General features: G+C 35.3%; 1 protein-coding gene across 1 annotated transcript; it reads left to right on the plus strand.

Annotated features, from left to right (window-relative positions):
* Positions 1 to 18,327: 18,327 nt before the first annotated feature.
* On the plus strand, positions 18,328 to 34,024 carry LOC149937483 (ileal sodium/bile acid cotransporter-like). Its single transcript, XM_090153200.1, has 7 exons — positions 18,328 to 18,518; positions 25,224 to 25,442; positions 26,845 to 27,050; positions 27,116 to 27,320; positions 29,506 to 29,766; positions 31,986 to 32,172; positions 33,878 to 34,024. The coding sequence occupies exons 1-7, from the start codon at positions 18,468 to 18,470 to the stop codon at positions 33,907 to 33,909; spliced, it is 1,161 nt and encodes a 386-aa protein (XP_090009326.1). The 5' UTR covers positions 18,328 to 18,467; the 3' UTR covers positions 33,910 to 34,024.
* Positions 34,025 to 72,089: the final 38,065 nt, after the last annotated feature.

The raw sequence follows: 72,089 nt of genomic DNA on the forward strand, positions 1-72,089 counted from the left end.
GCGAAAAGAGAGAGGCACCAAATTTGCCTTCAAATGAGCGCGAGTGCTAGTGATGGAAGGCTGGATTAAGACTGCGAATAGCAGCGCAGACGTAATAGTAAGGCAGTAAGTAGCAGCGGTTGAGAAGTTCTTTGAGCACATTTCTCTTCAATATTTCTATTCATTTATTTGCGTTCTATTAATTTGTTCTTGACGTATACTAACCGATACTTACCGAAGGTTAGGACAGATTATGTCTCGAACCAGGAAGGCTCGTTGTGTCACTAATCCAGAAATCCTGCGCAAGTTCAAAATATATTCTCAACACGTTTTAGCTTTATACAAAATATCGACCTAATTCCCGTTACTTTAGAAATTAACAACCAGAAGTTTTTCATTTTTGAGTTTTTTAAATTATCGGGGAAATTTGTTTTCTTTGATTTAAATGGTAAATTTTTTTGCCTATATGTTTCAAGGGTCTGTCACCAACGTCACTATTTTAAGAAGTTGTTTTACTTCCTCGGACTATATTTGCTCTGACTTTTGCCGTATCCAAGCAATGTATTTTTGATATATTTTTTAGCATTCTTTATTACGCCTGAGGCGCTAATCGAATGTTTTAGTGACGTCGTCGTCAAACCCTGTCACTTTCATCTCGTCTCATATTTGAAGGCTTTAAAAAGGGCTGCGCGAGCATACCTATAGTAGCGTCTCTAGCAACCTTGATCCTAACCCACCAAATTTTTAAAACCTAATAATAGTTACAAATCCAGGTCCTACAGATGTAGCGTTATATAGTCTTTGCGAAGAGTTGGCTCATTCGGCAGTATATGGAATGGTCTATTGCTCCAGCATTCGCTCCACACGAATGTAAGACCTTCTCGAAAGCTTCAAAAAGGCGAAATATTAGCGCGTAAGTGCTTCGCGTAATAACGTTAGTATTTAAAATCTAAATACACAAAGAACCACTTTCGGCGTTTTATACAATACGCTAAATTACCAGAAATACGAAAAAAAATTGGAGCGACGTTTGATGAAAAAAGCGGTGGGCGTGAAACAACCTTGAATATTGGGGTACGGCACCAAAGCGCCCGTTTCGTTGTTGTCTTCATTCACCCGACTAAATTGGCGCTTTCGCGCGTATCAATCGGTTCGGAAACAAAGGTGTAAAAATAATGATGATGTGAGGCAGGCGCGCGCTCGGGAGGCGGCCCGAACGGACGCCTGATGGCTGGCTCAGTTTCATTGCGGGCTTGAGCGCAGCCTGATCAACTCGCATTTTCAAATCGCGGTGCGCGCGCGCCGACTGCCTTTCTTCAATTCTCCTCTCGGTTACCGCTTTCTCTTCGTTTATTCTAAGAGGTACGTCAATTCCAATTTCTATCAATAAACTTAAGTTTTATTTGATTACAAGCAGATAATTTTAAAAACAAGACGAATAAATATTCATCTTTCAAATTTGGAGGTATTTGAACAAAAGGCATTATCATTATAAACAATGCCTATAGAAAGGGAACGCTGTAACGTAACCGTAAAACGAAAGTTTCGGACCAATTTTTAAAATGCCGCTAGAAAACGTTTCTCATATTGTTCTATGCCAGATATAAGAGTAAAGCTATTTTAAAGAATTTACATTTCACAAAAAAGAACACTTCGAATAAATTTTATTTCGTCGTTTTGTGTTTCGTTCGATAAACGTCTAGTGTAGTTGGTTATCAACGAATTTGAAAAAGAATATTAGTAATTTTGATCTCATTATTAAATTGAAATTGATGAAAAATATAAATGTATATTATTTTAGATAACTGTATGGTCGTTCTTCCGGCCCTTAAAGTTTGAAAATTTTACGAAAATTCCACTGTGCAGCTAACAAACAAATTTTAAAATTGTTATAACTACGGATACAATAATGGCTCCCAGGTATTATTTTGTCTGTTAAAATAAATAATAACTAACTTATTTTATTACCGTGTGCATTGCAACAGTTCCTTGGGACGGTTGTGGCTAGTCCTGTCCCGTATACTAACTGTTGCAAGTTTTTATGGTAAGGGGAACCGAAAACCCTTAAACTGGCGCAGAAGAGAACTCCCAATACATTTATCTCATTTATTTAGTTTAAATTTTTATAAATTCGTCTAATTAAGTTAAAACCAATGTGAAACGTTTCTAAATACCTTCATACTATACTGTTCTAAAAATTAGCTTTGGAATTGTGTTATGTAAATAAATCTTTTAATGGATTCTCCATTTCAGTTACGATTTATTTACTGAGGGGTTGATTTTTATAATTTAAATAGTTTTAATTGACTTAAATTAAATGTGAAAATATGGCTTTTACGTTGACCTTGATAATAAAAGTACACAAAAACTGTTTTAATTAGAAATTTCGAAATTTTGAAATTGGTACATTTTTCCAGTAATTTACCAACAATGATGATTCTTTGGTGAACCTGTTAAAAATATTTTACCAATAACTTATATCATTTTATAATACTTCATATTATGAATAATTTCAAAATATTTATTTTTACCAGTAGCGTTAAAATATTTAATTTATTAAAAGATAATAAATTTTATAGACAATTTTAAAAATATCTAATTTTATAGACAATTTTAAAAATATTTAATTTTATAGACAATTTTAAAAATATTTAATTTTATAGACAATTTTAAAAATATTTCATTTTATAGACAATTTTAAAAATATTTCATTTTATAGACAATTTTAAAAATATTTCATTTTGTAAACAATTTTATAAATATTTCATTTTATAGACAATTTTAAAAATATTTCATTTTATAGAAAATTTTAAAAATATTTCATTTTGTAAACAATTTTATAAATATTTCATTTTGTAAACAATTTTAAAAATATTTAATTATATAGACAATTTTAAAAATATTTAATTTTATAGACAATTTTAAAAATATTTAATTTTATAGACAATTTTAAAAATATTTCATTTTATTGACAATTTTAAAAATATTTAATTTTATAGACAATTTTCAAAATATTTAATTTTATAGACAATTTTAAAAATATTTCATTTTATAGACAATTTTAAAAATATTTCATTTTATAGACAATTTTAAAAATATTTCATTTTATAGACAATTTTAAAAATATTTCGTTTTATAGACAATTTTAAAAATATTTCATTTTATAGACAATTTTAACTATTAATTTTATGAATAGTTAAGATAATTCATTTTATGAATAATTAAGATAATTCATTTTATGAATAATTAAGATAATTCATTTTATGAATAATTCAGATAATTCATTTTATGAATAGTTAAGATAATTCATTTTATGAATAATTAAGATAATTCATTTTATGAATAATTAAGATAATTCATTTTATGAATAATTAAGATAATTCATTTTATGAATAATTCAGATAATTCATTTTATGAACAATTAAGATAATTCATTTTTTGAATAATTAAGATAATTCGTTTTATGAATAATTAAGATAATTCATTTTATGAACAATTAAGATAATTCATTTTATGAATAATTCAGATAATTCATTTTATGAACAATTAAGATAATTCACTTTATGAATAATTCAGATAATTCATTTTATGAATAATTCAGATAATTCATTTTATGAATAATTAAGATAATTGATTTTATGAATAATTCAGATATTTAATTTCATGAATAATTTAAAAAATTAATAATATGAATAATTTAAAAAAATTAATAATATGAATAATTTAAAAAATAATAATATGAATAATTCAAAAAATTAATAATATCAATAATTCCAAAAATGAATATGAATAATTCCAAAAATGAATATGAATAATTTAAAAAATTAATATGAATAATTTAAAAAATTAATATGAATAATTTAAAAAATTAATATGAATAATTTAAAAAATTAATAATATGAATAATTTAAAAAATTAATAATATGAATAATTTAAAAATTAATAATATGAATAATTTTAAAAATTTCTTTTAATGAATAAACTGAAAAAAATCATTTTATTATTAATTTAAAAATAATTTTTTGAATAATTAAAAAAAATTAATCAAAATAATTTTTTTAATAAAAATATTTTTTTATTAAAAATAATTTATTGAATAATTAATTTTTTTTAATAATTTAAAAAATTGAATAATTTAAAAAAATATTTTTTTGAAAAATTTAAAAATAATTTTTGCAAAAGTTTAAAATTTTTTTTTTAATAATTTAAAAAATTCATTTTTTTAATCATTTAAAAAATTAATTCTATTAATCATTTAAAAAATTGATTTCATTTATCATTTAAAATATTTCATTTAGTGAATAAATTAAAAATATTTGATTTAGTGAATAAAGTATTTTATTTTCTGAATAATTTTAAAATATTTCATTTTGCCAATAACCTATATAATTTTATAATATTTCATATTATGAATAATTTTAAAACATTTAATATTCGCAACAACTTATATCATGTTATATTATTTCATATTATGAATAATTTTAAAATATTTTATTTTACGAATAACTTATATCATTGTATAATATTTCATACTATGAATAATTTTAAAATATTTTATTTTAGCAACAACTTATATCATTTTATATTATTTCATAGTATGAATAATTTTAATATATGTTTTATAAAAAATTTAAGATTTTCAATTTTATATACAATTTAAAGATATTCCATATTATGAATAATTGAAAAAATCAAAATTATGAATAATTGAAAAAGATATTTTATGAATAATATAAAAAATTTCATTTTATGAATTAAAAAAATCATTTTATGAATCATTTAAAAAAATTCATCTAAATGAATAATTTTGAAATATTTAATTTTATGAACAATTTTAAAGTATTTCATTTAATGAATAATTTTAAAATATTTCATTTAATGAATAATTTTAAAATATTTCACTGAATAAATAATTTATAAAAAAACCTTCACTTTGTAAACGCCAATTACCTGTTGAGATTTCGCCACATTAACTTTCTGGGCCAAGAGCTCTCTAATTACGCGGAACGCTATTTTGGAGAAGTGAAAATAATATAACTTTTACGTTCTATTCATAACGACAAATTTTATTTTTTCAGCTCATAAAATTAATATGACGAAATTGCTTAAATAAATATCAGAGGTCTTAGAGTCTAATATACTGAAAAACTATTCGAAATTTAGAATAAATATATATTTTTAAATCATAAATTTACCGCGAATTGTAGAAGTTTGGTAGCACTCACGAAAGCGCACGATTCAATCTCCCAAATGTATCACTTTCTGTTTTGAAAATCGCAATAACCATATCATAAAAACGCCAATGTAGCGTAGCACGAAATCAACCGATTTCACGCTCTTTCAAACGTCATTCAATATCTCTTCCAAAAGGGGGTATTTCCCAAAACTATAACTGTTCCCCGGTCTGTAATAGAGTGATTGGTATCTTTGGCAATGCCCGTCGTGGGTGATTTTTTCGTGTCAATGCCAGATCTGTATCTTTCGTTGGGTAGGCCCTTCCTGGCGGTTCAACGCGAAAACCTCTCATTAAGTGTTTCGTTTCCTCCGTCGGTTTTTCGGGGCCGACAATAATAATATCGGGAAGGTAAAGGTAAACCCACGACGACCACGATCGAGAGCAAAGCGATAGACCCAAAATTAATGTACCGGAAACACGTTTCCACGTACAAATACAACGGTGCTTTCAACCTGGAATGTTTATTTAGAAAACACGTTGGCTAAAATAAAGCTGTATAATCACATTCCGCGATTTCTGTCGGGCAACTTGTTGGACGACTTGTCATGTGAGTTATTGGATGATTTGTCATGTGACTGGTGGGATGACTTGTCATGACTCGTTTGACAACTTGTCTGGATTCGTTGACAACTTGTCGTGTAACTCGTTGGATGACTTGACGTTTGACTCGTTTGACACTTTTCATGACTCGTTTGACACTTGTTTTTACTCGTTTGACACTTGTCATGACTCGTTTGACACTTGTCATGACTCGTTTGACACTTGTCATGACTCGTTTGACACCGGTCATGACTCGTTTGACACCGGTCATGATTCGTTTGACACTTGTCATGACTCGTTTGACACTTGTTATGACTCGTTTGACACTTGTCATGATTCGTTTGACACTTGTCATGAGTCGTTTGACATTTGATTTTACTCGTTTGACACTTGTTTTTACTCGTTTGACAACTTTTCGTTTAACTTGTTGGGTGACTTATCATGATTCGTTTGACAACTTGTCGTTTAACTTGTTGGGTGACTTATCATGATTCGTTTGACAACTTGTCATGTGACTCGTTCGACAACTTGTCATGTGACTCGTTCGACAACTTGTCGTGTAACTTGTTGGGTGACTTGTTCGATGACTTGTCATGATTCGTTTGACATGTACGTAGCTTGTACTATCTACTGCAATTCATGCAGAGCGGTGAAAAGCCAATAATTATATAGTTAATTTTTTTGTAAAATGTTAAAACCAACCCTGTTAGTCCTCACTGTGTAATGTAATGTTAGGATATTTTTGCTCGGTCAATTTTCTACCTGATACACTAGAAATGTCATAAAATCAGTTGATTTAAAGATCCCAATATTTTGTGACGAGTTGGCCAAATTTGGTCGTCAAGAAAATCGCATCTGACTTCGAAAACAAGCCAATAGACAAATACAAACGAAAATTTCCCTAGATTAGCAGACGAAATTAATCTGAAAGGAAAATTTAATTGACTAGCATAACATATTAGTCCACCATCTAGTTAATAATTAAAGTAAACAAATCGAAATATCAATATTTCTCGAAATATGAATGTGGGTCTTATTCTCTCGGATGTATCAAAGATGTACTTTGAATTGCTGGGAAAATGAACTTTCTTCTTTAAACTAGAAAGGTCCAATTGAATATAACCTAGTCGTCTCTCTAAATGGATCCAATTCCTAGAATGTTTTTTGACCTGTTCGCCGCTGCTTAGGGGATTGCATCAAATGTTTTGGTCGTATCTAACTTGTTAAAATGTTCTCGGATATTCGTAATAGCACTGCCAACTTCTATAACGCGATTCCGCGAGAGGGGTTGGCTGTGGTCTAAACAAAGGAGCTGCTTCACCCTAGGTTATAAACGTGTTCCAGTCTTAAGTCTTTCAATTTTTTACAATTTTCTAATCAGAGACTTAACATCACTATCACAATCCGAGTCGTCATAAAATTATGTTTAACAAATTAATCTTTTTTCTATTAAAATAGTATAAATATTTAAAAACAATACTTATCACAATATTTTAAGAATGACTTTTAAAGATTGATTTCATGAAGCTGGAAGTCGCTGTTCAACGGTAAACATTCAAGCAATTTTAGAACCATATGACCAGTGTTGCCACTAGGTATTTTCTGAATGTACCTTTATAGAATACGGAAACTTACTTTTGGAACGTTTGCTATTAAAAAACAGGGCGCCACCTATTTCTGTATATTTTTAATGCTAACAAGTTTTAATAGATGGCGCTCAACTTTATTTTTTCTCAGAAATATTTCAATATTAAATTGAAATGTGGTACAACCCAATTTTCTTAACTTCGAACATGTGAGTCTCAAAAGCCTAATTTTGTATATTATTGTAAATCTAACCTAGGCAGGAGCTTCTTGAAGGTCGTTTTTCTCATAATTTTACGGTTTTGAAAGACCTCGAAGGAAAATTTCCCTAAATTCTGAAAAGTACTAAAATTCTCCTTCAAATTTTAAAAACGTACTTTTGTACTTGGTTATTTCAAAGTGTACCGAAAAAGTACAATTGTACCAGTTTCGGCAACACTGCACGTGACTATTTTTAAAGGTTTTTACCGTTCGATGGCGCTCAAATGTTTTCCGAAAGAAATCTTACCCAGTATATCTTGCAATTTATGCTATCTCCTGTTGGTCGAGCTAGGAAGTAATAATTCCTAAAATTATCGAGGCATTTCATGAGCCTGACGTCGTTTCAATCTAGGATTGTGTTATAGGATCAAGAAATATGGTTAAAAAGTCGTGAAAACAGAGGCTAAAGTTGCGGCTACGTATTCTCTGTTAACCCGACTCTATTCTTGGTCTGACTTAGCTAATATTTACTAACTTCGCCAAATCATTTATTCCTTACCCTTGGAAATATCCGTAAATAATTACTGATATTGAAACGTAGTGTTTTGTAAAATTACATACCGTAAACAATCGAACGCTTGTCAGTCAAACGGGTAATTACATATTCCATTCGAACCCGTTGGTGTATGATTATACGATTCAATAATCCAGCCGGGAGAAGATATTGTTATTATACCCGCCAAATAAGAGCCCCGTAAACCTCAACTGAGTATTTCTGAAAGAATGTTTTTCACCTTTCTTCGGTCTTTTTTTTGCGATCTTACAAAATAGTATTAATTTTATTTGTTACCTTGAAATAAACGTAAAGATTTAATAAGTATAATTTTAACTACGCGTTAAAAATCTATAGTCTGAAACAAAACTAATGTTACGCTGATTTTACCTGAACTTGTAAGTATTTTTTTTTGAAATGACCTAAATTTGATTTTAGAAGTTTTAATTTCTTTTACCATATTAGGAATTATATTTATTTTTGGCAGTGTTGGAAAATAACCTGGATTTTATTTAGAAAAAATTAAAAAATAAATTAAAACCAAAACCATTAAGGCTTTTACCCGAAAGCACCTACTTGGTTAAAGTTAATATAACCTCAAGTCGTTTTTTATGTTTTTTATGCTTTTTTATGTAAACAATTTTGGCGGGAAGTCACTAAACAGCGCCAAAAATATCTTCAGTTATAGGAGGGAGCGGGAAATGGTCGAAGATTGGTGTTCCACACCTAAAACGTGAGGTTATATTCCCTTTAAAGCGCATCCCATTGTTTAAGACAACCTACCCTGATGTTTTGACGATCAAGCGAGGATTAACAGCCGAATCGAAATCTTTTTTTTTTCATTGTGTTTATTGTCATAATGCGGTAATTAATAATAAGCTTTTTCGTCGGTTCTTGATGGTCAAACTGCGAAGATTCAAATACATCCTAATTATTAAAATTAAAAGTTCAGCATTTTGAAGGATTAAATTAGATGTAACACGATAGCAGCATCCCGTTGGGAACAGTATATCAAGAAGGATAAATAAAATCTGCTCCTCGTGATTCCGTGAAACAAACAATTTGGCTCAAATCTGGGACTTTGTCATACGTCATCTCGTAAACTCTAAAAACCTTACCTCGAACCACTAATAAATGCTAGATGACGTTAATGTTTTATTAATTTTACATTCACGTGACAGCTACTTTTAGTGTAGCTCTGGCCAGATTGGTCGGTGCTCAGGCGGACGCAGCTTTGGAATCACGGAAAAACAAAATTAGGTGGATACTTTTCGCTGGTTCTGGGATTTCGGAGTAGGGTAAGAAGAGTTACCCTATGACGTCATTTTACTCGGATTCTGTGGTGACGAATAGTTCGTGTAAGGGTAAAAATATTTTCCCAAAATGGCTGTCTATGGCCGTTTTAGTAGATAAATTCTGAATAAGGAAACGGTTTTATTAGTTTACTCCCGCTTTTGAAAACGAGTAAAAAGTTTAACTCCAAGTTTAACGCGTAAATCAGTTTTTGTCTTGACGAATAGCTCAGGGTGTAGAGCAATAACATCCACCAGAACAAGCGAAAATTAAAATTTAGTGTAAAAGGTGTACTTCTTTTGTACCAGAACAAGAGAAAATTATCCACCTTTTATCAGAGCACGGACCGCGTGGAAGCTGCCGTCATTACATAAATAGATGGTGCTATAGTCTAATTATAAAGACTCCGATTTCCGAACTCTAATATGTTACTTACAACATGAAGTCGCAACTATTGCCAGGCTTATCGGAAGGAAATATTACGCGATAAAAAGCGGAGGGCGTGGTTTTTCTTCCGGGAATTACGATTCTACTGATCCAGATTGAAGAAATCAATTAAATGCTAAATAGATTTTACTAAAAAACGCAATTATTGTTTATCAGATTATCACCGCTCGATTGATTTCATGGTTTGGATTAACTGATTAATCGTGGAACAATTATTATATTGTCAAAACCCTTTTAGGGGAAACTAATGCGTATCTTCTAATTTCTGTTTTCAGAGAGAATAACACAATCGCAAATTTCATTAAATGGAGTAAATACACCAAAGATCGCATCAATTTTATTACCATCTTTAACGTCGTCATACGCTCAAAAGGTTCGTATTCATTCTTACTTTGAAATAAAATAAATGATAAAACCACGAGGGGGATTGCGAGAAACGTTAAAATTCGTTTCAACATATTTATTAAACAGTGCAATCTACAATCAATTAACGTTGACTGCGACTATTTGAGGTAAAATATTCTTACAGTGAAAAATTGCTGAACGCAGCCCGTGACAACGACTTAGCTGTGTCTCCCCCCCCCCTAGCTGTCTTCATCCTATAGCTTGGAAAAGATAAGAGGCGTGGTTTTTCTTCCTTAAATCACGAGGTGAACAGGTTGTTGCTACCATATTATCAGTTAACAGCGAATTAATTCTTAAGATAAATAATGACATTCTTAGTTTTATATCTACTTCAATATTTACTTGGAAAAGGTAATGGAATCGTTACGACCTTAAATATCGATTTGGCTTTCGCTAAACTCATTATCGAAAACTTTTCCGCCTTTGAATGAAGAACGATTTAATCTTGGCAATATTTTATTTATTTTATTTTTGGCAGTTCGTTACTATCCAGAGATCAAAGTGACCAAATAAATCATGAGATTATGTTTGGCTCTAACACGCACGTACTAAACTCACTTTTCACGAGCCCATTCTTCGATGACGTCCTGACTAGGTTCACACCCAAAAACGTTGAGTTCGGTTGTGAATGAAACGTAGGTGTCAGCCGCGTTGTTTCAAAAATATTCGTTGTAATAGAGAGATTGAGCAAAGCAGTCTAGAAATTTGAACAGCCACGTTCGCGTCATTTGAATTCTTTAAAATATAATTTTAATACAATATAGGCCCAATTAAAAATTATGTTTTCGTGTACCCTGGGTTACTGCAAATTTTAGATAATTTTGCTAAGCCCGCGTACATGACGCGCAAAAAACGAGTTTGAACAGTACTAAAATACGTCATTTGTATTGCTAAGAGTTTTGTCTAGCCACGCAATTTTGTTTACGTGTACTCTAGTTACTGAAAACTTTAGACCCGTTTCTCGCTACGTGAAAAGGATAATTAAGAGTACATTGTGCTACAAAAAGAACAATTAAGAGCACACTGTGCTACAAAAACAACAATTAAGAGCACACTGTGCTACAAAAACAACAATTAAGAGCACACTGTGCTACAAAAACAACAATTAAGAGCACATTGTGCTACAAAAACAACAATTAAGAGCACATTGTGCTACAAAAACAACAATTAAGAGCACACTGTGCTACAAAAACAACAATTAAGAGCACATTGTGCTACAAAAAGAACAATTAAGAGCACACTGTGCTACAAAAAGAACAATTAAGAGGACATTGTGCTACAAAAAGAACAATTAAGAGCACATTGTGCTACAAAAAGAACAATTAAGAGCACATTGTGCTACAAAAAGAACAATTAAGAGCGCATTGTGCTACAAAAAGAACAATTAAGAGCGCATTGTGCTACAAAAAGAACAATTAAGAGCACATTGTGCTACAAAAAGAACCATTTTTTGACTCTCGATTTGTTGATTTGGCACTTTGTAATATTCAGTATTTTTATGGAAATTACTAATGCATATGCAAAATACCGAGAATTCATCCAGGTTACTGCAGAGATTCTAAACCACTCCCATTAAAGATCGTTTACTCTCGAGTGTTCGTGGCGTAATTCTTGTGATTAAAAAGCAGGCGAACTTTCATTACGAAGTGCGAAAGGGTGGTACGAGAAGCTAATTTCATTCCCGCGAATTCATACATTTTTGAGTGTATGAACACTTCTAGGCGATAATTCTTCTAGTAATTTCATCGTCGTAGTCGTAGTGAAAGTTAAATGATTTGAATGAAAAATAAACTTTTTGATTTGCATCTGTGATCTGTTATTTTCGATGTTAAAATTTATAACATTCCAATCGATGAAAACCTACCTACCGCGAAAAAAGAAGTTGGTCAATTAACGCACTAGAAATATCAACTTCAAGCGAAGTCAAAATTTTAGCTAGAGCCTCTTGCAGTAGACCGACTAAAATTTTGAATTGGTTACGTCGGTTTGAGACGGACGCCGGATCATAAACGTTGTTTGATAAATATGAAGCCACCATGAAGCATTTCATTAAAAATCGCAACGGTAAGAACATATACAGGGGGTTATTAAAGGTTATGCAAACATTTTAAGGAGTTGTAGGGGGTGAGTTTGAGTTGAGAAGATGGCCTGTTTTTTTCAATTTTCCTACCATGAGTTAAAAGAGCGCCAGAGAGCTTCAAAGTGTGGCCTACTAGCCCCTGGAAGTAAGCAGCAACAAGCACAAAACCAGGGAGCAGGGACTTTAAATACTGATTAAGTTCACTTATGTACCTCGATTTGTTTAAAAAGTCCTTTTTACCTATCACACGAACCCAAACCTTGATGTTCGCATTTACCCGCTGCTTGGTTTTGCGCTTGTTGCAGCCTACTTCCAGGGGCTAGTAGGCCACACTTTGAAGCTCTCTGACGCTTTTTTCACTCATCGTAGGAAAATGGGGAAAAACAAGCAAACTTCTCAACTCACCACCTACAACTCTTTAAAATTTTTGCATACCCTTTTGAAACACCATGTATAAGGCAACTCAGTTGTATATTCCACGTATAAATTTCGCTGTTTGTTCCACGCGCGCTGATCAGAGTTGCCAGCTGATCAAATTTATCTTCCAATTGGGCGGGAGGCGGTTTTAAGGGCTTGTTTTGTGGCTTTTACCAAATAGCGACTGTCTAGTGGTCTTGGGAATAATTATACCGTAAAATGTGTAAAACGGAGGGAAAGTTTAATTTAAACGAGGCATTGTGGATATGAGATCGCGATTTTAGCTAAATAGAAATATAGTTTTTGTTTATATATAGTAATTATTTGACCGAAAATTATCGCTTTTATAAAATTTTCCACTCTAATCGTGAAAATTTGGCTATAAAATGGGCTAGAATTTGAGTTTTTTTTGGGCTATTTTTTTAAAAAACTTTTTTTTACGGTGGGTAGTTTCTTGGGTTATTTTTTGAGAACAAAATTTCAACGATAGGCAGTTTTTTGATTAATTTCCGTTTAGGCGGCGAGATGTCACTTAGGCTTGGCAACTCTGGCACTGATTGACATACTTAACCGTTAATATCAAACGCTTGACGTCCATTTTTTTTGGAAATATTCGTTCGCTTCGGTGTCGGTTCGCGAAGACAGCATTGTTTATGTATTTAAATTGCGGTTCTCTATAACGACTTCGTTTAAATATATTATTATTTAATCTGAATAATGATGATACGTGTTAATAGGAAATGAAGAAAACAGCCCGAAGCCAGTGAAACAGGAATGTTTAATCGCTTTTCCCCAAAAATCTACAAAGAATACGAAACTAATGGATATAAATATTTTCTGGTAAAAAGAAATAAGCTGAACAATAGTCCGAAATTGGGTGCTGAGTGCTTTAATCATCCTGATATTTCTTCGACGCGGGTAATTTCGCGAAAGTAGGAAGGATCGCATTGTTCCTCCGCTGCCGGACTCCGTTAACCCGCGAAGAAGAAAAATGTTTGAAAGTACGCGCAATTTTTTGACTCAAACCGGATTGCGTTGCCTTTCGGGAAATAATAAATCACGAATGAGAAAACCAAACCTCGCCAATAGACGTTGCTAGAAAAGAAAATGAATACAAATAAAAATAAAAAATGTTGCTTTCTACGTCACTAGACGGAGCTCTTTTAGTATAGTCTTAAATAACTTATGGAACGTAATTATGAAACTACACGACTATTGTTCATGATTGATAATCTGCCGCGAAACCATCGCACAATCGAATGTTTGTAACAGTCGAACAGGAGACTAGGTAGTACTCTACTATCCGGTCTCAAATACGAAAATAACAACCTCTAAAACGAAATTAAAGAAAACGTTACTTTTGATAGCGTATCAATATTCATTGATTATGTTATTATTGGCGAAATAGATTATCATTTAAAAAATATACGTGCGGATAATGGAACGTTTCGTACTATTGTGTTACTTATGGTATAGTATTTAGTAAACTGGTAAACGTACGAGACAGGGACAAAAGAGCTACGTTCAAAACCACAGTGTTAAATCAATTAATAGAAAGCAAATTGAAAATAATAACGTGAATGGTTAAAATATATAATGTACTTAAATTAGTTAATCAAATCAGTAAATCTTTCATTTAAATAAAGTCAATATTACACGATAATTTATTTATTTAGACTGAGGGAGAATGAATATGTCGAGACTATCGACGGACACGTTAAGGCCCTAACCCCGTCACGCTAAGGGGGGGGGGGGGGGAAGGAGGCGGTCTTATTTTTGCGTCCTCGCAGTAGCGTTAATCGCGTCGAAAAACGTAATTTTTAAGAACCAATGAGATTGCAGTATTATTTGATTTTATTAAAGTGGAGGAGCATACCGGGGGCCCCAACGGCTGGAATTGGAGAAACGCCAAAAATAATCTCGACATATTCATTATCCCTGAGAATAAATAAATAAATAAATACATTCTTGGTATACACAAATGGGTTTTAGAAAATGAATAAGTAAAATATGTTTAAATTCATCAGCTAGGCTTATCCGTATTAAAAATAACAAGATGTCCCAGACATAAATGAATATTCACATCATCGAAACTTTTTAGTACTAAATCTGTTTTACGCTATAACTGACTTAATGTTTGTGTAAATGCTTATATCCAGAGTTGCCAATAGTTTTAATTTAAACAGCCTAAAATTACAAAAAATCGCGAAAACACCACAATATTCCATAATAATGGTCAACCACCAAAACATGCGAATAAAATAATATATATATATATATATATATATATATATATATATATATAATTTCATTGGTTAGACGCTTTAGCGTTTGCTGCCGTCGGAAGGGGAAAATTCCAAAATTGTCTTCCCCCTTTCTGTAAAACATTCAGTGTAAGAGTTCGTCCAATGAAATTTGTACACAACACTGCGTTAGATTGTTTCCAGGCTAGCTGCTTCTCCTCGTGTTTGTTGCTCCTTGTTCACATTGACGGCACCCAGTTGTGACTTGGTAAAATATTCTTCCGGGAATGTAATCGCCTCTAAGGGTTACGGTAATTTTAAACGCTTTAAAAATGAAAAATAACCACTCAAATGAAAAATTATTTCTTAATCCTTTTACTGATTTGTCAGTGGTGTAGTCAGAAATTTGTTAAGGGGGTCAGACTGTAAAAATTCGCAGCGGGTCAGCGCTTTCAAATCATTTCTAAATCAGGGTAGGAGCTAAAAAAATTCAAAAGAAATTGTGGTCCTTTTTTGCCTTTTTTTTCAAATGAAGTGTACTTCAGAAATTTAATATTTCTCTAGAATGTTATTCTTCGGTGATCCACGATTTTCTAAAATTTTATTTTTAGGTTTTCCACGATTTTCTAGGACTTTATTCTTAAAATTTAAACGATTCTATAGAAATTTATTCTTACATTTCCAAAAATGCATTTCTGGAACTTTATTTCTAAAATTTAAACGATTCTATTAAAATTGATTCTTAAATTTCCCAAAATTTTTAAGAACTTTATTCTTCAAATTTAAACGATTCTATTGAAATTTATTCTTAAATTTCCCAAAATTTTTAGAACTTAATTCTCAAAATTTAAACGATTCTATTGAAATTTATTCTTAAATTTCCCAAAATTTTTAGAACTTAATTCTCAAAATTTAAACGATTCTATTGAAATTTATTCTTAAATTTCCCAAAATTTTTAGAACTTAATTCTCAAAATTTAAACGATTCTATTGAAATTTATTCTTAAATTTCCCAAAATTTTTAGAACTTAATTCCCAAAATTTAAACGATTCTATTGAAATTTATTCTTAAATTTCCCAAAATTTTTAGAACTTAATTCTCAAAATTTAAACGATTCTATTGAAATTTATTCTTAAATTTCCCAAAATTATTAGAACTTAATTCTCAAAATTTACACGATTCCATTGAAATTTATTCTTAAATTTCCCAAAATTTTTAGAACTTAATTCTCAAAATTTAAACGATTCTATTGAAATTTATTCTTAAATTTCCCAAAATTTTTAGAACTTAATTCTCAAAATTTACACGATTCCATTGAAATTTATTCTTAAATTTCCCAAAATTTTTAGAACTTAATTCTCAAAATTTAAACGATTCTATTGAAATTTATTCTTAAATTTCCCAAAATTTTTAGAACTTAATTCTCAAAATTTAAACGATTGTATTGAAATTTATTCTTAAATTTCCCAAAATTTTTAGAACTTAATTCCCAAAATTTAAACGATTCTATTGAAATTTATTCTTAAATTTCCCAAAATTTTTAGAACTTAATTCTCAAAATTTAAACGATTCTATTGAAATTTATTCTTAAATTTCCCAAAATTTTTAGAACTTAATTCTCAAAATTTACACGATTCCATTGAAATTTATTCTTAAATTTCCCAAAATTTTTAGAACTGAATTCTCAAAATTTAAACGATTCTATTGAAATTTATTCTTAAATTTCCCAAAATTTTTAGAACTTAATTCTCAAAATTTAAACGATTCTATTGAAATTTATTCTTAAATTTCCCAAAATTTTTAGAACTTAATTCCCAAAATTTAAACGATTCTATTGAAATTTATTCTTAAATTTCCCAAAATTTTTAGAACTTAATTCTCAAAATTTAAACGATTCTATTGAAATTTATTCTTAAATTTCCCAAAATTTTTAGAACTTAATTCTCAAAATTTAAACGATTCTATTGAAATTTATTCTTAAATTTCCCAAAATTTTAAAAACTTAATTCTCAAAATTTAAACGATTCTATTGAAATTTATTCTTAAATTTCCCAAAATTATTAGAACTTAATTCTCAAAATTTAAACGATTCTATTGAAATTTATTCTTAAATTTCCCAAAATTTTTAGAACTTAATTCTCAAAATTTACACGATTCCATTGAAATTTATTCTTAAATTTCCCAAAATTTTTAGAACTTAATTCTCAAAATTTAAACGATTCTATTGAAATTTATTCTTAAATTTCCCAAAATTTTTAGAACTTAATTCTCAAAATTTAAACGATTCTATTGAAATTTATTCTTAAATTTCCCAAAATGTTCTGGAACTTAATTCTCAGATGTTTCTTGAACTAAAGAGACTCAGCGAAAGTTATACGAGTTACCCCACTTATCTGGCAAACCTGAAAAATCTAGTTGCTTGATTTAAAATGTACATTATGAGTGAAAAACCTTACTAGATTTTCGGTCGTATTTTTGAAACAAAAAAATTCAGTGAAATAACCTATTAGGCGATATTATAAAGTCAGATATGCTTGCTCAACTTGTTAAAATGGGATAACGAAATAGTACAGTTAAAGCCTACAGAAAATTCATAGGCTCTTTGGTGGGAAAGCTAATGGAAGCGTAGTGGAAGGTGGCCTTTCCCATCAAAACAAGAAGGCCACGTTACTTTATTATATCGCCTATTGATTGTGTCAATATTCCATTTCTAATATTGGTAAATTTCTAAATATACTATCTTCGCGTAGTTTACTTTAGCTTTATACCAAAAACGACTTTCGACCAACCAAGCCTGAACCCTAAAATAGTCACAGTTGCACGTCCTACTGAAATAGCACTTTATAGTTTTTGTTAAGGTATTGACCAGCCTTAGCCAGGAATTTAAAAAAATGGTCTAATATTAAACCAAAAACATTATAAAATGATCCGATAGTTATTTGAAAAATTAATTTTTCGTCAAATATTGTATCCAACCTCTAGAATAAGTAAATTAAAATGGACGCAATTTTGCGCTTGAAAATGAAAATGAAAAAACGTTTTACATTTTAAACGACTTTTGTAGCTTTAAATGTGGTTTCTAGCGAATAAATTACAGATTTGCGATTAAATCTCCGCACACACCCATTCCAAGAATGTATATATGAAATATGAAATACTTCGATAGAATGAGACAATCCGGGCGGGCATCACGAAGGAATGCTGGCACGAGACGGGGAAGGGAAAACGTCAGCGGCCGATCTTACTGCTAGAGCGCGAGGGGATTGCGAACAACACTAAAAATCGTCTCCACATTCAGTCATTCTTCCCAAGCATAAATAAATATATTCTTGTCCATTTTTAAAACTATTTTTCGTAAATTAGAAAAGACGAAATTTATTTCGTGTCTTTTCGCGGAAGGATTAAGTACACGCGCAGTTCGTTCACTGTTATTGTTAATTGTTATTGGTAACAATATATTGATTGATTTTAATGATAAGGAGTACGAAATGGGGGTCGATATTTTTGTGGATACCGTGATCGCGTCCATTCACGTACCGGTAAGTTGAATATTTTGTTTGGGCTGAAGGAAATTTGATCAAAATCGTTTAAAAAAATAAGTAGCTTTATAGCATTAAACTATCGAAATAAACGCGTTCTCTATAATATAATTGAGGAATCCATACTTCTACTTGGAATGCTTATCGCGGCAGATTTTCGTCTCGGTGTGGCTGACGGTTTTTTTGACGTCACTATGTTAGCTTAACAAACAACAACGTGAGAGGGGAGCGCACGCAAAGGGTTTTTTCACTCGTAGGCGGGGCCAAAGACGTCAGAGTGATTCCAACTAGAGGTATGGAGTCCTGTATAATTAGAACCTTTTGCGCCAAAATGTGTGCGCCACCGTTTTAACCAAATCGTGACCAGAAATACTGCTATCAGTGGCGGATTAAGGACTAGGCCTACTAGGCACTGGCCTATGGGCCCCACCAACAGAAGGCCCTCACCACTGATGAAATCAATGGATTTTTCTTCGGGACACGTGAGTTTTGCGTTTTTATGCTTTCCTCACATAGGCCCCCACCAAAATCTGCCTATAATGAATGGAATATTAACGTAATCAGTGATATATCGATATATCACGGCACTCAAAGGTTTGATTAGTAATATCACCGATAAATTATTCGTACTCATAACTACACATTTATAATCTGACCAAATTTTGGGAGCGAACACTCTTGCAGAAGTCAATGAGGTAATTAAAGAAACATGGCATCGATGTTCCACTAGGCTAAAGATATAAGACCATTTTTATCACCATTTACAAACTATATCATGCGCGATGGACCATGAAAGTCGACAGTGTATATAGTTTAAAAATTTCGTTATATTTTGCTGCATTGATAAGTAGTGCGAGCTACGAGCAGGAGAACGCAACGCGTTTTTAGACGCGCATTTTCGTGGGTACATTCCTCATTGGCAAGATTTAGTGTCAAGATCAATCTCGAAAAAATGCCCAGAAATTCCGAGATCGGCCACAAGAAAATTCCGTTGAAATGCCAAACTCGAAATTTGAAAACCGAAGCCAAAATTAAGCGTGGAAGTTTTGTTTTACACCGGTCACCGTGTTTTAGTTAGAAAAGATGGGCTCAAATTCACTCAAAATTAGTTAGTAAAAAAAGATATATATTCATGACCGAAAACTATCGCTACGCCCCCTTTGGTTCACCATTGAAAACTAGATAGGTATCGGCTAAAGCAGACGTTATTAGGTTTTCCTCGTCGTTATTCGTAAAGACTTTATAAATAATAATACTTTTTTGCATCGTTTGCTTATATTTTGATAAGTTTATTTAAGAAAAAACTTTAGGATGACTTTACCTCGGAGAAGCTGGCGCCGTTACGCCACCTAGACTCGATTCGGTCGCGAATATATTTCAAGTAGCAGGTTACTTGAAATATTGACGTTAAATTTGTGAAATCAAAATTTTTAATAACCCTTAAAGTTCACCCAATAAGCCTTTTCAGTTTACATAGAGCCACGTAGTGGCAAATGCGAGAAGCTCATGAACTGCTGGATTTGCGTCTGCTAAGCAGACGATTTTTCAATAAAGCGTCTGCTTAGCAAAAGAAAATCCAGCAGTTTATGAGCTTCTTGCATTTGCCATTACGTGGCTCTATGTAAACTGAAAAGGCTAATTGAAAACTTATGTTAAAAAGTCACATTTTCAACTTATTTTCAGCAAATTTAAAACATTATCGTAAAATGCACGCGGTAATAATAGTACGCCATTAGAAATATCGTACGTCCCACAAATTAGCTCGAAATTATCGACGTGTACAATAGTTATCGTTCGTCTGGCAACGCTGAGCGTGTCTGCCATCAATTCATAGTTTACTTCGCACGTAGAAACGCAACTAAAACTGGTTGGAACTGTCGACAATGGTCAGCGCCACCTATCAACAAAGGCTTCGTTGAAAGGCCCACGCTTAAATTTGCAAGGTGTTGAAAATAATAACCACGATGCCAAAATCGATCTCAAAATACCAGGATCTTGGGAGAAATGCCAGAGAGTGGCAACACTGCGGTTTAGCGCCAGCCACCGTCGGAAGGGGAAATAATTAATAATGTCCCCTCCCCCCCCCCGCCTGTAAAATGTTCTGCCAAAAGGCGTGTCCAATCAAAATTGTACACGAGAAAGGGCAAGCTGCGTTCTTCTTGTGTGTTTGCGCCTAGCTGCTACAATCAACGCTACATTCACAATTATCTTTGAGGGACATGCCTTTAGATAAAAATACCACAGTTAATATATTTTCTTTGGGTGCTTAATCCTTTAATATATGTCAAAAATATAGGTTAAAATTTAACTATAAAATGTGTTAGAACAGCTTCAGAATTATGGAAAATGCGGAAATTATAAGATAGTTTTGACTCCCTGGGAGCTCTGTAAACCGTGCATAGGTCAACGGGCTCGGGCTAACAGGGTGAGCTTTGAGACCGAGCTCAGGTATTTTAAATAAATATTGTGAGCCTGAGACGAGACCGATAAGTTTTCACGTTAAAGACGAGCCCGAGCTGAGGTATTGTGGAATGCATATTGTAACTATAGTGAGCCCGAGCTTTATCCCCTTTTTTAAATACAAATTACTTCGAGCTCGAGCCTGAACCCATTTCATGATTCACATTACTTGGAGCTCGAGCCCGAGCCCGTATTAAAAATTAACGTACTAAGAGCTCAAACTTGAGCTCGACATAATACTGAGCCCGAGTTCGAGACTGATTTTGGTAGTTTTCATATCTGAGGTGAGCCCTAGCCCGAGACCGATTTGAATACTATTTCGTTTCTGAGGATGAGCTCGATCTCCTTCCAATTAGCGATATTGTTTAGCTCGAAGCCCACGTTCGAAATTTATTTTGAAAAAAAAAAAACGTTAGAAGGTTACGCGGCCTAGCAGTCTGGATTCCCGGACTCGGGGCTTCCTGAACGCATCCGACTGTCTTCCAGGTTTGCCAGTGATGCCGGAATGGAGCTCCAACTCACTAATTGGGCTATTTGATAAATAAATTGTGCGTAGAAACATCGAGCTAGAGCTTGAGCCCGGCTCTTGGCGTTGACCTATGAAACCGTGTAATATTTAGAACCGGTTATTCGAGCTACATGTTTTAAAATGCTATCAAGACAGCTTTCGTAGCGAAAGCTCGTTTGCTTTCGTTTATTCGTAACACTCAACGCCATCTATGTTTACATTTTGGGATTAGAAAGTGGACGAACTTTCGCTACGTAGTATGTCAGACTACAGCTTTTACCTTACAGGTACTTGAATTTAATTTTAATGGTATAGATTACAGAAAAGGGTAAAGACTAGCAACTTTCAATGTGATTCTAATTATATAATGGATAGGTGTTAATCATGATTTGGGTCATTAGGTAAGTGATAAGTTCCAGAATGAATTAGATTCAGAAAGGAGCCCAGTCGTTTTCAATATGTCTAAAATAGGGCTGGAAAAAACAATTAGTATTGATATAGTCATACTAGTAATTTTATCATATTTTAATGATCAATATTTGTTTTTAATTTTTTAAAAATTTAACGATAAACCCTTTTAAATTTTTTTTAAAATTTAACGATGTTTATTTTAAAATTTTTAAAAATTTTAAGATAAACATTTTTAATTAAAATAATTACGTTCAAGGAATTTTAATTTATGACAAAATATGTTATTTTTCGCGAAACAAATTGAAAGCTGCCAAAATTTTAATTTGTGACGCCCAGTCACTTTAACATGTTAATTTAAGGTAATCGAGGAAGGAAAAACGCCTTCTTGAAACTGCAAAAAAAAAACTCAAATTGAGCCCCTCCAAAACCCGGGGGAGGGGGGGGGACTAAATGAATATCAAAAAATATACTAATTGTATACATAAAATTGGCACAGTGGATTTTCAACAATAAGAAGTAGCATAATTGGAAAAATATATGAAACAAGTATTTAAATTCTTAGATAAATTTTAGTGTGGTTTTCGAATTTTACTTTCAATCAGCAAAAAGAAAACCCATTAAATTAACTTTGAAGGTATTACTTTGAATATATTAAAGTAAAATTATATAGTTTAATGAGGAAATTAATTATATTTAATTCCTTAGGTTTCCTTACACTTATGCTAATTTGAATGTAGATTATTACTTAAGTATAATTATATAAATATTTTTATTTTATTAAGAAAGGGTAATCATTTATTTTTTAAGTTTTTTAACTAAAATACAACATATTTTATTATATTAAAATATAAACATTTAATAATTTCGCGATCTTACATATGAAAACTGACTGAACACACCGTGTACGCATGCGCGAGTACATAAGTTTTTTAAAACGCCTTTTATTTTTTTTGTAATTCATGTTTTACCTTTGGATATTTTGAGCCCGTTTTTAATTTAGAAATTGTTGACGGCATTTTTATTTCAGAATAAATCAATCCCGTTTTTATTTTAGAATAAATCAATCACGTTTTTATTTTAGAATATTTCGATCCCGTTATTATTTTAGAATATTTCGATCCCGTTTTTATTTTAGAATATTTCGACCACGTTTTTATTTTAGAATATTTCGATCCCGTTTTTATTTAAAATATTTCCACCACGTTTTTATTTTAAAATATTTCGATCCCGTTTTTACTTTAGAATATTTCGACCACGTTTTTATTTTAGAATATTTTGAGCCAGTTTTTAATTAAGAATATTTTGAGGTTACATTTTGGATATTTTGAGTCCCCTTTCAAAATTAACTTCAGAGTAATTTGAGAAACCTCATAATCTGCGCATAATTATATAATATAATTATATAATAATTATAATAATTTTCAACTACAATATGATCCCTAGCTAAACAACAAGAAGAGTATTTCTTAGATTAAAAAATTGTTCCGTACGAAGTCATCCATTTTGTCCATAACAAAATATTTTAGAGATGCTATCTACATATCAAAGTTTTGTTCAAGTTTCTCAAAAATTGTTACATAATTACACCAAAGCAGTCTCAGTAAATAATGGTTATATTAGTTGATGAATTGCTAAGATTTGGAGGTATTTAGCGCTAATCAACGCGTTCAGATAAAACGCGAAAAACACATTTTCTGGTATTTGTTGGCTGGTTCTCTCGAGAGGTCAAAAACCAAGTTTCAATTTTTCACTAAAGCCACGGTCACACTTGAGCTTAAAACCCAGTTTAGGTCGGTTTGAATGCCAGTTTTGACTGCCGACGAGTATTCCTGGTTCACACTTGCGAAATCGGTTCACCCCGGTTCGCTTATAGCCAAGGCTTAACATAATTTCAAATTATGACCAGAATTTTTAAAATACTAAAATGTATCCAAAAACAATTAGTTAATCCTAAGGATTTGTGTGTATTAGTTTCACGTACAGTGTAGCCGATGCCGATGCCGCCGTGTCGCGCATATCTCTTCAACGGTTAGTGCTAGAAGAGTCAATGATATCTCCTTCGAGAGTACATACATCGCCATTGATAGCCTTTCATTACCGTTTTCGGTAGTTTGGCTTTGTGTGGTAGATATTTTGTTAAAAATTAAGTCCGGTAACGTCAAAAAAAATATTATTGGATAGGTTAGGATTCAGCGGAACTATCCCTTCGGTTATATTAGTAAATATTAATGTTAAGTATGGTTTTCGGGGTAATTTACGGGACCCCAATGTTCGTGGTTTTATATTTCCGCCTGACATAACGTTCCTTAAATTTAGTCCGATTTTCATGAAAGTTATATTTTTGAATAGCTGTGGTTTCTATACAACCTAGAATTGTAATTACGTTGCTTAATTTTAATTCTAAGTAAGGTTTTTTGGACAGCGTATACGTACCCCCCCTCAACGTCCAACATTGGAAATACGCGTGGTTATAGAGACTATACGCGAATTTCTCTCTGGTATTTTCCAAGGCCGTTAAATATGACCCAAAGTAACAAATAAAGGTGACACTTATCGGAGTAATACGCGATGCTTACAACGTATGACCTGAAGTAACAAATAAGTGTGACACTTATTGGAGGCCGTTCTAATAATACCCAAAGTAACAAATAAGTGTGACACTTATCGGAGTAATACGCGATGCTTACAACGTATGACCTAAAGTAACAAATAAGTGTGACACTTATTGGAGGCCGTTCTAATATGACCAAAAGTAATAAATAAGTGTGACACTTATCGGAGCAGTACGCGATGCTTTCAACGTGTGAACAGAAGTAACCAATAAGAGGGACACTCAACGTGTGACTATAAGTAACAAATGAATGTGATACTCAACGTCTGACCAGAATTAACAAATAAGTGTGACCACAGAAGTAACAAATAAGAGTGACCACAGAAGTAACAAATAAGTGTAAATACAATTATGTGTGACCGTGGATATATATTGGTTATGTCACCGGCGTTGCAGGTTGCTGTAAATAGCTCAAACAAACTTAACACATCAGGAGGATTGTGTGCAGGAATCAAATCGGTGTCATTTTCAAGTTAGGGGATGATCGGGAATGAATTTTCCCTTTGGTCGCGATACTTTGATTCGGTAATTCCAAATGAAAAGATAATAGTTGAAAGAGAAATATATAAACGGGAATGGAATGGTATTGAATATTGCTTTAACGAGAATGGGCGGGAACGGTAACGTTTCTGCTCTTTTCCTCGTGATGTTCTGGCAATGTTCGACCAAAAATGAAGTGTTTATTTTCGTTAATATTGACCTTGAATTTTGGTAGATCAGCAGAATGTCATCAGACAACGCTTCCTTCGGCGTCGACGAGCTGGAATTGAATTCGACGGAGTCGCTGAGTGCGTCGCTGCCCTGCCTCCCAGAAAACGCCACGGACCTCTACAGGCTGGCCTCTCCCATTCTCTCTAAAGTTCACAACGGCGGCTTAGTCACCATCGTCATCCTCTTCATGCTGGCCATGGGCTGCGACATGAAACTCGCTCAGGTAACGACAAATCACCCAAAGGAAACAACAACGAGAAACCCAATGTCCGATTCACGAAAACCGAATGCAACGCTTGCCTCGCAGACTTTTGACTAGAGAACAGATTTATAGCGCCCATTTACAAATAAATATACCAACGGTCGCCGAAACTGTTTTAACTTTGTGAAGAATTTTTACCCCATTCTAATGAAGCGGGCGTTATTTTTTGGAGTTTTCCAGTTCCCCTCGTGATGTCGTCGTCAATCACTGTCATAAGGACTACAACTTACGTTTCAATTTTATTTACACTCTCTTTATTATTATACATAACATTAGTAACATATGACCAATAAATATGACAATTATTGCGCAATCAAGATCTTATTCTACCATTTAAATATGTTCAAGGGGTAATATACCACTACCAAAGACGATAATATACTATTCAGTCTGAGCTGGGAGATAGTATTAGTGTAGGAAAAGGTTCAGTAAGTATTAAAACAATAGTCATACTTATGGTTATTACGTACCTTGTCACTAACACACTGAATGATTTAAAATCGTGACCTTGCGACGGTATAGCCCAGGGGGTGACACTGCCCTCATTGAGGGCTTTAATTTTAACAAGCTACAGTGCCGTACTTACAAGGAGACTACCCTAGGTGATAATCACCGATTTGGTGGAAACTAGGTGGGTATGTAGACCTTATGTTAACATGAAATTTCACCAAGGGAAAAGTTGCAATGGGCATTAGTTTTGCCATGGCAACCGAAAATGTTTTTGACAATACAGTATGCTTATTTTCCCATTGAAAATATCATGGGAATCTGAGCACTTCTAAGGGTCCCCCCTGTGAAAAATTTCAAAACAAAAAAAAACAGATTAAAATTGACAAATTAAATTAATTTTATGATATTTTGATGAATTTGGGTCAATTTGATAAAAATATATAAAAATTGATCAGAATCGTTAAAAATGAAAAAAGCGAGATGTGAAGAAAAAAAGTTGTATTTGCCAACTAATCACCGAATCGACGATAATAAATGAATTTTATCGAAATTAATAAAATGGAATTAAGTTGTTTGAATTTGATCAAAATTAACAATTTTAATTAGAATTAATATCATTTTTTCACAGGGGGGACCCTTAGAAGTGCTCAGATTCCCGTGTTATTTTCAATGGGAAAACATACATACTGTTTTGTCAAAAACATTTTCGGTTGCCATGGCAAAACTAATGCTCATTGCAACTTTTCCCTTGGTGAAATTTCATATTACCATAAGGTATACACACCCACTTAGTTTCAACAAAATCGGTGATTACCACCTTGGGTAGTTTCCTCGTTAGTCCTCCGAAACGGCGAGGGCATTCCGTGAATGTTTGAGCCCTTTTAATAAAAGCCTTTCCCTTCATTTGTTTCAGATAAAATCTCACATCCGCAACCCATTGGGCGTCATTATCGGCATGGTCTGCCAGTTCGGGATAATGCCTATCTACGGGTTCGGTCTGGTTCAATTACTCGGCATACACGGGTTCTTCGGGACCGGAATCTTGCTGGTATCCTGTTGCCCCGGTGGCTCCATTTCAAATATCCTCACCTACCTATTGGACGGAGAGATCGCGTTGAGGTATTGTCGGAGTTTTGTCTTACGCAGCCTCAATTAACACCGGTAATTATTTTTCACGTTTCCAGTGTCACTATGACGACGCTGTCGACAGCCATCGCTCTGGGAATGATGCCCTTCAACATGTGGCTCTACGGACATGGCATCGAGACCGGAGACATCGTCATCCCCTACGGGGGCATTTCCTTCTCGCTTCTACTCATCACAGCCCCCGTCGGGGTCGGAATGCTCATTAACTGGAAACTACCCAAGATCTCGCCCTACATAACCAAAGTAACTTGAACCCAATCATAATATATTACAGGGAATGCAACCTTGAACGCAATCTTTAGGAAATATTTCGACGACTTTAAAAATTACTTTCGCAATTAACCACTAAACAGCGACAAAAATATTAAAATCGATTGGGTGGCGTACGCGTACGTCGCAGATAAGCTTCTTATAACGGCCGCCATGACATAATTTCATGTGACAGATCACGAGGCAAAACGCCACACGATCCAGCGAAATAATCACGTGACCACCATAGCCTACCTTAACGCGTTACCATAGCAAAAAGCACAAGCCACACCCACAAGCAAGCTACGAATAGGAGATAACCCCTAGTGGGCGACACAAATTCGAGAGGATATATTCCATGTTAAAAGTCCCCGCTTCTAAATTGTGAATTTCGTACGCCATTTTGGAAAATGTCCGCCATGAACGCCTTCCTTTGTAATATCGACGATGGTGTTAAAAAATTATACGAAATTGTACTTCAATTTTCATAATCTTTGAATTCTTTCTAGAAAAGATTTTGGTGTTCGCAGCGTTTCGAACGTATTATGTACTAATTTTAATACTTTTTTTACACCGTCGTGAATATTACGAAATGGGCGTTCATTGTGGCCATTTTCCAAGATGGCGTCGGAAGCTCACGCTCGAAAGGTTGGGACTTATTGGATATTTTTATAGGCTCAATTTCATCATTATGATCAAGTGTTGTAGGTACTACTACGCCGATGACAAATATTTCGACATTTCACTTCAATTATATTTGACTTACATTGTTAGTAATTTATCAGGAACGCGTGTCGAGTTCTGGATTACTGAACATATTTATACTTTTCTGAATGGTATTTCGTGGTGCATGTTTCTGTAATATCCGTTGATGTCAATCTTTGGTAAATTTATCACTGATTTCTTAGATTATTCCAAATTTAAAATCTTATTAATTAGCAGTATTTCATGAGGTTCATTGAATTCAAATTTCATTAAAAAGAAATTAAGAAGAGGCGTTATGGATTTTTAATAAATTTAGTGAACGCTAGTCTTAATAATCTAAACAGGATATAATTTTAAATCTTAATTCGCACCCATACCAGATGTAACCAGTTGATTTATTTTATTGATTTTTTGCTATTTTAAATAATATTTTTGGAGCACCTACATAAATTTCCAGATATGTCGCCCCAATTAAACACATCTGAGGCTCCTTATGAATGAACCAGTTCAAAAATTTACGGTCTGCGTAGTGACTGACCCGCCATCTACTATCAGAAAAGTAAAATACTTCGTATGTAAATTCCTTTTCTCTAAGAAAACCTGCTTTCGGAAATCTCCAGTATATGACGGCACAAAAACTTCTGCCCTCCTCATAGCGACGCCACTTAATCATTATTGAAGTTCAAATACTTCGTTCCCTTAGTTTCAGAACCAAGTAACTTAACCTAAACGAATTTCGTTTTCTCGTTTTTCAACTTTCATTTATACTAAAATTATTACTACCATTTCTAAAAAGTATTGCAAAATATTAAAACTTACATTTTGAGGTACGTGATTTTGGAATTGAGGTAGTGACTTTGGGGTGCGTTTTACATTATCTCGGTCACACTTAACACCCGCTTTAACTTTTAATTAAACTTAACTATCGCTAGAACTTTATCTTTAAAGCAAGTGGCGGCTCCGCAGAAAATCCCTATCGTAGTGATTTTAATTTTATCACTGACAAGCGACTTCTCAGTTTAGCCGGTGAAGATAATTTCTCCTAGCTCCTTAGAAATACTTCCTCTACTGCAATTTCTTTTGAAAAACATAATGTATGTGTGTACTGTTTTATATTATCACGTTTTTTTGTTTAATCGAAAAGATTTTTTTTAAATGTACGAAATACAATTTGACGCTAAGCCTTGTCAATAAGACCGCGAACGTGTTGAATACGGGACACTAGGTCACCAGCAAATAAATAGGACTTTCAAGCAACGCCGTTTGTCAAATATACGGCAAAATATTTAGTCCCTGTTCGTAAGCTTACCAACTCAATTCATCGAACCTAATATGCTAAGTTGGTGGTACGGTCGAAAAAGGCATCTATCGTAGCATCCAATCACTCCACTAGAGTGCCACTTGCTTTAAGATCCATGGATCTGTATAAATTCCATATAATTTTCCTCCTTTAATCCACTTTGAACATTTACAGATCGGTGGCACTGCGGGCTTAGTAATAATCTTAGGCCTGGGAATCATGGAAGTGGTGCTGTATCACAAACTGTACATGTTGACCCCTTGGCCCATCTACGTGGCCTGTTTCAGTTTAATCCCGTTGGGATACGTCACAGGCTACTGCATCATGTGGATCTTCAAACACGATTCCAAACTGCGGCGAACCGTCGGCATCGAATGCGGCATCCAGAACGCCGCTTTGGCTACCACCATCGCTTCGCTCTCCTTCGAACATCCCGTAAGAAATTCACTTAACCAATTTCCACGACATTGCAAAAATACGTCACGTCACGAATGTATTAATTTCAACCACGAATATCTCACTTTATCATTACCCTTCTACCATCTGGTACCTTTCTGCTTTTTATGTAATCAGTGGAATCAATCAGGAGACAGGCATTTGTCATTAACACGATCCACAAAACACTTGTTGGGCGAAGAAAATTACACGCCATTCTTAGAAAAATATCTTTACTACTACAAAAACGTTAGTTGACTATCATAAATAAGGGTATTTACTGTTAATATTTTTATCTGTTTACGTCCAATCAAAAAACTACGTTGCCCATAAATCAATTTTGATCGGCGTGCGAGCAACGTCATAACAACGAAGGCCCTCCCATCCTAGGGACTACCTAATGCAGTTCGATGATTCGTGGTTGAAACGAATTCATTCATGATCACGCTGAAAAAAAATATTTTGTGTAAGTGTTTCTACTTTCACTAAAAATCACAATTTAATACCGGAACCAGGGTTGATCAACTTTAGAAGGTTCGATTACATAAGCATTCGAATGGCGCACGTAAGTCAGACTTACTTTCCCCAAATTCCGTCTCTTTTATCGTTATGGCGCAAGAGCGCAATCTATGCTATTTACAATTAAAAATATTAATTTAAAGTTAATACATTTTATTAAATTATTTTCATTAACAATCGATCGCAACCATAGTTAAAATAACTTCGTATATAGATAGGAAACTTCAAATTGTACAAGTGACGCCAGACTTTGGCCGACATCTGGTGGCGGCACCCGAATATTATTTGGTGAAGCTCGCACTACTCGAAGTCCGTACTAGAACCTTGGTGTAACGCAATCCCAATTGCAAAAACTTAAGCGAGCTATATGTATTAAAAGTACTTTTTCTTGAACTGAGAGCAAATTTAAAAAAATAGCACGAAAGAAATAGCATTCAGTAAAGATTTCAAGTTTGTTTTAAACGCTATTTCTGGTATATTTGAAGACATTTACCTTGCAAAATACGTTTATTCCCAAAACTCCGACCTCAAATTCCTCAATACGCTCTACGCTCTTGAGAACACATCCAACTGGCGCAGTCACTAGATGTCAGGGCAATCTCGTAATAGTCAGTTTGCCCCATTGAAGTTTCCTATCTGTATACGAAGTTATTTTATCTATGATCGCAACCATTGTTTTCTTATTTTTTCGCCAACTTCTATTTATCAACAATAGAGGGAGCTGTTAACAAATGAACATAAAATTCCCCTCCTTCACCCAGGTGGTGGAAGAAACTTTGACTGATCATGCGACACCCGTTTCTATAATTACTAGTATGGCGTCATAATCCAACCTCCTAAAGTTTAAAAGCCCTGTCCTCGCTTTGGGGATAGGGTTGAAAGTAAAATCCTGGAAGAGGCTAATAAGTTGGTTGTATGCTTTCCAGATTTGTTTAGCAGACCTTAGTTTCATGAATCCTTAAGACGCACGTGCAGTTAGGTAAATAATAGACGGGGATGGAACTTTGACGAGATACCTCAGGCTCAGCGTGAGCGCCTTGTCCGATGACATCAGTTTAGGGTTCTCTACTTTTTGCGAAAATTACTATTCCTAAAACCTACTTCCTGACAACTATTTTTAAAGGCAATATATTTGAAACAAGATTCAAACGATTGAAATTCGATCATAAGTTATCGTTACGCCCTCTTTGGCTGCCGTCGAAAACTAGATGGGCAGCATTTTAACGTTTGGCAGCCAGCAGCGTAAGAATGATTTACGGTACTCAATTACGCGTATTAGAGGGTCATGATGGATAAAATAGAAGCTATATTTGCATTTTATTATAATTTTACGTTGTTTCGCGTTCCTCCACGCTAACACGGAGCATTTAAGGCAGTTTTTCTCAAAAATGGACAATTCCAGACGCTAGATCATAAGCGTAAACTTGGAAGAGCCGGCCACCGTAGCCCTACTTAAACTCCTTCCGAGTAGCTCTACTTAAACTCCTTCCGATCAAAGAATGGATGGATTGATATTATTGGCCGAGTGTTTTGGTTTCGTTAGAAACTTCCATCAAAGCAAATCAGAGTTATCTTTAAAAATGAGAGGAGCAAAAGTTCCACTAGATGAAGCTACACCTTCCATTCCTGCGGATTTATATTCTTTGTTCCGATCGCGAACACCAAATCGTTTTTTAAACTTTGGTTCGATTTCGTTGCAGGGCCAGCTTCAAGTGCGTCTGTTTCCGGTAGTCTACAGTTTGGCGCAGGCCATCGTCGGCTTTTTAGCGGCGGGAGTGTTCCGGGCCATGTCATACTCCCGAGAAAACGAATTAAAAGACAAAGCTACCATCGGGAAATTTAAACAAGTTCAATACTTATCGGACGTCGAGAAACGACTGACGAAAGGTTCGACTCTTTTACTCCATTATTCAATGATTTCGTTTGGGGGGGGGGGGGGGGCAAAGTGGTCAGCACTATCACCTCGCAGCCGGGTTCGATCCCAGCTGGTGACAGTGGGTGAAAACTCGGAACAACTCCTTCCGCGTTGGTTTGCAGGTTCTCTCCCCACTGGTAAGAGGGTTTTTCCTTTAGTTCTTCTGTTTCCTCTTTGCATAAAAACTTGTTGAGGCTAACGGTAAAAGTTAGTGTAGGGGACTGTTGGTTAGGTTGGCGTGAAGGGGTTGCTGCCAGCTAGGAGCAACCAACACAAGGAGAACGCAGCTAGCCTTTAAACACGCTAACGCAGGGTTGTGTACAAATTTCATTGGACAGGTTCGGGGGTGGGAGACAATTTCCGAATTTTCCCCTTACGACGGCAGCAGGCGCTAAGGAGTCTAATGAATGAAAAATGTACGCAAGAAAATGCACGACTTTTGACGGGTTACGTTTTCCTTGTGTGGGGTGCTGTGTTTGTTGCTCCTAGTGGCCAGCCTCCCACGCAGAATAACCCAACCACCTAATTTAAATACATTAAACGTCGCTAGATGTTTTATGCCTAAGGTTGTGCCTAGCTGATTATTACTTTAAGTTTGTCAGTTAGTTGAAATAATAACTGGTAGTTAATTATTATCATAAAACATCTTTGAGTTTGTGCAGAAAATAACTAGATACCCCGCCCGGTTGACCGTTCCTTTCGTTTGATTGCAGACAATTTTATTTCCTTCTAACAGCGACCTCGCAATTTTCGTACTTAGTACTCAAGCTCGTGTTCCAAAATCACCGCGTTTATTTAATAATAAAATGTTAAAAAATTTCAGTACAATTTTGTAGTCACAATTACCAATGAGCAATTGAACCGAAATTTGATTTTTACATTCAATCCCCGTGTAGCCGCCTACGCCGCCGTATCACGCACAGCTCATTGCTGGTAGCTCTTCAATGATTTAAATGTTACATTAATCGATAGTTGAGAATTGAGATCACATTTTAACAGTCGCTTTCTGGTCGCAGAAATTGGGTATTGACTGTCCCTCTCCCCGCTAGGGATCAATCGCTAGGTGATGTCGATCCCTCACGGTCCCAATATCAATTTGGGCACTGGGGCATTTGTCCATTAATGATTTTTTGATATTTTTAATTAATCGACGGGATTTATTTATCTCGAGGTTGAGTAGTCGTTGGGACGTCGTTGTTATAAATATTTCAAGATTTTATCAAACACGAAAGTAGACTTCCCAATAACCTTAAAGAAAATGGTTTAAATTCGCAAACCCAAAAACTTAAAGGGACACAGTATCGTTTGAATTTCGGTAATTTCCCGCTGAAGTCTCCAGAATTTGATTGGTTGGATCTGTTTTCAGGGGCGTCTGAAATTCGGGTAAATTTTTCGACCGATTCTATGTCCCTTTAATAGTCTATAGCAGCAGTTCCTTAAATGTGTTCCGCGGAACCCTGGGTTTCCGTGGAAGGGTCACAGGGGTTCCGAGAATTCGCAGCGAGGCCATCTTTGTTTGTGTCAAGAGTCTTTTAAAATAAGTTAAAAAAAGAGTTGGGGCTCCGCCAGAATTAGGTGGATAATTGAGGGTTCCATGCCAAATTTGGGAACCGCTGGTCTGTAGCGTTTCTAAGAACACTTTAATAACGAGGTATTATTTCTGTTCGATTCTTGCAGGAGAAGAAGTTGTTCCTTTGGCCCAATCGTAACGTTCGCATTGGATGCTTCCCAAAAAAGACTGAATAATTTTTAAATAGAAGGTTTTCCAATTGACATTTTCACGTTTACGCGATTTTATTTTTTATATTGACGCTTTTTTAGCTATTTTTGTAGAAACGTTTTTAATAAAAATTTCAGAAATATCTCGTTTTTTTTCCATAACGTGTGAACCGCCATTTTGAACAAACCATGATCGACCAATCTGCTAATTTAGTTGTTCGTTTATGATGAAACATATAAAAAGAGTTTGAAACTATTTTTCCGATTCTAAGATTATCCCTTTAAGAGTTTTCAACTACAATCCATTTTAAAAATATTTTAAATTATCTGTTAATAATTTCTAAACTCACTAAGTTGATAATTATTTCTAAACTCACTAATTTTATAATTATTTCTAATTTAACTAATTTGAGAATTATTTCTAATTTAACTAATTGGATAATTATTTCTAAATTCAATAATCTGATAATTATTTCTTAATAAACTAATCTGATAATTATTTCTAAATTCACCGATCCTTTACTAATTGTTAAATTCACTAATCTGTTATTAATTTATAAATTCACTTATCCTTTAATAATTGTTAAATTCACTAATCTATTAATAAATGTTAAATCCACTATTCCTTTAAGAGTTTTAGATTTAAAAATCCATAAAAACAATTTAAAATAAAAACTCTTAAAGGGATAGTAAATTTAACAAATCCTTTAACAAAATTAAATTATTTATCCCTTTAAGAATTTTTAAATTAATTATTCCTTCAAACAATTTAAATTAACTATATCTTTTAACCAGTGGTGCACCTAATTGAGGAGCCCCCGCCCGCCAGGACGAAGAAAAAAACCATAACCGAGTCAATCACAAAACGTTTTTGTTCCCTCCTCAAGAGACGCTCCTGAGCCTAAAAGCCATTGTGGCTCATCACCCACCCCCCAGAAAAATCGTGGGTGCGCCACTGCTTTAAACAATCATTAACTCTAAAATTTTAATATCACTTAAAAAAAGCTCCTGCATTACCCCTGAAACTTTAAATCAACGGCGAATCGTTAGGCTTAGTAATTGAAGAAGATTAATAGCTTCAATGAAGGAATATAATACCTTCTTATCTTTCTTAAATTATCTTATTATTATTCAACAGAGTCAGTCTTCTAAATTGCAATCGTATATGAAGTTCAATCCGAATCAATAATCAGCAATAATCAGGCGATAAGCTTTGTACGGGAAGAATGTAGGATATTTTTATCATTGATTTCGAGAATAATCCCACAGAACTCTAGAATGTTTGGCTCTAAGACAACCTTCACCGTTTTCTTAATTTTCACCACCCTGTTAGTCGGGTACATTGATTCGAAATCCGTAATAGGAAGTTATTTACACACTAGAAACCCGGTGTACAAGTTTCACAGCAGATGGACCATCGAGAACTACCTCGAATTACCGTACAAAGGGGATGAGTCCTTGTTCAGCCCACCAATAGAATCGATGGACGAAAGTTGCCCTATTAAATTCAGGGTCGAACTAAAGCAAGGGCTAAACGGAGGAAGCTACCCTGGAACTACTCGAGTATATCCTGTATTGTACGCACTGCCGACAAATGCTCAACAGGTCTGGTGCAACGTTGAAATCACTATCGTGAATTCCGAAGGCGAAAGAACTAATTTAACGAAGAAATTTGAGTTATCGAATTCTATGCTAACTAAAACTGAGAATGCTTACGGATATGCGCCTTTTGTTAAAAAGAAGGAGTTGGAGGACAACCTTGATCAGCTTCTACCAAATGGACACTTAACTTTGGAATTTTCCGCCAACGCAACCGTAAAATGGAAATCTGGTAACAATCTAGACAGCGTCATATCGTTGGTACAATTTGAAAATCAATTCGCTCTGGAGACGCTGCAGCAGTTGGATCTGTTCGGAAACACGAGTGCCGACTTGGTTCTTACTTCCGGTGATCGGAGATTCACGTGCCATAAAAGCGTCGTCGGTCATCGTTCTCCTTACTTGAAATCTTTCTTTGGAAACCCTGATGACCTTGATGAAATTGACGTTTCCGAAGATATGTCCGAATTGGAGTTGTCCGATTTCCTAAATTTCATTTACAGTGGCCACGAGTTAAACCTGCAAACCACGTGCCTCAATTTGTACACCATTGCTGAGAAGTACGGGGTATACCAGTTGAAAAGATTGTGCGAAAGCGTGTTCGTGGTAAATTTGACGGCCAACGCGAAAGTCACTCGGGCAATATCACTATTGCTCACTAAATTTGCGCAAAATAAGGTTTGATAAGGCTTCTGATTTGTTCGGGGTCAATTTTGCGCTTTTATTGGATAAATTTTTTTCAGATTTTTTTGAAGTTATCGCAAAATAAAGAAACTGAAATCCATACTTTTTATTTGACGTTATTTTCTCGTTTACAAATAGCTAAGCATTAAGAAATATTTCCGGATCTTCGTTAAATGATTTTAAACTAGGCAGATAGGCTTGAAAGCCATTATCAGCAACACTGATATCACGGTTGTTTACAAGTAAGCATTATAAATGGTAACGTAGCCCAGTAAGTAGAATTTGATTTGGTATTTACTAAACCCCCAGTCACCACCCAGAAAGTCGAAAAAATTTAGATTTTTACGGGTACTGTCGGGTCGGGCACAAGGAGTTTTTTTTTAAACTTTTAACGGGTCGGTTTGGGTTGGGTCATGCTCATTTTGAATCCCGACCTGACCTGACCCGACATGACCCGATGAGATCGATTCTATATAGTTATCTTTCACTTAGCCTATGTCATTCAAGAACGTCTGACTCGTCTGTTATCGTCACACTCGCATTTCTCTTCCTTTAGTTTTACTTTCGGTATCCGTCGTCTGATCTTGGTTGCCTGGTAAGCCCGCATTACGTCTTGCCAGTTTGTCAGTTTACGGAGGCGGTTAGCGCGTTCGGGATATCTTTTAACCAGTGGTGCACCTAATTCAGGTCTCCCCGCTCGCCCCCGCCCCCAGGACGAAGAAAAAACCATGACCGAGTCCCTCACAAAACGTTTTTTGTTCCCGCCTCAAGAGACGCTCCTAAGCCTAAAAGCCATTGTGACTCATCACCCGCCCCCAAAAAAATCCTGAGTGCGCCACTGCTTTAAACAATCATTATGTCTAAAATTTTAAGATAACTTTAAAAAAAAAGTTCCTGCACTACTCCTAAAAATGGAAATCAACGGCGAATCGTTAGGCTTAGCAATTGTAGAAGATTAATAACTTCAATGAAGGAATATAATTCCTTCTTATCTTTATTAAATGCTCTCCTCGTTATTATTAAACAGTCTAGACACTCCGTCTTCTAAATTGCAATCGTTTACGAAATTCAATCCGTATCAATAATCATGCCATAGGCTATGTAGGGGAAGAATGTAGGATCATTGATTTCGAGAATTATCCCACAGAACTCTACAATATTTTGCTCAAAGGCAACTTTCACCGTTTTCTTAATTTTCACCACCCTGTTAGTTGGGTACATTGATTCGAAATCCGTAATAGGAAGTTATTTACACACTAGAAACCCGGTGTACAAGTTTCACAGCAGATGGACCATCGAGAACTACCTCGAATTACCGTACAAAGGGGACGAGTCCTTGTTCAGCCCACCAATAGAATCGATGGACGAAAGTTGCCCTATGAAATTCAGGGTCGAACTAAAGCAAGGACTAAACGGAGGAAACTACCCTGGAACTACTTGAATATACACTCTATTGTACGCACTGCCGACAAATGCTCAACAGGTCTGGTGCAACGTTGAAATCACCATCGTGAATTCCGAAGGCGAAAGAACTAATTTAACGAAGAAATTTGAGTTATCGAATTCTATGCTAACTAAAACTGAGAATGCTTACGGATATGCGCCTTTTGTTAAAAAGAAGGAGTTGGAGGACAACCTTGATCAGCTTCTACCAAATGGACACTTAACTTTGGAATTTTCCGCTAACGCAACCGTGAAATGGAATTCTGGTAACAATTTAGAGAGCGTCATATCGTTGGTACAATTTGAAAATCAATTCGCTCTGGAGACGCTGCAGCAGTTGGATCTGTTCAGAAACACGACTGCCAACTTGGTACTTACTTCCGGTGATCGGAGATTTGCCTGACATATAAGCGTCGTCGGTCATCGTTCTCCTTACTTGAAATCTTTCTTTGGAAACCCTGATGACGTTGATGAAATTGACGTTTCCGAAGATATGTCCGAATTGGAGTTGTCCGATTTCCTAAATTTCATTTACAGTGGCCACGCGTCCAACCTGCAAACCACGTGCCTCAATTTGTACACCATTGCTGAGAAGTACGGGGTACACCAGTTGAAAAGATTGTGCGAAAGCGTGTTCCTGGTAAATTTGACGGCCAATGCGAAAGTCACTCGGGAAATATCACTATTGCTCACTAAATTTGCACAAAATTAGGTTTGATAAGGCTTCTCATTTGTTCGGGGTCAATTTTCCGCTTCTATTGGAGAAATTTTGTTCGGATTTTTTGAAGTTATCGCAAAATAAAGAAACTGAAATCCATACTTTTTATTTGACGTTATTTTCTCGTTTACAAATAGCTAAGCATTAAGAAATATTTCCGGATCTTCGTTAAATGATTTTAAACTAGGCAGATAGGCTTGAAAGCCATTATCAGCAAGTAAGCATTATAAATGGTAACGTAACCCACGAAGTAGAATTTGATTTGGTATTTACTAAACCACCACCCAGAAAGTCGAAAATCTTTAGATTTTTACGGGTACTGTCGGGTCGGGCACAATGAGTTTTCTTAAACTTTTTACGGGTCGGTTTGGGTTCAATCCCGACCCGACCCGACCCGATGCTATCGCTTCTATATAGTTATCTTCAAGGGCGTATTTAAGGGGGGGTTTTGGGGGTTCAAACCCCCCCCGAAATGCTGATGACTGGGGGGGTGCCTAATAAAAATCAGTGAAACCTCCGTCAGCACCCCCCCCCTTGAAATGTTTCCCTCAAACCCCCCCCCCCCTGAAATAAAATCCTGGATACGCCCTTGGTTATCTTTCACTTAGCCTTTGTCATTCAAGAACGTCTGACTCGTCTGTTATCGTCACACTCGCATTTCTCTTCCTTTAGTTTTACTTTCGGTTTCCGTCGTCTGATCTTAGTTACCTGGTAAGCCGGCATTACGTCTTGCCAGTTTGTCAGTTTACGGAGGCGGTTAGCGCGTTCGGGATTTCGGAATAGCGGGTAAGTATTTTTAGTTCGTAATAGTTGAGATGGAAATGGTAACTCTAGGGCGTAAAGTCATTTGTTCCTTCAGGATTTGCATTTAGCAGTTGTTACGTATCAGTCGGGTACGGGTCGGGTCGGGTCGGGTCGGGTCGGGTCGGGTCGGGTCTGGCCGGATTAAAATTATTGAATTTTTTTTCCGGATGAGACGGGTTGGCACTAAAAAAGTAGGCCGGACTCGTCACTGAAGCACTTTATGAAGCGTTTGGAATTTGAAGTGTATTTGACATGTAAACGAGTTAAAATAATAATTATTTTATTTTAATTCGTAATTACCAGGAGCTCGTAGCACTAGGAGTATATATTACCTTTGAATGGTATCTGTGCCAACCTTCAATTTTAAAATAAACAATTAGGGGTGATAAGTTTAGATATTAACTAGTTTAGTTTCCCACAACATCAATGGCAATGGAATGGGAGATATTATAAGTGACGAAATCTACAGTTATTTCAATTAAGAGCCAAATTTGACATCGTTTAGCCAATTTTATATGATAATTCGGATTAATGCGTTTTAAGGAATAAATCAATAGAATGTGTATTTAAAAAATCTAGCTACCCCCTTGACTGGTCAGCGCTTTTGCTTGAAAGATGCGCCTATGCCGGCGGACGTAATTATTAAGTTCATTCTTTACATCATTTTGCCGTCTCTTCCAATCAAACTTGCGGATTCGGTTCGATAAACTCCGTATTAATATTTGAGCGGGAAAAGTTGAATCATCTTTCTATGAGGTTGGCCTAGCTTTTGTGGACGTTTGTGCGGTGATAAGCTAATTCAATGACAATGGCCGAGATGGAGAGTAAAATCCCGCCAAACCACACTTTGAAAATGGGCTCCAGAAAGTGTAGAGACGTCTTCATGGGCGGAATCCTGGAGCCGTCGTTCCGAAGCACTCGACGAAATTGAAATTGGCCCATCCTTTCCGAGGGACATTTCTGCCTCGTCTCCACGTATCTCGAGACACTGAAACCACAATATTCGGGGTCATACATTTTAAAAATCATTGTTATCAATGTATAGTTAACTAGTAATTAAAATTGGCGATCCAACAACATGATTAATTAAAGGCTGGTTTAAAATTGTGGTAACCATTATTATAAATAATTTCTAACGCAAATAGTTTTTTAAAAGCTTTAGCGTATAAAAAAGGATATTCCTAAAATCATTTGCCAAGTTGTTCTTGGGATTTGTTTTTTTTTAACGGCCTTTTATTAAATATATTTTCAATGTTATTGAATCGCTGTCGAAGTTGCGTTATTAATAATCGCTTGATGTATTTTAGGTGTTTCCCAATTTCGATGAAAGTTTGTAAACGCGATAACTTCTCAACCGTTGGTTGTAGAGGGAAAATTTTCCACTTCCTAAATATGAATCGACCATTGTGAATTCAAAAACGCGCGAGTCAGTGCCGTAGAACCAATATTTAAAAAGTTGTCAAAAATTAGTTTTGACGGTAGCTGCCAAAACTATTAATTTTGGGCGGACGAAACCGATAAATAACGAAAGATATTGGAAAATAAATAATAGTTGCAATTGGTTTCATCGATCTATCTATTATAGTTTTCTAGCAGAATTAAAAAGAGGATAAAAATTTCACCTGTCGAAGACTTTTTAAACAGAGTGTACGTTTTCAAGCATTCGAGGCCTGAAGATTTGATATTTTAGAAATTACCTTTTAAGTTTAAAAGCAGTTAGTATAGCTGAGTAGTTCGGCTAGTTTCAAATCATATTTGTGAAAATTGTATCGTTACGCGGTGGTGGTCGGCGCAATCGAAAGGGTAAAGACGTTACTAAGATTACACGGCGCGCTTTAAAGAAACTCCCAGGCTTTCTGTTTCTGTTTATATTTACATAAATTTTTTTTCGAGGTGGCATAGTGGTTAGAACTTTAGCCACCCGATGATAGCAGCTTGTGGCACTGGTTGAAAAATTTAAACAATTCCTTCTAGGGTCATTCCACGCCAACTCACCCAATGATGTCACCATGGGTCAACCGATTTTTTTAAAATTTTATACACGCTTTAGCCTCTGTATGAAACTAACAATTCTGAATTTTGAGCGGAAAATATTAATTGGTTTTTGAAATACGCCGGCATTACCACAACCCCACCTTTTTCAGCTTAGGTGTTTTCTGAATTCGTACCCCTTGACAAAAAGTTGAATAGTTTTTTTTCTAATAATTACTTTTAATTGAAAGTTTGGATTTTTAAGTAAAAGAAGGCAAGGAATTCAGTGGTGTTATTTTTTATTTTATCAAAAATGCTCTTTTGAATTTTTATTATTTGTCTATTGAGAAAATATGTTTTTCTGGGGAAACATTCGGTGCGCTGTAAAGCTAGGTCACAAGGTGAAATACCAAAAGAGCACAAGATAAGCTGTGAATTGATACCAAAAAATATTGGTATATTTGATTGTTTCTCCATTTTAGAGACGAAAATGTCATTTGCCGGTTTTTACAAAGTCACTCCTTTTTAAAATATTGAAAAAATTTAATTTTTAGATGCTTTATCAACACAACGAAAACACTGATGAAACAGTGCACTGTTTCCGCACCGTGGTCCATTTCATCACGAATAATGCATGCAGAAGCCTAAACTCTTCAATTCCATTTCAAACTTATAATAAGCTATGTGTGGATGTAGGGTTGCTTGAGTGTTTTCCCAGTGAAAACCCTGCACCGCGTCTTGGATGATGAACGAGTAGTTTTCAGCGTAATCTAGTAGGGCAACAACGTGATTTTCTGGAAGTTCCGCTTTGAGGTTTCGTAGGGAAGAAGCTTGTGATTTAGCAATGAAATGATGTGGAATGGCTTTGCGAATACGTTCTAAAAAAGTGTCAATGAAATCAGTCGCACTTTCATGAATGTCAATTAATTTAGTTCTCCCATCCGTCATGTAGCCACGATTTGTAGGTTATTTCATCGTGTAAATCAATTTCTGTTTCTGTAAACATTGCCCTTATGTAGTTTGAAAATAGTTCATTTCCAGGGCACTTTTCACATCCGTGAAGCATGCATTGTTGCAAACATATTTTAACATCAGACCTTTATAACCTAATTTCACTGGTAGAGCTAGCGCCGTTAATTTTATATTCTGATGAATTTCGCAGACACACACGGTATGAGCTCCTTTGAAGGAAACAGTCACGCACCACTTCGGTCTCAGATTACAAAACATCGAAAATCCAATTTTGAAGTTAGGATAAACAGTTTTTAACTGAATGTAAATTTGTCGTATGTTAGGTAGTAAAAGCCTTATCTGTTTTTGAATTTTAACTCCGTCTACCCGAATCGTCACAATGTCTTTCTTCCCTAGGCACATTCTCGACACGTCGTCTTCTTCGAAAAAAGTAGCAGCTTTAACTTGCACTTCCGTTGACAATTTGCTTACACGTTTCTTATAAATTTATGATAGAATTCCGAACTCATTTTTCAGTGCTCTAGCTCTCTTAGCTAGGTATTCGGATACACCGAACTCTTCCACGACTTTTTTTATTGGCCAGGAAATGGGGCCTAAAGTAAGTAACTTGTATTGGTCGTTTTTCGAGGAATTTCTGACTTTTTCCTTTATTTCCATTATTAAAGTATCAAAATCAGTTGAATAAACCGTGCAACTTTATCGGTGATGTTTGGAACGTAAGCAGAGTCTCATTCAAAGCATCCAGCTCCAATTTCTCGATTTCTTGTGGAATTGAAAGTGGCTGGCTTCCTTAGCCTAAACTGGTAGCAACATCACTCTGGGATGAATAAGGAACTGTACTAGGGCTGGCAGTCTCGAGAGAACTATATTTCGTCCAACAATTTGCGCAGAGTTTCTGACCTGGCTTTACTTCCTTGTCTCAGTTGTCTGTGTTGATTGATAACGTTCACGTCTTCTAAAGATATAATTTTGAAAGGGCCATTAATTGGCTTTTTGTGCATTTTAAAAGGATCGCAACATTTCAATTGTAGCGATGAATATCTTGATAGTAGCGCTCCAAAAAGGTGGCGACACAATGATGATATTCTTTCTTTGTCAATGCTTGCCCGCAATGAAATAAGGTGCAGGTCGTCTTCAGCAATTTCACTCAAATGTATAAATCCCGTTCTTTTGGTATGAACTTTCAAATGGCAAGGATTGATATTAATTTCACCAACAGAACAATTTGGAAGTAGACTTACGTCCATGTTGGAAAGTTCTGATTAAAACATTCACTATAAAACGGTAGTAAAGAGTAATTAACTTTATTCTCTATGGGCAGACTAGGCGTCAGAAACTAACTGTGCCACTTCGAACGGCCTTAAAAGTGCAGAAACATCTCGCTGCAGCACAGCCTTGAACCTTGAACGAGATAGGAGAGGAGAGACGTGGCCACTACCTAGACAATGGGGAAGGGGAAAATGGTGACTTGGGAACGACTTTCGCCGTCTCACATGTTAAAATGAAAACGGCGTCAGCGTTTTAGCATTGAGTGCCGCGTCCAGGGAGTATTCGATTAAGCTTGAACGCAGATTTCGGAGCGTCTATACCCTTCCTTAAGTAGAAGCGCCGTGCACCTCGCTACCACCTCCCTCTAGTTTATAGGTTTTACCATCATCAATTCCTGTTATTGTCAAAAAAGTTTAAAAAATTAATATAAACAGTGTGGTAACCAAGTAGTGATTTCGTAAAAATCGGCCAAATACATTTTCGTCTAGAAAATGGAGAAACAATCAAATATACCATTTGTTTTTGAGGTCAATTCAAAGCTTATCTTGTGCTCTTTCTAACGGTGTCCAAATAATTTGGTATTTCACCTTGTGACCTAGCTTTACGGCGCACCGAATGTTACCCCAGAAAAAACATATTTTCTCAATAGACAAATAATAAAAATTAAAAAGAGCATTTTTGATAAAATAAAAAATAACACCACTGAATTCCTTGCCTTCTTTTACTTAAAAATCCAAACTTTCAATTAAAAGTAATCATTAGAAAAAACTATTCAACTTTTCGTCGAGGGGTACGAATTCAGAAAACACCTAAGCTGAAAAAGGTGGGGTTTTGGTAATGCCGTCGTATTTCAAAAAATAATTATAGGTTTGAGCTCAAAATTAATAAATGCTCGTTTTATACAGAGTCCAAAACGTGTATAAAATTTGAAAAAAAATCGGTTGACCCGTGGTGACATCATTGGGTGAGTTGGCGTGGAATGACCCTCTATGTTAAGTTTTCAAGTTCTCCCTCCTCTGGTTAAACGGGTTATCCACGGAGTTGTAGGGTTTTCCGTTTCCATAAACACTTTAAGGCACAGGCGAGAGAGGCAGCTGCCTTGAAGCCCGCACCACAAACGTTTAATAAAAAATGGTTCTCCAAACTACTAGATTCACGATTGAATCTACATTTTACCAATTCTACGAGTTTAGTCTGCATTAAAACCACGTTAAAAACAAGGCATTCATACAATGTTTTGTTTTTTGTCACTTGTACTATACAATTGTATATTTGAGTGGTTTTAACGCTGGTAGGAAGGGCCCACAGTGGCCAACACCACAAGTCTGCCTTGGGGTCCAAATTTGGTTAAAACGGCCCTGTTGCTAAGGTTAACGGAAAGAGTGAGAGCCCACCGCGCCCACCATATTTTAACGCCGTAAAAGTCGGTAGCTGATTCGGCCTGAGGTGGCTTCTTAGTTATTAGCCTAGCGGTTTAGTATTATTAGTAATAGATATGTTACAGGTAGAAAAATGCTTTAAAATATTTCGTGAACTAACCTAAAACCGGGTTTTCATGTAAGCTTTTAGCGTGTAAAAATTTGGAGTGCGCTAGAAATAGTTCAAAATACACACTAGTTCTACTAGCTTTTCAGTTTTCATCCTCGCTTGTATTTTGTGCTAGTTGCGTGCGCTTGCGAAACTAGATCTGGACTCGCTTCTAGCGTCGATCAAATCCTACTAGATATTTTCAGGCACAAGCGAAAGTTCAAGCGGGACGTCTGCCCATGTGACAACATTCAGCCAATGGGAAACTGGTTGTAAATTGTCAGTTGTGGAGGCATCACGAGGTCGGAGTCTTACCGGACAAGGTTTATTTTTATTATTTACCAGTATTACCAGTAGCCCACAATGGAAACCAGTGCGAAATTGACAAAGAAACAAAAAATAAATAACAAGAAAAAAGAAATCGAGGGGATTTATAAGACCTTATTTGTTTACATTATTATGCAAACACGGTAAAATGTAGAGGTTATGGTGAATGCAACACGCTGAAAATCCTCGGCTATGAAAACGAAAAGCGAGTGAGTTCCGGCTTCACTTAAAATAAAAATATCTCAATCTTTTTGTTTACACGCTACAAGCTACCATGAAATCCCGGCTTTAATAAGTACAAAGCGGCCACACCCGTTAGGCTGGAACAGATACGTTCCATGGTAAAACTTTCAATATCGTTTAATCATTATACTTCCGTAAACGTTTGCAAGTGGTTCAACCTGGTGTGGGGGCCGGACCTATAACGCCCAAGTATATTATTTAATGTTTTATTTAATTTAAACCTTCCATCAGAGCCCTGGTTCCCTTTTACAATGAAGTTGTTTTTAGGTGATTCACGGCTTGAATCTTGTTGTTTCCGGGCTGCCTTTCTTTTTTATTGTAGGACTGGCCAGGAAGTAGCCCTTTCATTATTTGAAAACTATCTACAATCTAATTTGGGTGTATAATATAAGTTTTATCGCCAAGAATGTGTTCATCTATAGTTGAGAGAATAACCATGTCAAGGCGTTGGCGTCATGGACGAATTTTCACCTGGCGTTTTGTTCAATGGGTTCTGAAGACGTAAGATTGAGGGGGAAAACGAGATACCAGGTCTATTTGATTGCCTTTTAAGGGGAGAACAACGAAATAGTTCGGTAACGCGGCTACAACGTTCACACGACTTCATTGGCCAATTTACTAGGTACATAAGAAAAGTAGTGGCAATGAGCCAAAACAAATTCCTCGGATGAAAGGCGATGGGTCGATGGATGGTTCTTTTTAGCAGACCCCGGAATTTAGAAAAGTCGTAGTAGGCCTAGATATGTTAGAACTTGGAAAAAGGTATGTAACGGCTATTTTTTTCTTATTTATATTTCTTTGTCAAGATATTAAAATAATAGTAATATTTGTATGTAAAAAATTAGGCCCAACATTTCCATTCACTTACGTTAGTAAATTATGATGATGAATGTTTTACAACTGATGTCAATGATCTTCATCGTGGTTTAAATACGTTAGATTGGTTTTTTGGAAGTAACAGAATTTGTGCTGGATTGTTTTTAAGTGGCATTTTAAACCATCGAGTCTTAATGGCAGAATTAATTATGACGTAATTTTCATGATAACTAACAACTAGTTTCAATCGGTTATAAATTACCACGGTACCACCAAGGCTTAGAGATTACTACGAATTAAATACAGGGTTAAATTCAATTCAAAATAAAACACCGTGACAATAAAAACCTTTCAAATAAAAATCGTAATTAAAATTAAGTAACACGACTTTTAAAATTATTTAAAAAAAATTAAAAACCGGGTGACGCCATTATACGTGTTTACTGACCTAGGAACACTACTTTTCTAACCTCTATTCTCATTGGTGACCTCTATTTTTACCGTCGTCTGCCTAACGTCTGCACGGGGAAGGCTAATAACTAAGCTAAGTAGTACACTTCTTGTTTCATTTAAATACTTCTGGTAAAACTAAAACTTTCCAGTGTAAAAAAGTTAACCGTAGAGCGCAGAACTGAAATTCGTTTTGTATCTTAAAATCATCTTTTAGTCCTCATTATTTGACCCTAGTTCAAGGTCAAAATCGCCGTTATTATTGTTGTTATTTGTTAATATAAGATTTTAGTATATTCTAAAGCTAAAATTTTTTAAAGTCGGTACTACCATTTTGAAGGTCGGGAACGCAAATTACAAAAGGTCGTCCATTTGGCACCTAAAACTCTGTAACACGTAATCTTCATCTTTTGTTTGGCTAGAGCGCCTGCAATAACACCTATTGTTTCGTCCTAAGATATAATCTTACTTACCGATAGTCAACTGTCTCCTTTAGCCACGACGGCAGATGGCTGGAGATACGCACGTACCTTGATGCCTCGAAGTACTCCTTTTGACCCTTGTAAATATTCTTGCACAGTTGTTGGTCTTCGACATATTGCTGAGCAATACGAAGACCAATAGCGTTTGTGAAGAAGACCGCGTCACTATTCAACCCTACATTTTGGTCACGATCTTCAAGAGGCAGCCCTCTTTCCAACAGTTGTGTCGTTTCCGGAGTAATTGGTATCGTGTTCTGTACAAAATGGAAAATATGGCCGCTCTTTATTGAATAAATAATGATATGTCTTTTAGGGCAAAGGTACCTAATTTGGACCACGACCAATTCTGGACCACCATTTTAAAACTCTTATAAAAAATCGAACATTTATTTTGAGTTTTAAATAATCCGTCAAACCTCTTTTATATTGTAATAAATAATGTTTCCAAATAGATGTCAGTAAATATGTAGAAAACTCAATATTATTCAACAAACCGAATTTGCTAAAAGCCGTCATGCGCACCTTGGTAATTAAAAACCAGTGTGGAGTTCCCGCCAAATTAAAACCTTGAATTTTAATGCATTTCGTGATATTAATTTAATGTTACATCGCATATAACGTTTACGTAAGTAAATTAGTTTATTTTTAAAAAAACGTTTTCAGAAACTATTCGATTTGCAATATTCTGAACCTACCCTCGACCTATTGTGAACCAATGTAGTCCTATTTTGGACCTAGCAATTGACCATATCTGGACCACTGTATAAACCATTTCTGGACCGGTTTTTCTGTATTAAGTTCAATGGTTTAACGTTGCCAAGCCTACCTACCCAGCCTACCCCATAATTTCCTCTCCATAACTTCCATTCTCCCAGGGCCGCGGAGTATATTTAGAGCTCATCTTTTCCCCCAATTACCACCTCTGCTGCGCGTATATTGGCAATTTACCGGTTTGGTCGGGGAAGACGTCAACTCAGCTTGAGTGACTTTTAGGCCTTTTTTGGGTCGGGCTCTAACCTCAACCACTTGTCGTATTTTAATTCTGTAAACGGATTTAAAATCACCGTGTTTCACTTCATGGGCCCGTGTTTTCACAATTTATAATTTAATCAATAACGCCGAGAAAATATAAGTTTTTGAAGCCAGGAAATTACGGTTTCGAGGCATCCATTTTCCCTCTTAAGATTCAGATTGGCGCGCATGCGCAACGGGAACGGGTGGAAGTTGGAAAAAAGTTGCCAACTTGCCGACACGGCTTCGTTTTGATGGCGGTTTTAATGCCGCGTGGCCGTGTGAAATGTTAATTTTCATATTTCAACATGTTTAAACGTAATGATTTAAAACGAACAAATCTTCGATGATAAAAGGTAAATAATATAGTTGGCTTTCATTTCAACCTAAGTTTTGTCACTTTACGGAATTTGGTAATTCTAAATCGATTTAAATAAAAGTTAGGTTAAAATTTTGGGCCTTGGGTATTATCACTGCCATAATTTAGGAGCCCGACTTTTCGGAATTTAGACAGGAATTCCGTAACATCTTCATAGCGTATAGTCAATGTAAAAGCACCGTGATATCGAATAGAGGGTACGTATTATCTTTGGTGGAACTAAACTATCAGTATTTTCTGAATGTTTAATTTTTTGACAGCTGTTAAGTTTGACAACTAATAATTTTCGAGCTTAAAAATTTGAAATGCCAAGGAAACCAAAGAAAAAGGCAAAACGACGGGCTGAGTATTTGCGCATTAAAGGTAAGAATGTGGTTGAACTAATATAACAATAATTTTTGAGTTTTAAATTATTTTTCTATGCAGGCCTTAGTTCGGCACTTTTATTAGACACACTACAAACATTTAATTTTTAATTTTAGAAAGCACTAATTATTAAAAAAATTATAAAATTGGGATGTAATTCTTGTAAAGCACCACGTCTTATAAATGGGCATATATTATAACAAAAACAGTTCTTCGAACTGAAAAAAACAGTTTAGAGCTCGTTAAATGTGCAGCCTTAAAGGGACATATATTATTTTTATTGTTGATTAATATGTCAAATTCATTTAAAGTATTAAAAAATATTCCTGTGAACAACAGAATGACGTCATTCCACCTTTCAAATCACAGTCCACTGCTCCTACAATTTTTAACACAAAATCTTTGGTCCAATTTTGCCCACAAACTGTTTTTGTTATAATCATTAAACGAGTAAAGTTGGTGATGCGGCAACGAAACTTTGTAGTCGGCTTCTAGTTGTGAACATTCGACCCAAACCATAATGAATCTAGAAAGTTCCATGAATGTTTCTCAATTCCTTACCTTAATGATCTTATTCAAGAAGCTCTCTATATAAATAAGCTGGATATATGTCGTAGCCAGTGCTTGCTGTGTAGTGTCTATGAATTGTATTGTGGCCGTGGATAATTCTCCTTTCATGTTGCAAAGGTACATTCGGTTCAAGAGGACAGCGCCTCCCAACAACCACCCGCTCAGCAGCATTCTCCGGGACAGGTGACGCCAGTTACATCCGGCAATAGCTGAATAAAAGAAACTAAAGATATCAGCAGGGATTCTAGGCGCGAGGAGCTAAAACTTAAAAGAGATGGGAAACCTCAATTATCCCCGTATCGAATACGATTAGGCCTTTCGGTTTCCGTAGAGCCATAAAATACGGGAGGTAATTGCTTTTTCTGCGTCACTAGCTATAATTATTGAAGATAGAAAGTAAGCGCTGGAGTCGGTAAATATTTTGGAATTGGAAGTTGACATGCAAAACGAGCGTGTCAATAAAGTACTAAAAAGCTTAAGCTCGTGACTCGAAGAAAAACCTTTCCCTATTTAGGGTAGAATTTAAAGAATTGTTTAATTTAATGTCTTTGTTTAAAAAGTAGTTTTATAATTTGGACTAATCTATTGGGTTTGTAAAAAAAATTCACAAACAGTGAAATCAATTATATTCTTTACTGCAGCTCGAAAGCAAAACAAAAAATGGTATTTAACGATCTTCGATAGATCTCCAAGGAATGTATTTGTCCACACTAGCCATGTAGAATTTGTAGATCAATGGTGCCTCAACCAAAGACCATCAGAGGGGTGACACTCATCATAATGTATACATAGTTTTCATTAAAGGGGGTAGGCATATTTTAGCGCTCATTTCATCCCCTATTCCCTCCCCCGTACAGTACTGCCGGGTACTTGTTGGTTGCAGCCTAGTAGACAAACTTTCACTCTAGGCTGGTTTTCTTATGGAGTGGCCGAGGGCCAAACTTTAATTAAATTTAAAATGAGTGAGAAAACTTGTAGGAAATTTTTCAAAAGATATTTTGAATCTCTGCTTGATAGCGACAAGTTAATTTATAAAAACAAAATCTTAAAATTTGTGGGATTCGACCCATATGAGGAAAGTATGGACGATTTTAAAAGTGATGCCTCGGAATGGCCAAGGGTTCTGTTTCCAGATATAACAATGTATCTTTTACACACAACAAACCCGGTCACGTTAGAAGAAATGAAAAACCATAAGAGTCTGGAATCCCACACATTTCTGACAAGTGGGAATATAAATGGTATTCTCGTCAATAATTTGGAGAATGACTTGAAACTCGTTTTGGGAAAGGTATGTACAGTACCATAATAAATCTAAAGTATATAGTGCAATTTGTGCTAATGTAATATTTTTCTCTCAGGTAAAACATTCTCAAAAATCTAACGATGATTACTTACACAACTGGATTATTGCTAGAGAAAGTGGGGAGCTATTAACTGCACATTGCTCCTGCATGGCCGGACTCGGAGAGTCATGTTCTCATGTGGGTGCCATTTTGTTTTTAATTGATGCAGGGGTAACGATTTTAAAAAATCAATCATCAACTGAAAAGTTAAACAAATGGCTAGTTCCCCATCTTAAACAAGTACTATTTAAGAGAGCTCGAGAGATAAACTTTTCATCAGCTAAACAACGAAAGAAGAATTTAGAACGTTTACTCGTTGATCCTGAAACTACGACAACCCGTCCAGTGAAGATGAAAAAAATTGTACCGAACGTTACAAATGATGAATTTACTGAATATTTAAACTGTTTATCTACGTCCAAATCAAAACCAGTTATTTTATCACTTATTAGCCCCTATAATAAGGATTATGTGCCAAAGTCAGTGGAGCTACCTCCACCCTTAACAAAACTTCTACAAAGCGAAGCAAGTGATTTGCCGTTAAATGAAGTCCTTAAGATTTGCAAAACACTGAAAGATAAAATCAAAATCGCAAAAGAACAATCCGACAAGATTGAATTATTAACCAGGACACAAGGTGCGAGTAAAATTTGGTACGCCCAGAAAGCTGGAAGGGTTAGTTCATCCAATGCTAAGTCAGTTTGTCACACTAGTCTTGTAAAACCATCTGTTAGCCTGCTGAAATCAATCTGTTATCCGGAGGTTAAATTTTTTTCCAAAGCTACAGATTGGGGTAAAAAGCATGAAGATACGGTTGTAGGTGCGTTCAATGCAGAAAATCGAAAGCAACATGTAGATCTTACTGTTCGCAAATGTGGATTTTTTATTAATCCAACTTACCCTTTTATCGGAGCGTCCCCAGACAGTTTATTGTCTTGTAAATGTTGTGGCACAGGCACATTAGAAGTTAAAGCTCCCTATTCCGGAAGAGACCTAACGATTGAAGAGTTTGCTGAAACACAATATTCGCCATTGAAATTTAATGAAGCGGCAAGTGAATTCAAACTCAATACAAATCACGCCTATTACTATCAGATTCAACTACAAATGTTCGTATGTGAAGCTCAATACTCCGATTTTGTGATATGGACAACGAAAGGTGTAAAAATAGTTAGAATATTTCCAAATGTGGACTTTTGTAAAGAGCTGTTAGGTAAAGCGACTGAATTCTTCGTCAACTGTATTCTTCCCGAACTAGTCAGCCAACATTTCACAACTCATGATCTTCGCAATGGAATTGCCAATATACCGATAATTGTTGTAAATGGAAAGTCTCAAAATAATGTTCCTAAAACTAACTGCTATTGTGGTCAGTCGGAGGATGGAAAGATGGTTGCCTGTGATAGTGAAAATTTCCCCTTTGAGTGGTTTCATTTTAGGCATTAAAAAGCCCCTACTAAGAAAAAATGGTTTTGCCCAGAATGTTCTAAAACAATGGTAAAAGTTCCACCAAAAACTCGAGGTAAAGGTAAACCAACAGCTAATACAAAGAATATGTGATGTTTTAATGATATTACACGATTTTATTAACTACAAAATCTATGAGACTGTCTTTCTAGCGTAAACTAGTACAAAGAAATGAGCTGTGATGTGTGTTTTAATGATATTATAAAAAATTTATTAATCAAAATCTACGAGTTTGTCTTCATAGCCTTTATCAAATCCAATTACAGAATCGCACGTGTTTATCAAAGCGCAAGAAACTTTCACTATTTTATCTAATTTGGTAGGTTCTCCTACATTATCATGATTTCGCACGTAGTCAATGGGAATTATTGATTGAAGAATTCTATATTAATTTCTAACCAATCCGATAACACGCTCAACATGTATTCGAACATTGGCAATCTTCCGAGTGTCGCCTATTTCCTTTGGGCTTAGTTGTTTTTTTCCTCTTGTGAAAGCAGGAACTGCTACTTCGGCACAATAAAATCCCACGGATTCTGATATGTTAAACCCACGATCAGCTAAAATAAGATCTCCAGGTATCAAGTTTTTCAAAATATCGCATTCCTCTGTTATGTGTTTATCGGAAGAGTGACCTCCCCAAGCCTCTGAAATGAAGGAAACAGACCCTTGGGGTGTTATACCAATGAGGGACTTCATAGTGTTGTGATGTTTGTAATGAGACCATGTTTCCGCTCTAGCATCTAAGGATGAATGAAAATCTCAAAACAATCTATTATAGCGGCTTCTTTATTGCCAAACGCCTCTTTGAAGGAATTGGGCATCGTTAAATAAAGTTCATCCCTCGATGGCCATCTAATTAGCCGATCAAGCCTAACGTTCATGATATCTAGCCATTTATCAACTACTCGAGAAATAGTAGCGGGGGACACAAGTAATCTGTATGCTAGGTCTTTAACATCTAAATCCAATCGTAACCGTAGCAGACAAATATAATACTCTTGAAATAAGGTTAATTTGGCATTTAAATTGGGTTGGATATGAGCAACTAGTAAATTAAATGTTCCCAATATTATAGTTAATGTTGGAAGGCCAGTGTAATAGTGTGCGCGATCTTCATCCGCTCGCACGTAGTCTTCATCCAGTTTGTTTGATTTCAAGTTTTCTTCAAGTTGATTGATGTAATCCATTGTTAAATCTGTTTGTATTTCTGCATTAACGTATGTTTTGGTGTTAGTTTGGCTAGAATTATCCAACATTTTCGGAACTGGTATGTAATCAATTTGACTGGTTGCGTCTGACTGACAGGCTACTTCTCTTATTACTGAAACTTCATTCTCAGTTTCATTTTCCATACCCATTGCTAAGGCAAGTTCTCTATCACATATAGATTCATTTATATAATTTTCATCTACTTCATCTAGCGTAAAGTAGGCACCATCATTTCCGGCTGAAGATGACATGGATATATCACAATCGGATTCTCGCTTTCGTTTTCCTCGCTCTATAGACCGGTTGTGAAGGTTCAGTTTGGATTTCAGAGATCTATGACTTTGTACAGTTTGGTATACTAAGTTCAGGGAAGGAACCCAATCAGGGTGTAATTCATCTTCCAAAGGAGAAGGTTTGCCTATAATTATAACACACCAAGGGTTATGAATTGCTTTCTAAAATAAACTATTTTAACCTTGCTTTAACGAGACAAAACGCTACAATATTTAATTAAAATGTCGTAAAAATTTATTACCTGATATAAAATGATGGCTACAAATTCGATGCCACTTTGGAATTTTGAGAGTCGAATTTGAGAACCTGTCTTGGCGTAAAGCCTGCATCCAAGCCTTTCTTCTCCTTTTAGTCAGTTCTTCAAAAACTGGTCCATATCTGGTAATAATTGTCGGAAACGAATAAAAAGATACTCCTGAACCCGTTTCGAACCGATTTTTACACTTGAGAACCGAACACGACTTCATAGTTTAATTAATAATAAAATAAAACTTAAAAACTATTAACCCTAACTAGCTTTTCCATAAGAAAACCAGCCTAGAGTGAAAGTTCGTCTACTAGGCTGCAACCAACAAGTACCCGGCAGTACTGTACGGGGGAGGGAATAGGGGATGAAATGAGCGCTAAAATATGCCTTTAGTGAAAACTATGTATTACTTTTCCCCCCCACAATATTGTTGAATTTTCCATTTTTGATGGAAGCAAATGCTACTACCGCCTAAAACTAATATTAATCTTATATATTAGTGCCATAGTCGAACTACACTCAAACAATTAATGTTCCTTTACTTTCGGGTAAGGACCAAGGGTGATACCATGACTTACAGCATCGGGTGACGCCACTGGTTTTAACTTTGATGATAAATATTAAACTAACTAAAATTTGTATTTGAAAATTAAGAGAGACCAGCATGGATTTAATTAAATTTATTGGGGTGTATAGAACCCAATACTTTAAACACTGAGCTTTCAGTTGCTTTGCCTCGCAGCAAGAAGAGCGGGGTTCGATTCCAGCTTCTGCCACTGGGTCAACACTAGGAACAGCTCCTTCCGCGTAGAGTTTGAAAGTTATCTCCTCACTGATTGAAGGGGTTTCTCTTTCCTTAAAAACTTGTAGATTTTAGCGGTAATAGTAAGCGTAAGGAGCTGTTGGCTCGCGTGGCTAGAAGGGCTTACCACCACTCTCCTACGCAGTATAACCCGGCCCCTGAAATAAAGGCAATAAAAGTCGCTAGATGATTTGGGCCTAGGGTGGCGCATTGGGTATTATCCTAGCTGATTATTATTACCCTTACCAAAAGATTCCATGGAAATTCTATAGAATTACATTCGGAATAGTTTATATAATTTCTATAGCAATTTGGGTCATTTTTCTATAGAGCTAGAATAATTACTATACTGAAAAAACCGGTGATTTTTATAGAAAGTGAGCGGAAACACGAGTTTTTTTACAGAAAGTACAGGGATGGTTTTATAGAAAACCTAGGATATTTTTAAAGAAAAACTAGGATATTTTTATAGAAAAACTAGAATATTTTTATAGAAAACCTAGAATATTTTTATAGAAAAACTAGGATATTTTTATAGAAAAACTAGAATATTTTTATAGAAAACCTAGAATATTTTTATAGAAAAACTAGGATATTTTTATAGAAAAACTAGAATATTTTTATAGAAAACCTAGAATATTTTTATAGAAAAACTAGAATATTTTTATAGAAAACCTAGGATATTTTTATAGAATACCTAGGATATTTTTATAGAAAACCTAGGATATTTTTATAGAAAACCTAGGATATTTTCATAGAAAACCTAGGATATTTTTATAGAAAACCTAGGATATTTTTCAAATTTAAATATCTGTAGTACATCAAAGTTAGTCACTTAAATTAACCATAAAAATTTTGAGAGTTTTCACTCCCTGGTGCCAAGTTATACTTCTATTTGGCAAATCTTAGCCATTCGGGTGAGTTCAAACCCATATTGGGGTGTTTTTCACACTGAAATAACTATAGTACACCAAAGTGAACCACTTCTATCATTCCCCATTTAGAGTTTCCACTAACTCGTTGAAAGGACATCGCACTTCTTCTATGGGATTTGGCTTTCGACAGTTTTCTTTCAAAATGAAATATGTTGCTAAGCTTGATCAAAGGAGTAAAATTGTCTCATGCCATTTTTCCCTAGCTCTTTTAGTTTGTCCAGTATCAGCGGGCAAAAGTTAAAAGGAGTCACGGCCCATCGGTTAGCGCTCTACGCTCGCGCGTCGCTAGTCCGGGCTCACTATCAATAGAGTTTTCTTGCCAAGATTTTTACACCTCTACTTCATTATTTCTTTTCTCGCAACTTATTATTCGATGAATTTTCGTACGTGGAATTATTCATTATTCAATATTTTATCAGCAATAATAAAATAAAATAAATACTAAAGAAATCAGAATATATATGATTAACCGTTTCGTTGAATCCCACATTCAACACTCGCTCATAGGAAAGAAACAGTCACTCAACAACAGATCAAACACTTATTTATCGATACAGCACATACTCGGTTAAAGTCACGGTCACACGAAAGTTAAGACTCAATACTTAACTATTTATCTACTGAGTTCGTTCATCGTGCGATCAGAACGTCGTACGAACAGAACGAAACCAAGTACGACGCTCGGTTTTGGGAAGCACCTGGAATTTCGGCAAGAAACCTCTATTGATAGTGAGCCCGGGCTAGCGACGCGCAAACTTCTTTTAACAAATAGACTACACTAACAAGGAGAGTACCCGAGGTGTTTATTGCCGATTTTGTTCAAAGTCGGGTGTAAAGTAGACCTATATGAGATATGAAATTTCCCAAAAAGAGACGTTGCACTACCCATTCGATTTGCCATGACAACCGAAAATGTTTTTGACCACTTAAAACCAAAATAAGATTTTTTCCTTATTTTATCCAAACATTGTAACAATTTTACATCAAACTTGAGGACATTTACCTGAATATGGTCCAAATAACCCATTTCGTGATTTTAATTTTTTTTTTAATTTTCGTAGCTAGGACCCTGTAAAACCGAGAAAATCCTATGCTTTTTTATATGGAGATTATTTTGTTTTAAGTGGTCAAAAACATTTTCGGTTGCCATGGCAAATCGAATCGATAGTGCAACGTCTCCTTTTGGGAAATTTCATATCTCATATAGGTCTACATTACGCCCGACTTTGAACAAAATGGGCAATAAACACCTCGGGTACTCTCCTTGTAAGTTTCGTCCACTTTTGACCGCTGCTACTGGCCAAACTATAGGAGCTAGGAAAAAATGGCAGTGGACAATTTTGCTCCTTTGATCAAGCCCAACAACATGTTTCAATTTGAAAACCATCGGTCGAAAGCCAAATCCCATAGAAGAAGTGCGATGTCCTTTATAAATCAATTTTGCAAATATAAACCCTTTGGGTGAACTCAAACAACATATTTGGGGTGTTTTTCAAATTAACCATAATAATTTTGAGCTTTCACTTTGGTGCCAATTTATACTTCCATTTGGCAAATTAATCTGGAGAATTCAAATAACCAACAATTTCTGTAGAAATAACTGGTATATTTTGATATAATAAATGTAGAAAACACCATAGAAATCAATCCATATAATTTCTATAGAAATAACTGGTATATTTTGATATAACTATTTTAGAAAACACCATAGAAATCAATCAATATAATTTCTATAGAAATAACTGGTATATTTTGGTATAATAATTGTAGAAAACACCATAGAAATCAATCCATATAATTTCTATAGAAAAAATTAGTGTATTTTTTATAGAAATATTTATAGAGCACTCTATAGGACATAGAAATCTATAGGCCCTCTATACGTTTCTATAAGATTTCATAGAAAACCTATAGAAATATTTTGTAAGGGTAATGCATTATTCTTTAGGAAACTAATTTGCAAACTCCTATGTATAATTATTAAGATATAAATAATAATATTTCCACGGTAGATTATTTTTCATTGAGTAAATAAAGTAGTTTTACTACATTATTATTTTAATTTCAAAAAAAGAATAATTTTTTTAATTTATTGTTAGTGGTATCTACAGAGTAGAGCAGGAGTCAAGGGTCTCCTTTCAGGGTGAGTACAGGGCCGGACTGGCTAATAGTTGGCCCCACCGGCTATGCAATCGTGTTGACCGCATTTCCCATTAAGGCCAAATTCTTCCTCTTTGGCCCCCAATTTGAGTTGCCCTGATCTGACCGGCGATCGCCGATTAGCCACCCGGGTAAGTCCGGGCCTGGGTGAGTAGGGTTCCCATCTCTTTTAGAGTATCTAATCTCCGCGTACGGTTCTGGAGAAGATGCGAGAAATAAAAGAAACAGCTATCTAAGATCGCGTTCGTTTTTCCACGTTGGGACATTCTTCCCTCGAATGCCACGGCCGTCAACAGCGAGATGATCAAGTAGGACAGTATCAGTGTCGTCCAATTGGTGGTCCCCAGAGCTTCTTCGGGCATAAGCACTCGAGTGTGGTCTCCTTGTCCATCCAAACAACTGTAGAGATGCCAGCCACTGGACGAGTAAGCGTGGCTGAAATGCGATATTCCGATTGCATGCTGCAGCTGATGAGGCATAAACCGAGTCAGCCCAACGGTTTTATTCTATGCAAATTAAATAGAATCATTCCACTGCACTGGCCCAGTTGCTAAGTTACGTTTATAGCTTATTGTTATGTACAGATTTTATTCCTTATTTTCTTATAAGGCCTATTTCGATTTTGTTTTATTGTTATATAATTTTTAAGGGTTTCTCGAGAGCACGAAACCCTAGGCGCGAGTTTAATGCGGTTTTTGCTTAATCCACTACTGGTTTACTACAGTATTTGGTTGGCATGTGGCATCATCTACGGTTGTTTTCCAAAAGCAGACATTGTTTAAGTTTTATAGAAAAGGAATAAAGGGAAATGAGATATTAAATTGACAGTACGATTAGTCTATAATTGGATAAATAACAGTAGTTCCTCCAGGGATATATCACTCTAGCGTTCCGCGTGCATTAGCTAAGTGTTTGTTACGCGATCTGCCTTGTAGAAGGCTACGTGTCGGAAATTGTCCGTTACTTCGCCGAAGCGGCGCTGCTGTCGCAAACGCCATTTGCTTGTCAGGTTGTAGGAACTACTATTATTAATCCAAGGTCTATTTACAGAAGAACTAATAAAATGTAAAGAGCTAATAAAAAAGATTTGCACGTAAAATTGAATTCGAAATTATTTTATTTATAACTAATTTTGTTATTTTTTCCCGGCCGTAACTATAGTCGCAAGAAAATAAAATACAACACTGCATACTGTAACTCTAGAAACGTCCGCAGTCCATCTCTGGCGCTAGGAGTAAGGGCCAATCAAAATTGGACCTGCCAATAATTTAGTGAGTTGTGGACGAAATTTTTATCTAATTTTTACAAACTTTATGTTATTTTGTAGAGAAACGACACCTCAATTACCTAACATAAAATAAAATTCAATTTTTAATGACACATACGCATTTACGCAGACTGTATTACTTAAGTGATGTATTTCGTTGCTAAACATTCCTTTCTTAACATCGAAGCCGGTAAACGTACAGAAATTACTTGTGTGAATTGTTTACACATCGTAAAATCTACTGGTGGTAATTAACTTTTTTTTTAAATTAAAGCTGGTGAGTTTCTATAAATTATGCATTTCCTACTTAATCCCGTCAATTTTTGCCAACACCCCATCTCTCGGCCCTCGTGGCAAACCACTAGCTACGAACAGCTTATGTAGGCGAATAGTTTCAAACATATGCCTCTGTTAAAATATTTCAATGGCACATTGTTTCACACGGAACCTACAATAAGCGGACCCAAAAATGCTACAATTCTTATATTCATAGCGCTATTGAAAGGTTGCCATGGAAACGAAATAACGTGATCACGAAGCACCAACTAAACTAAAGATTGTTAAAGCTAGGAGCAACAAACACAGCATCCCACACAAGGAGAACGCATCCCGTTAAAAGTCGTGCATATTCTTGCGTACATTTTTCATTGGTTAGACGCTTTAGCGCCTGCTGCCGTCGCACACTGGAGTATTTCATCAAAATTTCTGGTCAAAGTTCAAAATTTTAAAAATTGTCCAAATCGAATAGTTGTTTTTCCCTTAAGTAGTTGATATACGAGACTACCACTTGACACAGTTATCTTTTTTCAAACACGAACTTTAGTCTGCTAGTAGCAGACGAAATTTCATGAAGCAAGATTTTTGGGTTTTTCGCTTCAACAAATATTTTTCAACTGTTTCATTATGGAAGATGTCAAACCAGTTAAAAACTTCATTTTCGTGTATTTTTGGGGTTTCTAGAACTTTTCAATGTGCACTTATGTTAGTGCACAAGTTAGGTTTTGTTTTGTTTGTTTATGTTTGCTATATTTCACGAATATCCACTTGAAAATGTTAAACTTCCAAAGGCTTCCAATCTTATTTTGTTTTACCAATATGATAAGTAGGGCTTCTAGTTTGCAGCTGAATGATAATTGACTGCGCTTTTTTGCGCCTTTGATTTATTTTAATATTTTTCTCTAGCACTGCCAAACAGTATTTTGACTCTATTTTTCCAGAGTCCGGCAGTGCAGCGCGTTTGCCCCTGCGATTATACCGTATCGCTCGAACACACAAAACACGTGAGCATTGCGGGGAAGCCTAAGGCTGGTCCAAGGGGCCGCGCAGCACCCAGAATATCCAACACTTATGCTGAATTTCAACTATATCATTTGTAACTCTACATTGCGGATATTTACAAACGAATATAAATTGATTTTTTTTTTCAAACCAAAAACCATAAATTGTGTTTTTTTAACCATACCAGTTTTATTACCAAATGAGTTCATTAAATACATATTCAATGCATTTTTTAATTAAAAAACGACTTAAATAATTTTGGCCAACTTTTAGACCTAAATACCCCACTGTGCGTCGGAAGGGGAAAATTCGGAAATTGTCTTCCTCCTTTACGTAAAACGTTCAGCGTAAAAGCTCGTCCAATGAAATTTGTACACAACACTGCGTTAGCGTGTTTAAAGGCTAGCTGCGTCTCCTCGTGTTTGTAATTTACGGAATATCCCCTGAACTAATTTTTATTAAAGTAAAAGATTTTATGACGTACTTATAAGTGATTAGGTTACATATGTTTCAACCTATGAAATTAAAAAAAACATTAAATTTACCAACATTCATTTCTTTTCCTGCAAGATGAAAGCCTCTTAATCTGAAAATAAAAACCGATTACTTTTTCAGTGGTAGATTTTGTAGAAGACCAGTAGACTTCGTTTTTCCAGATTTGAAACAAAATACGAGCAATATTGTATCATGGTGGTTTTCTGTAGTACCAAGAACGTCGAACAAAAGGCATCGCTTGGACCATGATTTAATCGGTTTTAGAATAACTCCGAGGGCAGCGCGCTCTTGAACTAAAAACGGTATTAACCTCTAGCGCGCGCCGCACGTGGTTTTTTGGGCGTAGTTGTTCTGTAACCGATAGCATCACGGCACCAGGCGCCAATTTGATCGTTCAACGTTCTTATACATATATACGTTCTTGGTAGTACTTAATGGACACGGAGTTACGAAAAAAAATACCGTCTCGCATTATCTCGTTAATCATAATAAGCTATAATTTTTAATTTTGCACTTATTTTTATTGGAATTTTTTTAAATAAACCAAATTATAACAATTGATTTTAGAATGTAGGTTACTTTAGAAATATACCCGAAATTAACCTAATCGCTTAACAACTGGAAAGCCCCTAACTAATGCAAAAATGCAGAACATTATCTGTCGCTTATCATAAAACAAAATATTGCGTAGAGTCAAATAACGATATCTCAATGTTGCGTTATTATTTCATTACATAATATTTGTATATTTTAAAAATGTTCTAGTAACTTTATCTATATACAAATTTTTGATCTTCTGACCGCTGAGTTACAAAATACCAAATAAAGTGATACCAAAAGTTCATAATAAATGTTATTTTGATGGTACATCATTCGGCGACCGTTCCAAAACCGCGGGTGCTTTCCATTGGTTCTTATAGTATTATGACGTATTTTGGGGCTTTAAAAATAAAATGGTGTCTTTAGATCAAGCTAGTGGCAACAATTATAAATTGATTTACTGTTTTCCCTTATAAATTAAAATTACATGGTAATATAATGACATTTTTACGTTAAAGATTCAAGATTGTTTAACTAATTCGGTTAAATAATAAAGTTGAAACAATGATCGGGATCTTTGTCAGAAACGAAACTTGAGTCTGCAATCTGGCATTCACCATTTCTGAAATCGCAAATCATTAATAATTTTTGGAAATACAAAAAGAATAATTATTTGTAACCGTACCTTCCCCGTGCGGGATTCTATGAATGGATGGTTCGAAATCCACTCTCAAATATTATGCAGCCGTTTTTTAAATTGATTTTTGATCAACTATATAATAACGCGCACTATAAATATAATAACGATTAAACTGCCTTTATATTTAGGTAAAAGTCCCTATGAACCGAATACCGCCCATTGGGCTACATTTCAAAATTATTTCGGTTGAATGGGATTTCGATCGAATGGGAATATTCCGTTTCTGTTTCGTATCCAGTATAGTAACAATAATCATCTAATATTGGATATATATTTAATAACATTAATTCAAATAATATAAAAATTAGTCATTCACTTCATGCAATGTACAAACACTGAAGTATTCTTCAAATATTTTCCTGACTTTCTCTCAGGCAGCAATTATTGGAAGTGTTATTTTGTTGTAAAAATGTTGAACACCTAAATGGTAAGTTAATTCTATAACATTGTTAAAGATTTAATGAATTTTTTCTATAAAATATTATATTAAGATATAATCACGACATATGTGTTTTCTTGAAGGTTATGAAAAATTTTGTCATTACGGATGCAACTTTTAAAGAACAGACATAAATATTATTATGGTCATGCTGAAGTTCAAACCAATTCCAAAACATAAGAAATAATTTTGAAGTGTGTATGTTTTAAGTTTATTTTGCTTTCAAAATTTATTTTTGTTGTAATTAAAATGCTATTTATAAGAAAACACAATAATAATCAGTAAAGTATGAATACTTATGTTTAAAGTCATCTGGGCCTTTTTTCATTGTTTTTATTTTACATAAATTTAAAATTGATCTCTTTATTACAGTTGTTCTATAAGAAACAAATGTATAAACTAAGTTTTTTAAAAATATGTATAATTCATCTCATATTTAAAATAATTTTCTCAGCCGCATTTTCAATCCTGGCTGTTACGTATAAAATCTTGAATTATTTACCATGTCCATCCTTTCATTTACTTTTGATTCTTTGTAGTATGCCTATAAATTGTATTTCGATGACCAAGTGTAATTTTTTGAAATTTGAAAGATTAATTTTAGTAGTGTTTTTAAAACAAAGCAATTTTTCCCCCGCCATGTTTAGAAATACATTTTACATTCACACGCGTTACTATTTTAAAATATATTAAATACCAAAATTTTTTAACTTATTAAAAAGGGTACCTTTCATAATTTTATCGGCTATGTTAAACGTAATCACAGCCAAGACGCGTTATTTGAAAGATCTTTAAGTATGCCGACAGCAGACGACGGGCGGCGAACGCAGGTCTGGTGTAGGATAATCACACCAGGACGTGTTTGTACTCCGCCGCGTTTAAGTAGAACCCTTGAAAAGCCGCGGAATGATGTATCAAGAATAAACAGAAGTGGAATACTACCCCCGAAGGGAACAATTGTGAACATCTGGTGATACGTTTCTTACTGAATCATTTGCACTCCCTGAGAGCAAAAGTCAAGTAAGTCGAGATACGTGACCATTGAATAAAATTTCAAATACGAATCCACGAGTCAGCGTTGTCATACGTACTATAATTATGGTACAAATACCATAATTTTGCATCATATTATAAATGGTACTACTCTTTTAACAGCGTACTATATAGTACCCAAATTTACCATATTTACAACCTACTGTACTATAATGGTACTATTTTTATATTTCTACTACTAAAATTATCCATTACGCTGTTGACTTTTAGTCCAAACGTGTAAAATAGTGGGAAAGCTTCATAGTTGTCTTTGGAACTATTTTGCCAATTTCTCAAATTTTATTAACTATACACCGATAGTATAAAGTTGCTTCGCTATCTACACTCTCTGCTATACATAAAATCGTTGCCTGAATGCAAAAGCCACGTAACTTTATACTAATAGTAATTAAAGTTACGTAGTTTTTCTTTGAGCCTTTTCAGGCGACAAAATAATTAAGCCCACATTCACGTGTTGCCAGATCAGTCGATATTTTATATTGGTACCATTATTTCTATTGCTTTACTATAAATTTTTTCCAATTGTACAATAATTCGATCAGAAAAATATGTCAACGCTGCCACGACTGTTGTTACGTTAGAGTGACTCATTACTTAATCTTTATTGTTGATTTAACTTTATTTTTAGAAAATTTAAATTATTAATGCATTTGTTACAGATATAAAACCAAAAACTCAGGTAGCGAGATGATAGCCGTCATAGTTTGTACAAAATGGCTGCGAAAATAGCGTAAATATTTTGGCGCGAAATAAAGTCTAAAGTCTTAGCATAGCATGGAATAACGGGGCTATGGTCTTAGTCCATATCATCTCGAGGATAAATTTTGGGCGGCTCCAAGTCCGCCATTTTCGGCCACAATGTTTTTCAGCCAGTTATCACAAAAGCAGTGTTGCCAAATTCTTAATATGTTGTTTGTTGAAGTATGGAATATATATTTGGTTACTTAGCACAGAGAGGGTAAAGTCGCTTCGCTACTGAGAGGCGTCTCTTCCTATTCCCGCAATGTTAAAATTTCGTTACCAGTTTTTGACGCACGCGCGAATAGAAGAAATTACAAATGAAGTTCAGGATCCCACTACAGGGTGGCGTTAGTTAAATATTTTTAGAAGATTTTTGTTACATCCGGAATATGGCACCGATAATTTTCTTATTTCTGATAGTAAAAAATTTAAATAAAGTTTGAAATGGTTGTTTCATGTGAATTTATGACGCAAGTAAGTACCACTAATTATTTTTAAATATTATTATATTTGAATATTGAAGTGTCAATTCTTTTTAACAGCCTAAAATAATGGGAAACATAAATAGCCAAGGCCTAACAACAATAACAATAGAAATTAATATATTGGAAATGAAATAAGATCAAATAACTTAATGAAACTAAATATATAAGATAAAGCTTTAAAGAAGTTAAAAAAAGACGAATATGAGGTATGTGTTAGTGCTGTATCTTCATCAATTTCCTGTCCAGTCTTTTCTGTTTCTTTTTGTAATCATGATCCAGATCTTGTTAAAAAAGTCAGCTAAAGTCAGCTAGGCTGCCTAATACCCAAGGCACCACCTTAGGCCTAAGTCGTCAAGCGACTTTTGAAGCCATTAATTAAGGTGGCCGGGTTACAATGCACTGTGTATGCAAAACTCAATGAAGAAACTTATCATGTTTTGAAATACAGTCGGACATGTTGAATCTATTGAAGCTTGAAACCAAGTCTTGTTAATTCGACGTGTAATAAATCTTTCCATACACTCTTTGACATATGTCATGTGAGATAGTAGTTTAAAGCTAGTATCAAATACCTCATTTGTTTCTGTAATAAGCTTTAAAAAATTATCAGTAGGTACTATAAGGCTACCAAAAGAAGAGTTGTTTGTTGTTTTGAAAGACTTGAAGAAGGAGAGCACATTTGTAGGATCAATAATTGGATCGTTCTTTTTGAATTGGCTGAGGCAAGAGGAGCATTGGTGGTTTGAAAAACAGCGATGGATTAAATTTCCTGATATATAGCTAAGGACATTTTGTTTAAGTAGATTTGGACTCTCAATTGAATTGCATATGCTCTGTTATAATGTATTTAGAAGATGATGACAATTGCGTTCTTTTACCATTGTGATTAACAATTAAAGTAATGTTATTTATTAAAATTATTTATTATTGAGATAGACAGTTTCAAATTTCAATAACCATTTTCTGAATTTTCGCATGAAATACTGTTGGACAAAGTGTAATTATGTTCCATGTGTTTTCCTCTGAAATTGGTTGTGATGCGTTTGTGACCAACGCCCTTTCTTCCAACACATGTTCATATGTCGCGTATGGATATGCTATACATTTTAGACTTTTAGTATATTAATTGTCAGTAAATTTTTTAAACCACATTAAGAGCCCTTAGATGTTTTTCTTTACCTTCACTAACTGTACTGGAAAATGAGTAGTGTTTGTAAAATATTGTTGGCACAGCTGATGGTATTAGACTATTTTTAGTTTTAATATTCATAAAACTATCGTCAGTGAAATGATTAGAGCAAAGCCTATGGTTAAGTGTAGGTATTCCGTCGTTTTATTTGTCAGTTTCTCGTTTTTTACATTATTCAACCATGATAGGGAACTGAAATTTCAATAAGAAAGTTAAAGTAAGAATTAACCTATGTAAAAAACGCGTATTCACCATTCTTTTTCCCTTGGAAACTTGAAAAATGATAATAAAGAATTCTTATTTTTCGTATTAGAACAATTTACGGCGGAACAAAATGGTCCAGGCATATATAAAACATTTAAAAACTACCTAAAATGTAAATTACAAACTAATCAATTTTTGCGTCGTCCTAAAACCGAATATTGAATCGCGCGCTGCGACTGGCGGATACTCTTGCAGCGCCATCAAACGTTCGGATCCTATGGGCATTTTCGCGGAAAAAAATAAATACGGATTTTTGAACTAGAGACACCTCTCGGTAGCGAAGCGACTTTACCCTCTCTGCTTAGCACATACTAGGAGTAGAGCTATAGCTCTAAAGAGATTCAAATTACCTGACATTCAGTAGATTTCTGAAAACGTAGCGCAGTACTCTCCAAGAAGCCCAAAACACGCTGGTTTTGTTGCTATCAATGTCCGCCTTGTCATCTGAACCTAACTATAATAATAATAATAATAATAATAATAATAATCAGCTAGGCTAATACCCAAGGCACCACCTTAGGCCTAAGCCATCAAGCGACTTTTAAAGCCATTAATTCAGGTGGCCAGGTTACACGATTAGCAATGTCCGCCTTGTCATTTGAACCTAATATCATGCCCGAAAAGTGTCACCAAAAACCCTGATCTCTTTTAACTATTCGGGAGAGCTAAACTCTTATAAAAGAGAAGCGACGGAAAACGGAGACATCTTATCGGGCGTTACTCGTTCGTCGCTGTTCGTCTCTCATGCTGATGAATTAAACAACAAAAATTCTCTTAACACTTCAATTTTCAACTATACAAAACAAATTACATTTCCCGTACTGCAAAATTAAGCGCCAGACGTGCTGCACCTTTTCTACATTTTGGAGCTATAGCTAACGCAACAAACAAAAGGTGCTTTCTTGGGTCTATTTCCAAAAGCTGAGAAACTGCTCCGTAAAGGCGGCGTAAAATTTAAAATCTCTGAGCTCGGGTGCCGAATACAAGTGGGGACAATACCCCCCATTACGGGTGACCTTCTCGCCACCAGGCTCCGAATCCCTCGAACTAGCTTCTCCGATCCCACACTCTTCGCGATCTATTACTTTTCACTTACACAATAACAAATAATTCAAAATACCCTAAACATAACATAACACGCAAAATATCTTCCCTTTTAATTAAATATCATACTTTAATTAACTAAAATCTACATTTTTCAACAATTTTTGAAAGCTTAAATATGTATATATTTTTTAAAATATAAATATTATTAAACAAGAAAAAATTTAATTGTAACAAAAAATGAGCTACTTCTTCCAAAAAAATCAAATCATCCTGTAGTACGTTCAGTAAAGCAAATCTGCGTAAAATCGGTTTTAATTTGATGTTTGCTTGTCGTCATAGTGACGTAGGAAGTTACTGAACGGTGTTATTTCTAGTCAGCGCGGTTTTTAAAGATGGCGGCTATAAATGGCACATAGGAAGGGAAAAATATTATTTTCAATAATTAATTAGTTGGTAAATGAAGAAATTGTTGACAACCAAATTCTTTATTTTTGCAACGATCAGTCTTTTACTATAAAAAGCGAAAACGGCCATTGCAGTAGCTGAGGCATTCCAATGAAATGATAGGCCTTTGACCAAACCACTAGAATTGTTGATTAAAACTACAGTTTTATATTTTTAACTCCTCCGCCTGCTAAACTGTAAACACCGACGCGTTGGGCATCAAGACATCCAAAAAAAACCTTATCTCCGAGATGTTTTTTATGAGCATCAAATGCCCATCGTGACGTCAAATCGGAAACACGAAAAATCGTAGAGTAACAATTTGTTGGCAACGATTACTCATCGATGTTTTTGATGAGCGATACTGAACGTACACCTGGTATCTCAATAGTTCCCGAAATCTGACGTTTTCCGACGCGATTGACGAACACACCGGTTACATTTATCTTCTATCCTCTCTCTCTTTCGCCAGGGAATATTCGACCATCATGACCGTCGATGGTCTCAACATAATCATTATCCCTTAACATTAACAGAAAACTATATATGAATACACTTGGAATATCTGGGTAGCCCTAAGCTAGTCTAGACGCCCAGTTGACATTAAGTCTTGTCTCGAATAAGTGTAAACTTTGTTTTTTGCTCCTTTATTTAATCATCGAAAACGCAAAACTTTACCAGTTTCTTGGAAAACTAAAAAATTATCTTACACATTCATGTTGTCAGAATTTATAGCCCGCTGTACCGGTAAATCAAGAAACCACACCAGTGGAGGCCTATCATCAGAATGCCCTACGCCAGCGTCCACAAGCCCGGACAGGTGACAAAACCAGCATGGGTAGCAGAACCCTACTACTGATGGTCGCACCCTCGACGCAAGCCGGTCAACCCAGCAGAAGGTGCAACAATGGGACGACCAGCCCGCCACTTCGCACACAGCAGTGGGATAGAGAACGGATGCTCTAGCAACTCCGGCCGACACCCCACCTACAGAGGCAGGGAGCCAAACCCTTTGGAGAGAGCGCCTGAAGGGGAACGGCAGGCACACAGCAGCCCGCATAACCCGGCATAGCTGGCACCGGAGATCCCGGTGTGATCCAAAAGGCCGGGAGATGGTTCCGCCGTGCCCTCATACGGAGGCCCGCAGCCCCACAGCAGGCAACCCAATCCGCCGAGGCGGCCAGTTTGCCCGGCCCCTCTCCATTAGCCTTAGCCGAAGCCCAGTATCCAGCCCACACCTGACCGAAGTCGGAGGTTTGGGATAGGACCCTTTGGACGGAGCTAACATCTCCCAGTGCGCCACCGCCATTATGGGTTACAAGAGCCGGACCCCGACTCCCCGGTAAAGCCACCAGTTATTGCACACTCCGACCCCTTGAAGGCCTATCTTACACATTCAGTGTGAAACCTGCTCAGTTAGGAACTACCTTATGCCTATTACCCAAGGCACCACCTTATCCCCGAATCATCTAGCGACTTTAAATGCCATTAAACAGGTGGCCGAGTTACAATGAGTAGGTGGGTGGTGGCAAGCCCTTCGTGCCTCACGAACCAACAGATCCGTACACCTACTATTACCGTTCACCTCAAGGGGAAACTGAAGAACTCTAGGGAAAATCCCTTTAACTAATGGGCGGAGAGCTTGCAAACTCCGAGTTTCCAACCAGTGCCAATGGACTTTCCAAGTGTATACATACATATTTTTCTGATATTAATAAATACATTATAATTTCTCGATATAACAACTTTAAATTGTGTACGTTTGATGGTATATCAACCAATTTGACGTTTTATCCTGCTAGGAGAGCAGGAATGGTAAAAGTCCATAGGAACTTTGATTCCTACCATCATATGCAAAATTGGGCAGCCTCTGCCATTCCTATTTCCTACGAGCTTACTGACCAACAAATTTAATGATAAATCTTAGCAATGATACATGTATAAGACTGGTGTTTATTTTAAGATAAACAAAATTAAGGAAATTCTTGTCCTTACTCTAATTTCCACAAATGGACGATGTTGAGTAGTATTCATTTTGGGTTGTTGCAGAACTGCTCCATTCGCAGACAGTTTTTTAATCCTCTAAAACGGTAATAACCGTGCGCCTTAAAAAATAACAAATCTTGCATGACATTCGTGCTAATTTCTTATTAGAACAAACTTCTATTCGCGACCGAAACGAGTCTAGGTGGCGTAACGGTGCTAGCCTTTCCGAGACCTGTTAAAAACTCATAAGAACAAAAATATAAGGAAACGATGCAAAAATTATATTGAAATGCAAGTATCATTATTTATAAAGTCAAATTTACGAATAACGAAGAGGAAAAACTATTAGCGTCTGCTTAGCCGCTACCTATCTAGCTTTCAATGGCAAGCCGAAGGGGGCGTAGCGATAATTCTCGGTCGTTAATATAAGTTTTTTTAAGAAGAATAGCAACGTCGGCTGATTTATCGTCTCGATGAAGAATTTGGGCTTTTAGATGAAATAAATTTAGTAAAAAGTATGAACAAACTTCGGAGGAATTGCTACCGGGCTGAATTTTAGCAGGCAACCGAACATATTTTTGACCACTTAAAACATAAATAAGATTTTTTCCTTATTTTATCCAAAAATTTCCAATTTACCCAAACTTGATGAAATTTACCTAAATTTGGTCCAAAACACCCAAATTACCCATTTCGTGATTTTAAATAAAATTCGTACATGGTTTGGGAAATTTCATATCTCATATAGGTCTACATTACGCCCGACTTTGAACAAAATAGGCCATAAACACCTCCGGTACTCTCCTTCTTAGTCATAAATATATAAAACATGTCAAAATTCAACAGTGAGCACAATTTAATATGTCGGAAAATAAGCGCTCCGTTTGTATTATATTCACGGCCCTGTTACGAAAATTAGAGGTCGGGGATGGTTAATCATTATCCATGTTTAAATTGATTTGTTTCGGGGAAAAAATGTAAACAAAGATATTTACCGGTTAATATTTCGGAAAATCATTAAAAAACATGTTTTATTCGTAAAATTGGAGCTTTTTATCGAAAAAAAAACGTCGTTTTTCCGATTAATTTTACAAAATTATCAAAAAATTAATCGGATAATACAGAAATATAAATTACTTGATCAATACGTTTTACAAATAATTTTGAGAGCTTTATCTATTGAATAAAAGTTAACCATCCCCGACCTCTAACGGAAATTAAGGTTTTAAGGAATAATTCGGTACTAGCCATCGTTTTGGCGCAATCGCGGTTTGCACGTTATACTCGAAAAGCGTTTTACAATTTGGCCCCGCAGCTCTCCTTCATATTCGCGTGTATGTACGTCGCGTTTTGGCCGAGTTTAAAGTAGATAACTCGGCTAGCTATTGTTGTTTCTGTAATAAAATACTTTAAAATGAAGCTACTATAAAGTTTAAACGCGGATTGAATACTCTGATTGAGAGGAGCGATGGGAAAATCGAAATAATGCGTAATATAACTTCAATAAAAGTCCCTATAAAGTGATGTAAGGATTACATCCGCAAGACCAGTATTAATGCTTTCAAAAGCAAGCTCGAAAACAATGCACAAAAACGTGGCCGACAGACTCCAGAGCGTCGTATCAAATTCTGGCGATTGCGAAGGAGAGCGTCGGTCACGTTTTTAGTCAAGGAAGGTGCCAAATCGTAAAACTCGTTTCGAGTACAACCATAGAAATTGAAACCACTACGCCATCCGGTAATCTCAAGGAAAACGGGCAAGCTAGATCGCTGCCCTGAGAGTGGAATCGCTACCAATCTACGCAGGAGTGCGCCATCTATTAAGAAAAAATTTAAACTTCAAATATTTTAAAATAGATGTCGTGCTCCCACAAAGAATACTGGCGATTCCACTCTCATGGCAGCCTTCTAATTCGTACATCTCACCACGATCTAATCCTGCTTCTAGTCTAATTTCTTTTTATATGCGTACAACGTTCAAACTGCGATTGCGCCAAAACGATGGTTCGTAACGAAATATTCCATAAAACCGGACCGTAATTTTCATAACCGTTTTTATAGCCTTAAATCCAATACAAACGGAGATAATAGCTACCCCTATAGCATTTTAGAGTCGGGCCGATGCCGGAGTGTCTCTTAAAAGATAGAG

The sequence above is a fragment of the Leiobunum rupestre genome, chromosome 7 (assembly GCF_980474605.1).
Source record: "Leiobunum rupestre chromosome 7, qqLeiRupe1.1.hap1, whole genome shotgun sequence".
In the NCBI taxonomy this organism is placed as follows: domain Eukaryota; kingdom Metazoa; phylum Arthropoda; class Arachnida; order Opiliones; family Sclerosomatidae; genus Leiobunum; species Leiobunum rupestre.

Coding starts and splice junctions, on each gene's coding strand:
- LOC149937483 (XM_090153200.1), top strand. CDS start 18,468: ATGGGGGTCGATATTTTTGTGGATACCGTGATCGCGTCCATTCACGTA. Junction 25,443..26,844: donor GCGACATGAAACTCGCTCAG/GTAACGACAAAT, acceptor CATTTGTTTCAG/ATAAAATCTCACATCCGCAA. Junction 27,051..27,115: donor GACGGAGAGATCGCGTTGAG/GTATTGTCGGAG, acceptor TCACGTTTCCAG/TGTCACTATGACGACGCTGT.